Raw genomic sequence first — 72,089 nt, 5'->3', positions numbered from 1 at the left:
CATGTGGGCTACTACGGAAGGTTCATAGCCCATTTTGCAAGAAAGGCAATCCCTTTGCATAAACTCCTGAGGAAAGATGCTGAGTTTACATGCACTAATGACTGTGACGAAGCGTTCAACACCGTAAAGCAGTGTTTGATCGAAGCACCCATCTTGCAGCTGCCTGATTGGACGAAGGAATTCCTTGTGCACACTAATGCATTGGTTGAAGGCTTAGGTGCAGTTCTATGCCAGAAGGGACCCTCGAAGCTAGATCAACCCATTTATTATGTAATAAGAAAGGTCACTAACAGAGAGAGAAACTACACAGTGATGGAGCTTGAGTGTCTAGCAATGGTGTTTGCCCTAAAGAAGTTTTGCCACTACTTGCTGTCAACTCATTTTAAATTTTATGTGGACTATGAAGCCCTTCCTGATGAACAAAGTAGATGTGAAGGGAAGAATGATGAGATGGATCCTTTTATTCTAGGATTTTACCTTTGAGGTAATCACCAAACCTGGTTGCTCCCATGTTCTGGCTGATCATCTGTCGTGTATCCTGTAGAATGCAGACGATGAGCATGATGATCCAGAACTCCTTGATGCTTCCATGTTCTTGGTAGAAATTGGTACCCCCTGGTATGCAGACATCACCAACTTACTAGCAACCCAACAGTATCCTCATGGCATCTCTAGTCGAGATAGGAAGAAGCTTCTATTAGAATCAGCCCCTTACACCTTGTTAGGTGGCGCACTGTACAAGAAAGGAAAATATAAAGTGCTCAGAAGATGTGTTGCAGGAGACGAGATTGGGATTGTTCTGAAGGCTTTCCATGACAAGGCATGTGGAGGCCATTTTGTAGGAGAAGCAACAACCAAAAAGGCTCTGTTAGAGCAGGATACTGGTGGTTGACCCTCCATAAGGATGCCTATGACTACTGTAAGTGATGTGATGCCTCTCAATGGATGGAAAAACCCACCAAGACCAGTGCCATGCCACTGCAACTTATTCTTCCCTTGAAGCAGTTCGAGAAGTGGGGCATCAACTTCATAGGTGCAATCGATCCCCCCACTAGATTGAAGCAGAACAAATACATCTTGGTATGTACGGATTATGTCACTAAGTGGTGTGAAGCTAAAGCCTTGAAGTGGGATGATGGCCTTGTTCTTGTACGAGAATATCATCACCTATTTTGGTAGTTTCCTAGAGCTGGTAAGTGACAGAGGCACTCATTTCATTAATAAGGTCATGGAAGAACTCACAGAGTTGTATAAGATTTGCCATCGCAAGTCCACCCCTTATTATCCCAAAGCCAACAGCCAAGTTGAAGTCACCAATCATATTCTTTGCTCGATCCTGACAAGGACGATTGCTGAACATTGCTGTGATTGGGATGATCATCAACTTATAGAAGCCCTTTGGGTGTATAGAGCCTCCCATAAGGTAGCTACAGGACAGACCCCCTTCCAGCTAGTGTATGGTACATAAGCCATTTTTCTTGTTGAACTGGAGTTGCCCTCCCAGCAAGTGGCCATTAATGAATGCTTGGGAGATGCCGAGTCCTTGCAATGTCGTCTCTTGCATTTGGAGTGTCTCGACGAGACTTGCAGGATGGCTCTACAGTGTGCATGGAAGCCACACAAGCCCAACGAAAGGTCTATCATGACAACTTCATCAAGAAAAATGAGTTCAAGGAGGGTGACTTAGTCTTCGCTTATGATTCCTGATTTGGAAAATTTTCTTGCAAGCTTCAACAAAAATGGATGGGTCCTTATAAGGTACTTGTGGTCAATCTAAATCCAAGTCCAGACAATCGATGCTTCGGATGATCCCTTCCTTATTAATGGCTATCGCCTCAAGAAGTATTATCCTCCCTGGGAATCTTGACAATCACTATCAATAGCTTCCTCATTTCTTGTCTGATGGCCGATATGCCTTTACCTAATGCTCCTGATAACCCTCTTGCTGATTCTGATGATATGATTTTGTTCTGACAGCCCCTTGTAGTTCCCTTCCCCCTCCCCTTGGCTTCATTTTTGTCTGATACAATAGAGGTGGCGAGGATGGCTCTGATACATGGCATCCTTGCCATTCGACGCTTCAAAGATAGTATGAAAAATAAAAAAAAAAGAAAATATATCGGTCATGGGAGAAAAGGACGTCAGTCCATGTCATGCCGACCTACTCTTCAAGAAAAGGTGGAAACACCCTCGAGAGTAGGAAAGAAAAAAAGGAAAAAACAAACAAACTGTTATGGAAGAAAAGGAAGCAATTCCTGTCATAGCAGGCCTCCTTTCGAGAAAAGGTGGAAACACCCTTGGATGGGAAGCTGGCTATGGAAAAGGTAATAACACCGTGCAGTCCAGGATAACGAATCATCAACAGACACTTTTCCAGAAGAAATTCCAAAGCCACCTTCCTTGGTGTGCTATCTCTGTACTCCCCACAGAACATGTGATTTCCTAACACAGACGATACGATCTCCAGAAAATCTACAGTACCAGATATATGGGCTACCTCCCTGGGTATGCCTCATCAACTCCTTGATGCTAGCAATAGATGAAGCAATCTTTATCGACAAGTAATTGAGTGATGTGAGCTTTCATCCTAACACGATGGGCTGAGTATGGGCTGCTCTCTGTATTTATCAACAGTGTGAGAGACAGAGGGTGGGGTGAGTGACTAGTCCTTGCCCTTGATATTCCACAGAGAGGTGAGATGTGTGAATGAAGGGTTGAAAGCACGGGCTGGGCCTCTCACAATGCACAACGCATGATCTGTTCTTATGCATTGCACTATAAGGCTCCTTGGCCTTCCATCTCACGCTGTAGGCCAGCACAGGGTGGGATACATTGTTGCACCATCTGATGCGCACAAGGCATATAACCTTTGCACAAGCGATTATGAGGATAACAATAATGGGTGTAAGGATCGGGTTGCCCTCCTATAATCTCAAATAGAGGTGAGATTGAGGGATGTTACGACACTTAGCACAAGGTATGTTTTCCTTTCCCTATGTACCCATAGGATGGGTCTTTGCCGTCATCACAAGACACATCACCTTTTGTTCTGTACACTGCCCCATAAGGCTCCTTGGCCTTCCTGCTTGCACCTATGCCAGACGGGGTTGGACACGGCGGGCTGAGTGTAATATCATTCATCATCACCCGAATTCCTGCACCTTCATCAGTAAAGCTTCCTCCCTGGGTGCTGCTGCGTGGTCCTTGTTAAAAAAGATGTATGCTGTGAAGACAACTTGGTATCTCCTGCAGAGCTGACTGCGACACAGGACGCGACGTCAATAGTCAATTGAAATGCTCGGCAAACTGGGCCAAGTTTTTCTAATCCTACACCTTCTTTTTGCAAGTGACAATCATGTTTTAAGTGTGGGGACGTTAACGTACAATCCGGTGACACGTCTTGTGTTCATGCCGAGTCATTTCACCCTACCCAGTAAGGTTTTAAGTGTGGGGACGTGTCCTTGCCAAGCATACATCTTGTATATGTCATTCACAGAATCTGCATATATCCCATGTCTTTACTTTCCCTTAATGGGTTCCTTGCCCACCCACCCACCAGCCCTCGTTTCCTTTACCTATGAGGTTGTTCCTATTGTTATTTTTCTTTACACGGCGTTTTGGTCATTTTTCATGTGAACACACCCTCAATTTACAAAAACCTAAATCCAACCTTACAATCATGTGTATCCCTTTAAACTATACATTTTTCCTTTTTACCGCCCCCCTGTTCTGAGCAACAGATTAGAAGTTATCCATTTTTGAAGCAATTCTTACACATTGTCATTTTTTTCAATGTGAACACTCCTTTATTATTTCGAAACACTGATTTGATGTGACAGCCCTCTTTCCTACACCTTCCATATGACATTTTTCCTTTTTCCACCCTATCATTCCATTGTATGGTTTGTCCGTTATAAAATTTTCAAGTTTTCGTGTCTTTTTCGTGCATATTTTCGACCTATTTCCATGTTAACCTACCATAATTTCCTTAGAATTCAATTCTGAGTGGATTGCCTTGACTAGAACCCCTTTCAGCCCATTTCTCATTTTTTCACCACCCTGTTTCGACCTACGAATTTTTCGTTATTAAAATTTTTATGTGTTTTCGAGCTTCGTTTTATTGTCTTTCCCTGTGACCTCCTCCTAAACCCATCGGAACTGAGTTCTAATGTGCCAAGCCCTAAAGATCATCCACGTCCAGACATTTCTCCTTTTGATTACCCTTCGTTTCGATGGACAAATAATTAATTATTAATTTTCGGATCTCTTTTCGAGTATGATTTTTGGGTTTTTCCCATGTGACGCATCTTCTCTTGATTAGACTTGTGTTTTGCAGTACTCGGATTCTCGGGCACCTTCTTCGGCACATTTCTCCTTCTTTTGGCACTTCGTTTCAACGAACGAATTCTCTTATATTAATTCTCGTATGCATTTTCAGGTTCGACTTTCACATTTTTCCCATGTAAACACCTTGCATTCACTTTGGACCCCTTGTTGCAATTTTCCACTATCTTCCCCTTGCCTTCCGACACATTATCCGTTTTTATGGCATTTCATTCCGATGCATGGTTTGGGTTTTATTAAAATTTTTTCGTGTTTTTACGTGCGTATGCGCCTCTCGCATTGCGCGTGAACATCCATGTTTTTTTAATTTACCCATCATGTGATGTGTTCGACACACTGTTTGCCCCCCGACGGTGTTCCGGCTGCATCTACGGGTCTCGCCTATTGCAAAATTTTTTACCCTCGCCCCGTGCCTGTGCGCAGGGCGAGGGAGGGACTACCTTGTTTTATTTTGAATTAAAAAAATTATAATCCCCCCTCCTCGACGGTTCCCTCCTCCCCCCTTCCTTCCCTCCTCTCCTCCCTCTCTCCCTTCTTTCTTCTTTCTTTCCTTTTTTCTCTCACCTCCCTCCCTCTCTGTGTACCCTCCCCTCTCCCCCATTGCCCCTCTCTCTCTCTCTCTCTCTCTCTCTCTCTCTCTCTCTCTCTCTCTCTCTCTCTCTCTCTCTCTCTCTCTCTCTCTCTCTCTCTCTCTCTCTCTCTCTCTCTCTCTCTCTCTCTCCTCTCCTTCTTCTTCTTCTTCTTCTTCTTCTTCTTCTTCTCCTTGCTTCTTCTTTCTCTTCTTCTTCTTCTTCTCCTCGTTCTTCGCCTTCTCTTTCCACTTCCCCTCCCCTCCCCTTTGCTGTCGCCGTCTTTGCTCCCTCCCCTTGCACCGCGCCTCCTATGCTAGCCGCCATTGTCTTGCCAACCCCGCCCCCGCCGTTGCGTGTGCCATCACCGCCATGTCGCGCCACCCGCCGCTCATTGTGCTGCAACGCACCATCATCGCCGCCTCTGCCCTCGCCGTTGCCGCTCCTGTGCCTCCCCTGTCCCTCCCTTCCAACCTCCTTTTCCCACCCAAACCCACCCCCTACTAACCCGCCACCCCCCACCCCCTTGCCCGCCCACCCTTAGCCCACCCCCCTTTCCTACCCCCTCCTATCCCCCATTCCCACCTCATTCCTCCCTTTTCCCCCCATCCCTCCCTTAGGCCCCTTTTCCCCCTTGTGTTAGCCCCATTTTGCCCCCTCGTGTTGGCCCCCTTTCCCCCCATTCCTCCCACCCGTAGCCCCCCGGCCGCTGACGGTTCCCCCTTTGCCCCCTTCACTTACGCTTCCCTCTAAATGCGATTGCCAGTGATTCCCGATCTTTGTGCCGTGTTCATGGGTGTTTCTGTACGTGTGGGTGTTGATGTGCCGTGTTCGTGACTGGCTCGTGGACTGTTTCGCGAGTGTTCACGCGCGAGGACGATCTTGTTCGTGCGAAGGTGAGAACGTTAACAGCCGTTCACGCGTCGTAGCCGTTCTATGCTAGTAGCTGTTTCCATGTACTTTTCAAACTCGACCCCATTTTAAAAAAGCTTCATTTAAAAAAAAAACCAAAAACCATAAAACAATAAAAAAAGAAAAGAGAGCATAAAAATCTATAAAAATAAAAAGAAATCATAAAAAAGTATTTGAAAAATTCTTAATCAATTACTAATTTTTGGAATCATTTTTCTTTGTTGAATACACATGAATAAATGATAGAAAATATTATAAGAAATTCAAAATCCTTTCACAATTCCTTAAAATTCAAAAAAATCAATAAAAATTTGAAAAAATTTCAAAAAAATCCCAAAAAAAATTCACACATTATTTCACATGTTTTTCAATATTTCATGAGCTTACATAGCCTATATAAATGCCGAACTCATTTAAAGAAAAAAGCACAAACCAACAAAACACCAAATACACAAACAAACAAAAACAAAAACCCCGAATCCAATATCTAATTCATTCACACTCATTTTGAACTTTCACACATCACTTGAAAAACAAAACGATCCAAACACAAACCCCTTAATGCCTCCACATATAAATTTAATTTTTTTAAAAAAAAACAATAACTATAAGCACACAACCTTAAACCCAATCTTAACCATCTCCACAATTTTTTTTAAAAAAACATAAACACCAAACTAAAACAAAACCAAACACACAACTTTAATGTTAAATGAAACACCCCACCCAAAATCCTATTAAATGATCGATAAATCTTAAAATAGACACATAACAATTTGTGAATCCCCCTTCCCTAATAACGATATGATCATCCACATTGCACAAGTCCCCCCATCTTTTTCTTTGGTGCATCATGGTATTCATCTCTTGGTTTGTATTTGACACGAGGCAGATTGTTCCCTAGTTGCCTTGTAGTTACCACTTGTGGATTTGTTTTCTCTTTTGTGTGGATTCTATGGATGTGGAGTATGTTTGAGACCTTGGGGGGTGTCCACCCACTGCCAGGTTCCTTTTCTTTTTGCCTCTCCCACGTGCACCATAACACACCATTAACCGTTGTACCCACCAAATGAACACACTGTGTACATCATAAATTGTAATTAAAATAAATCTGACCATTAATTATAAAAGGAACCTCGCCGTTGCACGAGCACTTTAGCACCATAACCCACGTAATTTGTCAATTAAAATCCATTCACATTGCACGTGTACACGCACTACAGATACATTTAAATTGTAATTAAAATAAACCCCCCGAAGTCATGCATGTATGTGCTTTGTGCCAAATATCATATAATTGTAAAAATGAACTGCATTTTTAGAGACCCCAATCGAGTCAGTTAGTTAATTTGTCAGAGTGGGGTTGGGTTACGAAATCGATCCACCATACATTAAGGGTTTAATTAAAAATGAATTGCAAACTAATTTTTCATTGATTAAAATGAATGCGATAGTGATCACCCACTCACTTCATCGCACTTTAGGTGTTCGCTCAATGATTATGGGGATTGGGATTCCTTAGTCCAGAGGTCGGTCGTATTTGTCCATAATGGTTTGAGTCGGTCATTCTATTTTCAATTGGGCTAATGTATGCTAGACCTTCTATATTTCATTTTATGGGGATTGGGATTCCTTAGTCCAGAGATCGGTTGTATTTGTCCATAATGGTTTGAGTCGGTCATTCTATTTTCGATTGGGCTACTGTATGCTAGAACTTCTATATTTCTTTTTATGTGCTTGATTATGGGGATCAGGATGCTTGATTATCGTGCATATCATGAAGCTTTTGGTCGCATGTGTGCATAGGTCTTGTCGAAATTTTTCCGTAGGTTGTGGTTTGTTTAGGGAAGTCTAATCCAATCCTTTTTTTGTTGTGAATTTTTTGTGATATCCTTCTTATTTGTGGTTTTGTTTGGGGTTTTACAAGAATTTTTTCTACTTTTCCTTGGTGGTTGTGTGTGTGTGGACATCTTGTGTAGTCTGAATGGCATCGTCTTCCTCTACTCCCCCACTTGTGATCCATCATGTGCCACTGCTGGTACATGATTATTCCCTCCTTCTGGAGGCAGATTGAATTCACCGTGTAGGTCTTCGTCCTTTTGTGGCCCTGAAGTTTCTGCCAATGGACAATACGATCTGCTACTTCTTCCTGGCATCATACAAGAACCAGTCTGGCTTGGTTTATAACCGCTGCTTCTACTTATCCACACCCAACATTAGTGATGCGTTGTGTTTTCCCCTTTCAGCTTCTTTTGTTCCTAGTGGAAACCAATTATTGATAGTTGAAGAGATCCTTTCCCTTCTTCAGAAGGAGATATCTACCCCGTTGATGCCTAGCAAGGTTATTACCAGTTTAGGGGTTTTTGTTGCTCCTATCGCCTCCCCGATATGGAAGCAACTTTGCCAGTTTCTACAAGACAGATTTATGAGGGCAAGCATGCGTCTAAATGTCTCTCCAAAGAACTTTTCACTGCTTCTGTTCGAATCCTAGAAGGGGCTAAATTTAATTGGTCAGCTTTCATGTTGGCCAAGATGGATCAACATTTCCAAAGAGTCAGAAAAGGTCAGGGCAGTAATGTGTCTTATGGTACTTTCCTTCTGAATATTATCACTCTTGCCCCTCCTCCTGGTGGTGTGCCAATGGTTGATCTTGCTCCTCTTCTGAAGCAGCTACCACCTTGTGTTCCATCCCCTCCCCCATTATAGGAAAACTCAGATTCAGAGGATGAGCCCCCTCGAAAATTTTCCCGAATTAAGTGCCAATGTACTAAAGGGCCACCTAGTCCCTCTACAGTATCAACTACAGATCCTCTGGTCAAGGATACTACTCCTCCTGTTTCTAATAGTTCCCTTCTTGCGTTTCTCTCATGTCCTAGCCTATTTACAGCTCAGAGGGATGGACAGCTAGATCAGTAGATTCCTGCTTCCTTACAGACATTGATAGCTAGACCATTGCTCTCTCAGATAGTTTTTGGTGTCCAGTCTATGTTGGAAGCCTCCCTTACATCCTGTCTTTAGTCTGTTTACACTGGAGTGTATATCTCCTTGTAAGACAAGGTGGATTCATTGACCAGCCATTTGAGTAAAGCATTGGAGGATTTGGCATAAGAAAAAGCTTCCCTGAGTGACATTGATAAGCAGATGACTGAGGCGACTATTTTGATGGATAACCAAGAAGCCAACATTTAGGAGCTGGAAGCTAAAGTAGCTACATTAGAAGCTGAGAATCTGTCCTGAATGATCGAAAAGAATGCAGCTATTGAGAACATGTTAGAGTTAGCTCGTAAATTGGGAACTTGTGAAGGTGAATTGCAACATTTCCAAGAAACTGTTGAGGCCCAAAAGAAGCTTATTGAGGAACTTAATTGGAAAGTTGCCACTCTTTCTATTCCTCCTCCAGCCCCTGTAGTTTCTTCATTTGTATCTTCTAGGGAGGAGCTTGATCAATTGCAGCATAAAGCTAAGCTATGTGATTGATTTGCTGCTAAAGTAGAATGCCTCCAACAATGCATGAATTGTGTGCAGAAAGATTTTATTTGCTATACTGACTTGGTGTCACCACCTCCTTCCTTTTGGATTAAATATCATCAGTACAGATTTTCCTTATATATATCCTTAAGCAATGTGGATTTGGAACCTCCAAAGGATGGATGGTCAAATCTATGGTCTGCAAATTTGTTGAGAGCTATTTTTGATAGATTCGTGGATGAGCTGGTTTCCCATGATGTTCAATTATTATCATTTATGTATCTTACATGCCATTTGTAGATCCCTGGTGAGGAAGATCTAAATGTTTATGTGGGGGATGTAAACTTGCAAGCTGTTATGTATGTGCACTCAGTGGAGCTTTTGCTAGCAGAGAGTTTGAAGACTTATCATGAGCAGACATCTTGGTGTAAAGGACATGCCTAGCACTCACCTTTGGAGATTGTTGCTTTGGAACCTCATTGTCTCAAGAGTGTATTCCATAAGCCTTTACAATCTTAGTTATTGAGCTATCTTGTTGATAATTCATTATTTATTGATTGCTTTTTCCAAAATCTTCATTTTCGTTGTTCTTTTTATCCATTGGATCCTGTAGATCTTTTGTCTTATTCCCTCATATCTTATCGTTTTCCTTTATATGTTTCTCTTCTTTTGTCTAAACCTGATACCATTCCTCTTTTATCTTTTACCCCTTCTGGGTCGCCTCAAATTCTTGTGTTCACCATTTGTCCTTTTAATTGCTGATCCCACCATATCTCCTACCTCTTTTGAACCTCTTCCTACCATTCCTATTCCTTCTGTTTTTTCGACAGATTTCCTTCAAAACTTTTTGATGCATTCTCCATCATTTCCACATTCCTTATTACTTCATTTACCCTCATTCTATGACTTACCTTATCCTCTGTTACAATCTTCTCCTCTTATTCAATTGCCCTCTCCATCTGATTACATTAACTTTCCTCCCCAGACTATGTTGGATACACTTGGCTATGATCCTAACATTCTTCGTCGATGACAATGGACACCGCATAATTATGTGATAGGACCTTTTATTCCACGGTCCTGGGATACGACTGTGGCATGTTGGAATTCTTATCTTCATTTTGCAAGAGTACATGTTACTTCTGAGGATACCATTGTTCGTCTTGCAGCTCATTTTTTATGGTATCTTTCCTTCATGCGTCATCAATCTCATTTGAATACTCGAAAGAATATCCTCCAACTGATCATAGATCCAAATGTGGATGTAGCTGTTGCTCAAATGGATGTACTATATTTCTTTGTACAGGCCTTCCCCACCAGGTTTATCATCTTACTAGAAAGGATGTGTTGTCTCCAGTTCCTTTAAAACGTACCTTAGTACTTTGTAGATGAGAACAAAGCCTTGGAACGTCTTAAACTAAGTATGCAATTTAAGAAGAAACATCTTCATCCTGCTTAGCAGAAGAGGGTTTTCGTGATTGTATCATATTTTTTCTTAATGAAAATCTTTTAATTTGCTCTCCGTTTTTGGGAGTGTATGCCATTCAGACTACCTAGTTTTGTGTCAAGAGTCAGTGTATGTGTATGTATTATTTTTCTCTCAAGTGGAGTTGAAGATGAAGATGGACCTGATTGAGATGCTGATGTATGGTGGTTCGTGATTCTATCTGATTGAAGGATAGAAGCAACCTTTTATATTCTCTACAAATTTGTTATAATTTTCTGTTGATTATAAGATCTATTCGTGGATAAAAGTGTTTTCCTTTCGTTATATGCTTTCTAAGATACAGGTGATAAGTTGGGGTCATGGTTGGATGGAGTTTTTGTGAAGATTGATATTGAAGATCAACGATATGAGCTCTTGGATGAACTTGTATTCCCTTTTTCTTAGGTCACGAGGACACTCCCTTATTAAGTGTGGGAATATCTTGAATGCTGAATTGACTTAGTTTTTTGGGCTGATTTTATTCATTTTTTAAGGTTGAATGGTTGATTCTGTATGGTGATTGATTGTTTTCGAAGTGTTTTGAATGATATTGATTATGTTTTGGAAGCTCATGATGATTCTCAGAGGTTTTGATTGGTCATGTTTAGCTTCTGTTTTGTTCTGTTTTTCTTCTGTATGAAGCATGGATTAATGATTGATGGAAGTTGAGAATGTTTGAAAGATCATTGAATAGTTTTTGATAGTTTGGAATGGTTTCAGTATGAATTATGATGTTTTTTGTTAACCTTCTGTAAACCCTCTGTTGAGCTTCTGTTCCTGTTTAATTCCTGTTATGTTCTTGTTCTGTAGATCTTCTGGTGTTCTATGGAATGAATGTGTGATTTTGGAAAAGTTTTTCACATTTGGAAAAGAGGTAAATTTAAGTTCAAAAGAGCTCAAGAAAGTGAAAGAAGCAACTGTTGAATACTCAAGAGAAGACTGGAGTGAAGTGACAGTAGTGAGCTATGAGAAGTTACTGTAGTGGCTCTGGTGACCTTTCATATCAGACACACCTCTTGGGAGGGACATCCACGACTGAGAGAGGAGTATTATGAGTGATTATTGAGTATTGTAGTGAGGATATGATGTACTATTGATTGAGAGAGAAAGAGAGAGTCAGAGATAGCCAATTCTATGTAAAACAATGTATCTTTCTATGAGAGATTGTGAGAGAAAACTAAGAAGATAATGAAGATGAACCATATGTGATATTTTTCCATTCAAAATGGTGTTTCTTTTGTGTTCTCTTTGTTGGTTGATGAATTTTATGAAGGACATGAAGAGAATGATGAATTTTATTGAAGATAAAATTGTGGGAGAATTGTTTATATAAAGCTACATGAAGATTTCTTGTTAGTAGTGTTCTTTTCCTTGTTGTGGTTCTCTAAAGAATGAAACAAAAGCTTGTTGATGTTACAAGATAGATTTTCTTGTAGTAGAAACCCCTTTTCTTCGGTGTCTCTTTTGGAGCTCTAGGGTAATTGGCATAGAAGGTAAACTAGTAGACAATAGAATACATAGTTTCTACTACCATATCTTTTTACCAAAAACCCATTTTGGGTCTATTACATTTGGTCCTAGCTCCGCAGGTATGTGAAACAAGATTGCCATGAATGTCAAAATTGGATGAACCCTTCAAAATGTCCATATATAGTTGCACCATAAACTAAAGGAGATTGTATTGAGCAGTAGACTAGGTGAACTTATTAACAAGAATTATTACCAAAATTTCTTTACTTTTAATAAATTCAATAATTAATGAAGTTAACTCTCTATTGGGCTAGGCAAACAAGATCAAATGAGTTAAAACATCAACATAGTTTATTCTAGCACCCCCAAATAAATTGGATAACCATTCTAGAGGTTATCTCTTGTCTCATTGAGAATTCTCATTGATGTGGACCGAATACAAGTAGAATTATAGTACATGGAGAAAAAGAAGACATACTTGTAACTAAAAACAAAATTAGCAATGGACTCTTAGTATCCAACAATCCAAGAGACTACACATCTTATGGATGCAAGGCTATCAAATCTCTAATATAGTTTACGATTCAAACCCAACTCAATGAACCTCACAAGATTGCAAGTGTTTGTAGCTACATGATGCAACATAAGAAGCACCTTCACATCAAGAAGTGTGTGATTTAAATACTACTAATTCTAGACTAATAAGAAGCTTGAGACACTTTAGTATGTGGCCTAGATACTTAAGATCATGACCTGGACCATCACATTGATAGGAAATGTGTTGACCCTAAAGCCAATTCTATAAAACTTTCAAGCTCCAAGAAACCTTCATACATAACTATCAATCATTATGTCATGCAAGCACTTTGCCAAGAGTAAAATATACAAAGTGATTTTTCAAATTCACTTCAAGCTCACAAGTAGAGGATGTTAGTCATGTTGATACTATCTCTCTCTAAATTTCACAACTAGTTCAAATAAAACGATTAGACTAGGAACCATATTACGAAGTAAACATTTATAAAGTAAATGATATAATCTTCTTACAAATGCTAACCCCAAACCCAACCATCCCAACTAATAAAACAAGAGTGCATAAACCTCACAAGTAAAGTAAGAAACATTTCTTATAACAAAATCACCTTATACTATAACAAATCTTGTCAATGTTGAATACCTAAGGTAGTTACGAGGGTTTAATTGGAAACCCTTGCATATTGTTGCCTAAAGCTTCTCAAACACCAAGAAATAGAACATGAAATCCTCACAAGTGGAGCTTTCTTATGCATCTTAATGCCCACAACACGTTAAGCAACAACAACCCACTAAGAAAATCCAAGTGCACCTTATTTTCTATATGTTCAAGAACAACAAGATAAATCTAGATGTTCAAGAACAACAAGATAAATCCAAGTGCACCTTATACTTCTCTTCCAATCACAATGGATAACATGGTAAAAATAAAGTGCCAAGGCAATAGTAACATCCAAAGTAGAAGTCCAAAACATGGAGAACATGGTAAGAATAAAGTGCCAAGAAAGTAGTAACATCCAAAGTAGAAGTCCAAAACATGGATGCTTTTACCAAGAGCTAGTATGCTTCATAAGGTCCTTAAGGGAGAACATGCAATTGATGAACTGCAAGAACCTTCTTGAAAGGAAAGGGCACTTACACAAGGATAAATCAATAAGTCCTCCAAGAATAGGTCAAATATAACAAACATCAAGCTTAGCCCATATTGTATTGACATTAGGCACAAACAAAAAAATGTATAAGATATGTTCGATTGGATTACCTTCAAAGTTTAAAGTAATTAACTTGACAACATGACAAAAGCAAGTTAACGATGAAGTTCAAGTTGGAGAATTTCAAGAAGTTGTGGAAGACTATCCTCCCTATATCATACAAAATCAAAATAAAAAGGGCAATTCAATAGTGGCTATCATATCACAATACATATCAAATATTTGGCTTGCTTCTCTAGTATCGTATACTATAGAGGCAACCCATTGACATCAACCATTGTATCATAATACATACAACTAGTTCACTTACTAAAAAATTGCAAGAAATATGAATTCTTTTTCTTATTATAATTTAGATGGCCCTTCTTGTATTGTCAACTATAGTGACTCACTCCTCAACTTACAACTCACATGTATCCACTAAGTAACTTCAACTAGATCACTTTGACAATTGTCCAAATTTTTGCGTTGGAAAAGTTCACAAATTTAATGTTTGTAAACTGTGTACATTGCAACTAAAGGTAAATCTTTATGTTCTAGACATTGTTAAGGTTAGCTTTATCACTTCAACCTCATGTTTATCACAATAAAGGCCAATATCACTTTGACAATTCTCCAATTATGAAATGTTGGAGAAGCGCACAACTTTAGTGGTAATAAAATGGGTGCAACACCATTATCACTCAACTTAAAGACAACTCTTCTAGCTCTAGACACTCAAGATTAGCTTTGTCACTTCATTCATAAATTCCCATTATATGGCTTTCCAAATTATTATGTTGTAGAAGTGCACACACAATTATTACCCCAATTAGCGATGACTATTCCACTTCCTTGACACACTCAAGTTAGTATTTCAATTTTAGCTAGATTCATCCACAAACATGATTCCAGCAATATCATAAAACCATCTCCATAAAACCTTTACTTGACTAGATCCTCTAATGCCTTGAAGCTATCAAGTACCCTCCCCGCATGTATTGAGTTTGGAAAGTTCTGATAGCAAAACCTTGAAAACTTTGGCACTGCCATTTCAAACATGTTAAATAGGTTAGTTTCTTTATTCAATCATAAACTCATGAATCCCCTCTTCATTTAATACACTTAGCTTCATACACTCGAGCACAAATTATAGACTCAATCATGCCACTTGATAATTGATTGACATACAAATGTAGATAATACATGTGGCATATCAAGTGAAAGGTCTTAATGTCAATTGTCCACTCCTATGATAATAGTTCAAGAATTTGATGCATTAAATCAAACAAAAGCAATAATAATGTGATAGATAACTCTCCTCTAATAGTGGGGAGCATGTAAAGACTATAATATACAACCCTTGTGATGAAGTTTATGCATGTGCCATCCCACAAAACTTGAGTTGATTTATTAAAATTGTACCAGTCCCTTTTCAAGGTGAAAAATGGTGGAAAACATACCACAATCTAAAACAACTTGTTGAAGGGAAACCTTAATTCCCCCAATTTCTCATATAAATATGCATCATTCAATAGCAGAATGCGGTTCCTATATTCATTTGCCTACTACGGAGAAATTCTTTGCAAGTGCATCTAAAATATGTGTATGCTGAGGTTTGAAGCCTTGCCAGTACTCCCTTTCTTGTACAATATTTGAGCAAACTATGCAACTTCAAAGTACCTTGGTTGATTTGATGCACAACCACTAGTCTTCATTTTGACTTTACCAAAAGTAGGAAAGGACATGCAACTTATGATTGGTGCAGCATACCCTCCCATACACAAAGTTTGAAATATAAAAACTTTTCAAAATCAAGAATAGATGCTGCTTTCCTATTGCATGCATTGAAGCTGTGAGATGTATTGAGGATGCTTATATTGTACAATCAAGCACAAGGTGCACGTGCGTGCAAGCACATGTGCGCAAACACACACATGTATTACGTGTGTGTGTGTGTGTGTAATACCATTTTTAGGAAACTGCATTTCTATTCCTACAGAGAAAATGGCAAACTCTGGCATTAAAGTGTTTATGACATGTCTTATCACTCTGATACTGCATGCATATAGATTCCAGCTCTTGAGGCTCCAGACGTCCAAAGATATGATGCTCTGAACTTGCTTGAGGTCATAATCATTTGAATCGAACTCTTTTCTATCCCCCTACTCATTTCAAAAAATTGATACAAATAATATACAAACGTTTACATACAGATTACTCTTGAGATTTGATAGAGCTTAAGCTCCTCTCCATACATTAAGGAGCTCCTGAAACATCTCCATTATTAGATCACGGTCAGCATGTTGTAGGAAAAGGTTCAAGTCTTCAGGAACATCGAACACTTTGCCAAAATCCAAAAGGTACTTTAAGCATCCTTTTTTCAGACCAGGCAGGTGGTAGATCCAGGCATCTTGCAGCCTTTCAAGGACATTCTTGGTATCTATGTCTTCCAACAAGCTTTCTTCACAGGCTTCCTTTAGATCTTTGATGTCATACTTGTCAGCCGCTCGAAGAAGGGCAGCTCTGTGTTTTTGAAACTCATCATAACGAATCTGTCCGTAGACATAGCTTAAAAGGGCCTTACAAGAATCGAGGGACATGTCATCAATGTTAACAACAGATGACTCCTTTTCTTTCAGATCATGACTGAACATGCTCTCAAAAACAGGGGACCTGGCAGATAGAATGGCCTTATGAGCCCCTACACTGCCATCTTGTGTATTTATTGTGACATCACAGTGTAGCTTCTTGTCAAGCATGTGGTTAAGACATTTCAAAGCCCCCTGACAAGCTTGATTTGTTATGCTCCCTTCACTTGACCAAATGGAGTAAGGTTCACCTCCCTGCAGAAATGATGTACTGATTTTTAAGTCTACAAGTCCTTGTTCACACCCGCAATTGGAGTCTATACGAGCTCAAATCACAAGATGGCATCTTTGAAACTGTTAAACATTTCATCATTTTTATAATCAAATACTGATTGACAAAGGCTGTCTAGTTTCAATACAAGACTAGTAATGATGAACTAAGGAAAAGTTCCAACTTACATTTACAGATATTGTTTTCAAGTCAAGAAATTCCACATCTATAATAAACTTTGAATAAAACTGCAACTCTACAGCCCACACAAAATCATCGCTCGTGCGTAGTAACTTGTCAGTAACTTCTGCAAGAAAAATGAATGCACATAAATTTGGCAGCCTTGAAACGGGTTTTAAGGAGTAAGTACTTTGCAGTTACAAGGAAGCCATACCTACCTAATACCTGCATCCATAGCTTACCATGACAATCAGGTCATGCACAAGCCAGACAACACTTCAAATGGTGTTAGCAGCAGGCAATACAACTTTAAATTGTGCAGGCACACTCCAAACAGCAGGCAGCAGCAGTAGTTAGTCATAATAATTGGCTAGTTTGGAAGATCGGTTTGCTCAGCCAAGGAGAGAATCATTGAAAATCCAGCCAGCCAACAGTTGAGATCAGCAAGGTAATGCATCCCAATAGGCCACCACAGTTATTGTGTTCCATGCGGCATTCAGTTGTCCATGACTCACAGCTTTCGTGGATAAGCATGGAGATCTAAAATTGCAGGTATTGACCTTAGAGCTTTTTAGACCATAGATGAAAACAGCAACCTTTTTCGACTCCTCTTTCTTAGGGTGAGATCGAGTTTGCTAGACAGCACAGCGAAGAGCCAATCATTTATCTTTTCTCAATCATTGAACAAGAGAAAAGGTAAGCCAAATGAGTTAGATGATAAAGAGGGATACTCAAAATTTAGCAGAGGTCATTCTCATTCTCACAAACTATACAAAGGTTGTACTGATTATTAGTATAGACTCAAAATTGTTTTAGAATCTCAAAGCGAGGCTTCTATCAGCATTACAGGCAATGTTGCACAATAAGGCTTGTATTAATTGGGAGAAACACTGTATAAGATAGGGAAAAAAGCATTAGGCCACTTGGCTGGTTGCTTCTTAAACCACAAATAAAAAGTGATCCTAAACAGAATGGAGGGAACACCCAGCGGGGTGAAGGGACACTTTGGGGGGCAGAGAGACCCACTCTTTAGGAAAGTATGGGTGAGGGGGGTGGAGTTCAGCAGTTTCATCATCTCTTGCTTGTGAGTTTTGTCCAATCATAGTTTGCAGACACTTTTTAGGCCATCACTTTGGGCCTACTCTATTTTCTCTCATCTCATACATGTTTATGTGTACATAGGCAGCCCTCCCACACTTCACCACCTTTCCTAACATGCTCATGCAAAGACACTCTAGATCTGTATCTCTGCTTTTGTCAGCTGTAAGTTGTGTTTTTTCCTATCATCTTCATGCCTTGATCCATTCCACAATATTTCTGCCATGGAATCATTGCATTGCTGTCCATTTCTGATATGGGATTAGAGCAATGACTTCTTAAAGCATGGCTGGACAAGCCTATTGGGAAGTAGTGGAGGATTGCTGCTGTATTTTCATCAGCAACACTGCATTTCCATCTCTGACAGCCACAACCAGCTTTGTCCCCTCTTGGTGAGGTGTATTCTCCCCCAAAGAGGTTTGATTAGCATTGAATGCAGCTTTTGACTGCATTTTTGCTGCTGCAACATGCGTTTGAACTGGGGGGACATCAGCAGTGGCCGTTTGTTATCCAAAAGGCCATAAATCATAGCCATCCAGACAAACCTTCAATCCTGGGTTGTAGAGTCAATTGAGCTAGACAGCCACCTATTGTAGCAAACCTCATCTATGTGTTAGCAAATGTGTGTCTTGTACAATCATCTCTTGCCTGTGAGCCTTAATCTGAGCTAGACAAGGACATTAGGAGCTCTGACATTGTGATTGTCGATCATTGTGTGTTTTAGACACTCTAGATGAAGGGTACATTAGTCCATTCCATGTTGGGCATCGTGACCATTTTGGTCAGTCGGGCAGACTGACCCGAGAGCCCACATTTTGGGCCCGGCCACTTCTGTACCAGTTGTGGCCTCAAATTGCCTATTTATAGGCAGCCTGCCCCCCTCACTCATCCATCCATCCATTGTGATCATCAGATCAGCCAGCCCTCATTCTTCTCTCATCCCCCTGCTACTGTTTGGCACCCACGTCAACACTCAGTGCTGCATGTTGGGGCTAACCATTGCAGCTTTGTATCTTTCAGCCATCAGTCAGTTTTGTTCCTTCTCTCCCCTGCATTTCTTTCAATCTCCTTCTCTATTTGCTTCATGTTCTCTTTCCTTCCCATTGCACACTCCACATGGTATCATTTTCCTTGATGGGAGCTGGATTCTTCGAAGAGGGGCAACTGTCCAAAGATGCTACCAGCTGGGCATCATCTCTAGGTGTTGCAGGCTGCAGCCCCTGCGTTTTCATCAAATCTATAAAGGGTGGCCTGACTTCTACCTCTGAAATCTGCATTTTGTGAGCGATAGCCTGTCTCCTTGCTGGGTGGCACATTCAATGTGCTGGGTGCTTTCTTTACTGCCAGCAGACGACCCTTCTGCACTGCTGGATAGCGATATCCAGTCTGCATTTTGTGGAGACTACTCTCTTTCCTGCTGCATTTATCACATCTGGTGGCTGCTGTAGCAGCCAGGCAGCCACCTATTCCTGGTGGGCGACACCCCTCAGGTGCTGATATTATCAAATATTGAGCTGGCAGCTATATTTTCCTCAGAGCAGACCTGATCAGTTTTCAGCCCCACAAAGGCTGCATATTTCAGGCTACAGCCCTGTGTTTGCAGTCCAGCTGACAGTCTGGCATTGTGTGACTCCTGATGCCTTGGATACTTCCCATCTACACTGCTGCATGTCATCTTTTCCTGACCAGCAGATCTACAGACCCTGAATAGGCGGAGAACATCTGAAGCAGTAAACTCTTCTTGTGTTTTCTGCAGGTTTTCTTAGGACATCTATGGCAGATGAGTATGATTTAGGGGATTGTGTGGATTGGGACCGTGAGGACCATCAAAGTAACGACCAAAAATCAGGGGATTGTGCGAATCGGGACCATGAGGACCATCAAAGTAATGACCAAGATTGTGAAGACTCATGCGGATCAGGACCAGGAGGACTGTCAAAGTAACAGTTGGGAAGGAACCCAGTCACAATCCATCCTATTATCCTCATGGTCACAGCTCTGGAAACAATGGTCTTCACAGTCTTATCATTCTCTCCCTTCTTAGTCTTCAAGGGCAACCAATCCCTAATTCGAGGTTATCACGCCCCCTTGTGTAGGCGCTTGTTCTACCCTCTGTTGAGAATCTGGCAATCACATCCATTTGTATGCCTCTGTATGGAGCAGTAGGCAAGGAAATCACAAGCAGTCTAGGAAGAGGTCCTGAATCCCATGAGCACAGTGGTGCAGAATAGTACCTACCCAGCTACTATAAAGCATTGTACTTGACTATCACTTTCATATGGAATGAATGCAATATCATGATGCTTTGTACTTTCACTTAGTGTCTTTGTCATTGTCAGTCCATTACACAATATCTTTATGAGTCCAAGCTTCCATCTTGGAAGCTAATTCACTTGTGTAACAGTTGGTCTCTCTTTGTCTATGTCAACATGAGTCTTGTCTTTATCTTCCATCCTCCATAGCTCCTGCCATGCTCTAGATCCACACTTTTCACACCCTCTCTACCCACATTCGAGAAGTTGGATGGGACGAACTACCCTCTATGGTCGTGCAAAGTCAAGTGCATCCTTAACAATTTTGACCTTTGGGATTTTGTGACTGTCCCTATTTCCCGACCTATCATGGATCCTTGTGTTGGAGCGACCTCGAAAATGGTAGTTTTATGGGATCATTTGAATGCCAAATTCCACTCTTTTATTTTCTAGAGTTGTGCAGATTTTGTGCTAATGCATATAAGATGCATTTATACCATCATAGATGTCTCAAAGAGATTGGCATTTATCTACTAGGTCCAAACATTCGAGCATTGCATATCCCTTGAGTTGAAGCAATAATAGCTATGTTGAGCTAAAAATGCTTTAGCTTTACTTAAACAGCCCCAAAACTTTCTTAATTAATGAAGAAACCTTGTTTATTTAAAAGAAACGCGATCCTAGAGAGTTTCTGTGTCCCATAAGCACAAACCCACTTGGGAGGGCCCAAACTTTCTATAAATATGTATGCTGCCCTCCATTCAGTTCACAATCTCGTTTTTGCAGATTTCAAGTGTTTCAGCTTGCTACCCACACCCCGCTCGCGGAGGACATCTTAGCCGAAGCTGTCCATTGCTGTCTACATTAGTTGGCGGCTGATTTCCAGCCCTCTTCTTGCAGTTTGGAGCTGATCCCAGCCAGGCGACTACAATTCCTGTGCAGACCTATTGCCGTACAGCCTACCACGTCATCATAGCCCTGCGTTTGCTTCCTACACGCTCTCACCCAGCTATTGCAGCTGTCGTTTGGCTGTTTTCTCTCTCCTCCAGCTGTCGCCAAGCAATTTTCTCTCTCGTGTAGGTTTTCTTGTCTGCGTTTTTAGTCTTTCTCTCTCCTATAGACTGTCCTGCCTGCGTTTTTGGTCTTTCTCTCTCCTCACTACTGTCTGCATCAGATTCGGCTTCTCACTGCTGCCTTTGTTGGTGTTCAACATCCAGAGGCTACCTTGGATCCGTTCAGAGTACGACACACTCTCCCGCTCATTACCCTTGCCTTGATCCTTGAGATATAGAAGTTCGAGGTTTAGTATGCATTCACTGCATAGTGTGTTTGCTGCATGAGCATTGTATATTCAGCAGTTATATCACTTAGTTATTTTCTATGTTCATTGTCTCTGAGTTACCCTAACCCTAACTGAGTTCTTTTTTCAGTCTATGCTTTGTCGAACGATTGGTATTTGTGTTTCTGTGTCAGAGTATTTCTTTACACGGTATCAGAGCCTGGTACTCTCTAAGAAACCTAGGCCTTTGATCTGAAAGCTCTCCATAAGATGCAAGAATAACACTAATGACTTCGAACACATCAACACCAATTCAGTCTCCAAAATAACCTATGCCGAGAACCGAGCGAGAGGGGGCAGAACAACTTGCTCCACAAAGTTCCGAAATGGTGGAAGACACTTCTAACAACACGGAAGAATGGCTATACAAGCTTTCCATTGAAGAATATCATGTGATCATGGACTTTAGACGAAAGAAGAATGAGGAGCTCGATCGAAGGATTGCCCTTTAAAAGAAGCTACTCAATGAAGGTATGCATGAATTTCTCTCTTCAGATGTTGCGCATAATTTGATGATATTGCAGGGCTGTCGAGACCTCCCTTAGGGATGGGCCGCCCTGTTGAAGAAAGATTCGGAGTATGTTCCATTCTTTCATCCTCTTCTGTCCACTCCAGTGCAAGGTACTTTAGATTCGTCTTCTGTTCCTTTGTCTTTTATCTCTTCTGCTTTGCAATATATTGGTAGAAATCATGAGGAAAATAGAGTACAATCAGTTGACTATGGAAAAGGTTCTCTTGAGGACTAATTTTTGTATGTTAACACACGTCATGGGGATTATAAGAAAAAGCCAGGTACCTCTTTTTCTACCATTCTTTTCAGTTTACTTCTCAAAATCAGAATGAATTTGGTGTTCCTATTTCTACATTGCATGGTGCATCATCATTTCATTTTCAATCATTAAATGGCAAAAATGAACAAAATGCATTTACATATTTCATACCACAACATCAAAACCCACGCATCCCACCACATTCTTCTGTTGCTTCCCCACTTCCCTTCACACCATTCACATTTCCCTATCAAACACCTCAAGTTGCACATTACACCGCACTGAGGAGTTATGGAAACATAGGCACCGCCTTTAGGACCTCATCCTTTCCTCCATCGGGTGGTGTTCCAGCTACTTTTCACACACTTTTGGGATCATTGTAGCTTGGGTATCCCTCCCAGTCTCTCTTGAGTGTGGATCAATTGGTACCATAGCTTGCCTCTATAGCATTACCTAGTGGACCTCCTGGTCATGTTGATGTGTCCCAGCCGAGCTTTGGACAGGGCTTTCGTGTTCCAGTGCCTCCATCTCCATCGGCACCTTATGGAAACATTCATGTTTCAGTGTCTCCGTATCAATCAGCGCTCATTGGCCACTCCTAGCCTATTTCTGCCTACCCACCTTTTCCCCCTCATTCTTCCTATCATATACACCGACCACCCCATCATACCCTTCAATTCTATCCTATCCCACTTTCCCGACACCTCATGCTTCCACCTCATCTTCTGCCAAGCATGCTTTTAATGATAAGACTCGTTTTAATGGGTCAAACTTTACCACTTGGTCGAACTTGATGAGACATGTCCTTGACTCCCAGAATCTATGGGATCTTGTGCATGGATTGAAACCCCAACTCGATCCTGCACTTGTTCCATACGAGGTTGTCCACTCATGGAAGGCTAGAAATGCCTTTGATATTATCGAGTTGATGTAGGGCTTATTGCCTTAGTTTCATTCTCAGCTTCAACATTTTGACTTAGTGTCAGAATGATGGACACACTTGACTGACCGCTATGTGGCTCGCGATAGGACCCATCGTATAAATCTTGCCCATTAGCTCCAACTCTTTAAAATCACTGACCGGGATGACTTAAAAGTCAAGTTGGCTGAGTATAGGCGACTTCTTGACGAATTCTCCACTACAGGGACTCCCAAGTCCTCTGATGATCAAGTCACATTGTTTCTAAACAAACTCCCCGGGAAATACTTCAATTTTCTACTTTCTATGAATATGAGTATTAGTTGTTGTGTTACACACGGTTGTTCGATCAATTTTATATGAACTCTTCCTCAGAGGGGGCTCTTGTTGTTCATTCTTAGAAGGGGCAACAAAGGAAGGGCAAACAAAATCAAATCTCCACTCAAAATAAAAAACATCAATTTGGGGAATCACAAGGAAACTCCTAGTCACAACTCAAACAAGGGTGGTAGAACGTATCTAAAAAGAATAGGTATTGTCAACATTGTCAAAAGGCTGGTCATTTTGACAATGAGTGTCGATCAAAGGCCAGAGGCACAACACCCAAATCTAAGTCTCAGACCCCTGCCCCTCAGATGGGCAACCCCCAGTAAGGGAGACACGATGATGGCAAGGGGCAGTTTAAAGGTTAGACTCATATTGCCACTGCTCAACCATCTCAGTCGACAATGTGCTCAACTCTAGAGGGCTTGTTTGACTAGTCTGCAGAGGCCCACATCGTCTCCATAGAGACATTAGATACGAGTCTTGTCCACATCTGTGAGTTGTCTCCCAACAAGGTTATTGCAGAGGCCCACTCGTCATAGCCAAGCACTTCAGCTCCTGTTTGGATTGTGGACAATGGAGCTACACATCATATGACTCCTATAGAGGATAATTTTCGTACCCGAGCCCCTGCAGCCGGGCAAGTCCGCGTAGGAAACAACTCCTTGGTTAAGCTTCATGCTCAAGGTAGCATTAGTTTTGCCATTGACAAGGGTCCGAATCTAGTTTTACTAGATTGTATACCATGCCCCCCAACTTGGGGTGAACTTGTTATCTATTCAGCAACTTTGCCGGTTGGAGCAAGCAATTTTCTTTATTGCGCCCATAGTCAAGATCCTTGACTCTTAGACTGGTTTAGTGATTGCTCGCGGTGAGACACAGCCTAATGGCCTTTACCACATGACTCACTTTCTGACTGAGCCGATAACCGAGGGCTCCGTGTTCCATAGCTTCCAGCTATTAGCCACATTTTGGAAGCCTACGAACAATGAGCATCTTTGGCACTTTTGCTTAGGACATATTGGTTATGACTCTCTTTATGAGTTATCCTGCTGTCAGCTAGTTGAGGGACTTCCCTGCCTAAAACTAGCTCGCGATGTCTGTAAAGCTTGTCAGCTTGGAAAGCAACACCGTACCCCATTCCCTCAGCAATCCACACATCATGCTGAGGAGCCTCTTAGATTGATTCATGTTGATCTTTGCGGCTGACATGATCCATTGCCCCCTTGAATGGCGTGCTGTACTTCTTTTTGATAGTGGATGATCATTCTAGATACATGTGGGTGTAGTTCCTCAAGCATAAGTCCGATGCTTTCACATATTTTTTTGCTTGGTACTGCTGGTTCATAACCAGTCTGGACGTCGTGTTGGTTGCATGAGGAGTGATAGCAGTGGTGAATTTATCTCCCACGAGTTTTCCGAGTTTCTACTGAAGCATGGCATCTCATGCCAGCTCACCTCTACTAACTCCCCCTCTCAGAATGGAGTCATAGAGCGTAGGAACCAGACAGTCATGGAAATGGCACATTCTATGCTGTTCACAATAGAGCTTCCTGAGCGCCTTTGGGTCAAGGTTGTAAATACTTCGGTGTACATCCTCAACCAATGCCCGACTGCAGCTCTTCTTCAAAAGACCCCATATGTGGCATTTTTTGGCTCTCGGCTTGTCATTTCCCACTTCAGAGTCTTCGGGTATCATGCCTACATACACACACACGCGCGCTTGATGATAAGATAGGAAAGCTCACTCCCTGAGCTGATCTCCTTATTTTTGTCGGATATTCCTCTGAAGCGAAAGCCTATCGTTTATTCGATCCTCGGACAAACAAGGTGATTGTTAGGAGGGACGTCATTCTTGACGAGAGGAAAATCATGCAATCCTCTGCACTGGATTCCGATCCTATTCTTCCTTCCACATCATTGGAGATCGTGCCTACTAAGCTTGGTCTACATCTCGCTCCTGACATTCCTACAAATTCTTCATCTCCCAAGCCCCCTCCCCGAGACCCATTACCTCGCTAGTACCAACAGTGCGAGATTCGGGGATCCTACCATCGGATTCACTCCGGAGGGCCCTAGAAGATTTGCCCGGTTTGCTCCTCAGGCTTCAGTTGCGTCGCTGTTTACAGCTGATTATATAGTGCATTTTGATTCAGATACATGGTAGAAGGCTCTTCAGCATCCTCAATGGCGAGAGGCCATGGAGAAGGAGCTAGAGAGTATTGACCGAAATGAGACTTGGACATTGGTGGATCATCCAAGCCACAAGAAAGTCATCGCGACAAAGTGGATTTTTAAGACCAAGCTAAAAGCTGATGGAACTTTAGATAAGTACCAAGCTTGCATTGTCTTGCAAGGGTTTCAACAGAAGCATGGCATTGATTATGAAGAGACTTTTGCTCCTACTACGCAGTTGATATCTTTCCAGTTGCTTCTCGCGCTAGCCGCTTACCATGGTTGGCCGATATATCAAATGGATATCAAGAGTGCCTTCCTGAATGGTTATTTGGAAAAGAAAGTCTATGTGGAGCAGCCATCAGGCTTTTCTTCTTCACGGGACTGGAGGGATAAGGTATTCCGTTTGCAGAAAGCTCTTTATGGGTTGAAACAAGCACCGCGATCTTGGTTCCATAGGATGGATGAGTTCTTACGAACTCATGGATACTATTCTACCCCTTATGACCCGAACTTATATGTTTGATCTATTGTAGAGGGGGTTAGCTATATCTTGTTATACATTGACGACTTACTCATCACAAGCTCAGATTCTGCTACCCTAGCAGACATCAAGGCAAAGCTTAGTGCTACTTTTGAGATAACACACCTTGGTTTGTTGTCTTATTTTTTGGAGATGGAGGTAGTTCCTTCTAGGGGATGTATTTTTATGTCACAGCAGAAGTATGCACTTCAGCTAGTGGAACAACACACTTTATATCAGACACGACCAATAACCATGCCTCTTGATGCTAGTGTCCACTTGTTGAAGGATACCCTAGGACAACCCTTTGATACATATACCTATCGCTCTGTTGTAGGAAACCTTCTTTGGTTAATTCACACTAGGCCAGATTTAGCTTACTCAGGTAGCATACTTAGTCAGTATTTCACAGCACCTAGGATGTCACATTGGATTGCATGTCTTCGTGTGTTACGTTATTTATGGTGTACTTATTCTTATGGCCTGACATATGGTTCTGGTTTATGTTTGCAAGGGTACACTGATTTTGATTGGGCAGGAGATCCCGACACCTGGCGTTCCCATGGCGGCTACCTCTTTACCTTGGACACGGCTCCCATTTCTTGGTCAATCCGTAAGCAGGAGACGGTGATGGCTTCCACGACCGAGGCTAAGTACTGGGATCTCTTTGATGGCACTACTGAGGCCATCTACCTGAGGAGTTTACTAGCAACACTTCATTTCCCATGCGACTCTTCCACCATTGTCTACTGCGACAACCAGAGTGCCATTGCTCTTGCGGGCAATCCGATTATTACACCATGGACGCGGCATGTGGCAGTCCAGTTCCATTTTTCCAGAGAGTAGGTTGAGCTAGGCACTATCCGATTAGAGTTTGTGTCTATATCTGATAATTTTGCAGATATTTTGACCAAAGCGACCGACTAGCTCTTCAGTACTTGTTACCCAAGATCGGTTTGGGTACATCCTCCTCTACTTTTTCAACTTGACGGGGCGAGGGTGCTTCCCTCTTGCTTTCCCTTGTAGTTTGAGAGGCGGTGGCTTCTACTTTTGCCAGTGACAGTGATGATGCTTATAGTTTTTTTAGACATTTATTTATTTATTTTTTTGTATTGATTATGGACATTTGTAACTTCATCCGCACTGTCAAGATGATATGATTGTAAAAGGGCGCTTGGGCAAGTGAACAATTCCCCTACGAGGGCACTGTTCAAGTGGCACCCTTGCATTGCATCTTGCGTGGGCATGACATCTTGCATCGCCCTTTGCATTACCCCATGCATTGGCATTCTGTTCATGTAAACATGCATATGTGTACATTTATCCCTTTTCAGTCCTTTGGAGTGGTCGACTCTGGATCCACCATATTTGTAGCATTACCCATGGCAGTCTCCAAGGTAGTTTTTCCTTAGCTTGCTTGCTTGTCTTGCTTGCTTCACATATTTGCTCTACCCATAGCCATTTTCCTTCTTCATCAACACCCAGTAATGGTAGAGATAGTATGCTTGTTTTGTGAAGGTCTTGGGTCTGACCATCCTTATCATTCTCCCGTTTGGGGCACAGATACTCAATAGGACGAAAATTGATTTGGACCCACACTTAATGTTAAATCTATCAAATTAAAAAAAAGGAAAAAAAGTCCATAGATGATTCCATCCGCCTTTGTAGGGCTTGGTAGGCCACTGGGCAGCCAACGTGCACCCTAGTTTCGATGCCCTCTCCTCTCTAGGGTGATCACTTGGCTCCCTTGGTAAGATTACTATCGCCTCAGTAGTCTTAGTAGGCCATCAGGCAGCCGACGTGCACCCTTTGTCCGATGCTCTGGCTACTTTGGGGTGCGACGCCTTGGGGTAAAAGATCTTTCTCATGGCACCATTGTTGGCCCTGAAAGGGGGTCTTGAGCTAAAAATGCATTAGCTTTACTTAAATAGCCCCAACGCTTGGTTAATTAATGAAGAAACCTTGTTTATTTTAAAAAAAAGTGATCCTAGAGAGTTTCTGTGTCCCATAAGCACAAACCCACTTGGGAGGGCCCAAACTTTCTATAAATGAGTATGCTTCCCTCCATTCAGTCCACAATCTCATTTTTGCAGATTTCAGGTGTTTCAGCTTGCTGCCCACACCTTGTTCACGGAGGACATCTCAGTTGAAGCTGTCCATTGCTGTCTACATCAGTTGGCGCCTGATTTCCAGCCCTCTTCTCGCAATTGGGAGCTGATACCAGCCAGGCAACTGTTGTTCCTGCACAGATCTGCTGCCGTACAGCCTGCCACATCATCACAACCCTACGTTTGCTTCTTGTAGGCTGTCGCTCAGCTGCTGCAGCTGTAGTTTGGCAGTTTTCTCTCTCCTACAGGCTGTCCTGCCTGCGTTTTTTATCTTTCTCTCTCCTACAACCTGCGTTTTTAGTCTTTCTCTCTCCTACAACCTGCGTTTTTAGTCTTTCTCTCTCCTCACTGCTGTCTGCATCGAATTCAGCTTCTCACTGCTACGTTTGCTGGTGTTCGACATTCCGAGGTTGCCTTGCTACGATTCGGGATTCGTTCAGAGTACAACACACTCTCCAGCTCATTACCCCTGCCCTGATCCTTGAGATATAGGAGTTCGAAGTTCAGTATTCATTCACTGCATAGTGTGTTTGCTGCATGAGCATTGTATATTCAGCAGTTATATCACTTCAGTTATTTTCTGTGTTCATTGTCTTCTGAGTTACCCTAACCCTAACTGAGTTCTTTTATCAGTCTATGCTTTGTCGTACGATTGTTATTTGTGTTTTTGTGTCAGAGTATTTCTTTACAAGCTATTTGTTACAGATTCCCCTACAATGAAGGATCACATCAATAAGATAGAGGAGACTAGGATGACCTTGTATCCCTTGGTAAGATCGTGTCTTTGAGGACCTATTTGTGATACTTCTCTCACATCTCCCATCACGGAAGTATGATGTATACTACCCCAATCCCCTCACCTCTCCAACGAGGGACACTATCACTTGGAAGGAGCTAGTCTTGATGGTGCTTAAGTAAGACGTGCATCATAGGGAGCTAGGTTCTCCTGGAGGTAGTGCACATAGCCGTGCCTTTGCGGCATCATCTCCAAGTAAAGGACAAGCCAAGTAGAAGGAAGGGAAGAATACAAAGTCTAAGAGTCATCTCAGTCTTTGATACAAATTCTAAGGGGAAGCACAAAGAATATTAGAAGTGTCCACACTATGGGAAGACCTCACACCCCGAGGAGAAGTGTTGGAAGAAATACCCTCACCTTCATTATTTGAGAAGCACAAGATGGAACTACATCATCCAAAGCTCTCTTTGCCTCTACTTCTCACTCTACACTGGCTATTACATATGAGTCATGAAAGGGGGAGCCTTCTTTAGTTGTCTTGCCTTTTTGAGAGGCCTTGGCTCACAACAATGCTTTGAGTTATATGACTCTTTGAGCAGATTGGCTCCTATGAAGAAATACCCTAATGCAGAAACATAAATGAAAGCGTACAACAAAGTATAAACTCAACAAAACACAGTTAGGTTTAGGGTAACTCAAAGGCAATGAACACAATGGAAATTTGAATGAATGATTGAATACTAAATATACAATGCTCATGCGGCAAACATACCATGCAAGGAATGAAAACTCACCCCGAACTCTCGTGTCTCAAGAATCGAGGAAGAGGCGGTAAGCAAAAGAGTGTGTCATACTCTTGATGGATCCCAAAACGCAACAAGGCATCCTCCAAGATGTTGGACAACAATAAATGTAACAAACAATGGTGCCTCAGTGTCAGACAGATAGGACAGAGTGAAGAGCAACAAAAGCAACTCTAGGAGTAGGACGACATGCAATAGAGCACCAAGGAGTGATAAATGCAAGAAAAAGTGTCAAACACAGCCTTCTAGAGAGATCATTTGCAACTAAGGATATGTTGTTGGAGCAACAAATACAAGTGATGATGCTATTAGCTTAAACACAAGGTGCTGGAAGGTGGGCAATAACTGGCAACAGCTCCTAGGGGTGAGAACCACGAAGAAGAGGCTGGAAACAGGCACCAAATAGTGATGGTCAGCTTCATTGAGATGTCCTCCATGAACGGGGTATGGGCAGCAAAGCTAGAGGGCTTGAAACCTATAAAAATGAGATTGAGCTGAATGGAGGGCAGCCTACCAATTTATAGTAAGTTTCAAGACCTCGTACCGTGCACCATTTAAAACTCTCTCGAACTGTGCACCATTTTAGGGTTTTCATTAATTAAGCATTTTTGGGGCCGTTTAAGAGGCTAATTCAGCATGTAATGCTTACTTTAGCTCAACAACTCTAGGATCTTGATTCATCTAGGAGTATAGTCACCGTAGGTGACATTTCTTCGGTGCCTATTTGTGGCATTGGCACCTTGCCTTTTGTTACCTAACCGTCTATTGAACTCCATTTTGGAAGTTCTATGTTTCAAACTTGGCCTCTCCTCTCAATTCATGGCATTACTAGACTTGGTACTTGAGTTGTCTGCACCAAGCAGGCCATCTTTGTTGGGGATTGATCTACAAGAGCCATGCTTGCCATAAGTTGGCAAGAGAGGGGGCTAACTTGTTCCATTCCCCTTCAAAAGTGTAGGGCCCTTCGAGGCAATTGTTTATTGCCGCACCCATTCCTAATTGTGCACCACCCATCCCACAAGGTCTATCCCATCCCCTACCAACTCCTCTAGTGGTTCCCTTTAACCCCCCATGGAGCCTTGGAAGAAACTTTGCCATGGAGGCTACAATGTACTACACCAATACTTGGTGGACCATGGTAGCCTAGCATTCACTAGATTTTTCAAGAGACAATAGATAGGGAGGAGCCATCATTAGAGCTTGGAGATTTCTTTCATCTAGCCTTTCACAGTTGAAGAGAAGAGGAGGCTGGTTCTTCAACAGGAGGCAACCTCTTCTCTTCAATCACTATCTGAGATCAGAGTCTAGCCACACTCTTGGACAGAGGACTTATTTTCCTCGGGGAGGTTCTCCATGCACGTTACTTTCTCATTAGGAGATTTGTTTGCTTTTCAACAGCTATTGTAGGAGACACAAAGACAGAGACTACAAGATCTCAGAACTGTCGGAGTTATGGTAGAGACCATGATAGAGAGATCCCCTTTCAAGTGCGGGACAGATAAAGCCACTGCTCACACCTGTGGATTCCTACTTCTCCATTGCAAGCGAAGGCGTCCTCTTCTTTCAAGTTTGTAAACTTTGAAGACCTTTTCTCAAACTGTGAGGTATAATGAACTTACCTCCAAGTGCAAAGTGGATGATCACTAGACATTACATAACATATGTAAAAGGTAATAGAAGAATTTGAAAGCAGCAGGTCTAGTAGAGCTCACCCCTACATATCCATCACTTTCCTCATTCTCCAACATATGGACTTGTATAAGCAGTACTAATTCAACAGTGTATTCCCTACTTCTTAGTGCTAGTGGAGGTGTCCTCTTCTTTCTAGATTGTAAAGACTTTGTTATGACAGAGAGCGCGAGGATCGAGACACGCAATGCTTTCTCACAGCAAAGAGAGAGAGAGAGAGAGAGAGTGCAGAGTAGAGAGGAGAGTGAGCACGACACTTGATGTTCGGTACAATGACAAGTGTACCTCTTTAGGTTTTAGATAGATATATATGAAAGTACAAATGTGACAAGGGTGTATTCACACCCGTGCACATATAAAAGACACGATGACCCTTTATTCCCAACAACCTCCCACCTAAAGGCAATGTGCCTTAAGAGGAGAAAAGAATTAGCTAAGTCTAGGTATGTACAAAGCTGAAATACATATACCTATCCAACTCCCATCATCTGTTGGCAATGAGCAAACCTCTCTGTAGGAAGACTCTTCGTGAGAAGATCTGCAGGATTATCATCTGTATACACTTTGACAAGTTCAATGCTCTTGCTGTCAAGTACATCTCTAATGAAGTGATACTTCACATGTATGTGCTTCGTCTTTACATGAAAGACGGGATTCCGTGCTAGCATGATAGCACTCTATCACAATGGAGAACAGGTAACTCTGTAATGCCAAGCTCTCCCACCAGACATGAAAGCCATAAAGCCTCCTTGCATGCCTTAATGGCAGCCACATACTTTGCCTCTGTAGTAGACAATGCAACACACTTTTGTAGCCTGGAGATCCAAGAGACTGCTCCTCCTGTGAAGGTAAACACATACCCAGAAGTGGACTTTTTGCAGCCCACATGACCAACATAGTCTGCATCCGTAAAGCCAACGACAAATGCCTTCTGCTTTCCAAAGCAAATGCACAAATCCTTTGTGCCTTTGAGGTATCTCATAATACCTTTCATTGCTTGCCAATGCTTTTTACCAAGGTTTGCCATGTATCTGCTAACCACTCCCACTGCAAAGGCAATGTCAGGACATGTAGCAACCATAGCATACATCAAACTGCCAACAGCTGAAGCATATGGTATCTTGGCCATTTCAGCCTTCTCATCATCAGATATAGGGCTGTCCTCTACACTGAGTTTCACATATGGAGGCAATGGAACCCCAATTGTTTTCCCCCCTTCCATATTGAAATGTTGCAAACCCTTGGAGATAATTCTCCTACTGAGATAGATAGAGTAATCCTTTTGACCTATCTCTGAGTATTCGCATGCCAAGAATGTGCTTTGCATCACCAAGATCCTTCATGTCAAAGCTGCCATGAAGACTTTGCTTCAGTGAGTCCAAGGCATGAGTATCCCTATCAGCAATCAACATGTCATCAACATACAGAACCAACATAATCAGGTTGCCATCTACTGCCTTCTTGGTGTACAAGCAGTGATCCACTTGACTTCTATGAAAACCTTGAGACTGCATAAATGTATCAAACTTATGATACCATTCTCTTGGTGCTTGTTTCAGCCCATACAAAATCCTTTTGAGTTTACATACCATCTTCTCTTTCCCTTTTGCCAAAAATCCTTCAGGCTGCTGCATATATATGTCTCCATGCACATTACCATGTAAGAATGCAGTCTTTACATCCATCTGTATGAGCTCCATATCTTCAGCTGTAAGCAAGCCCAAAATGGTTCTCAATGTAGTCATCTTGACTACACGAGAGAAGATCTCATCAAAGTCAACTCCATGTTCCTACTTGTACCCCTTCACAACCAATCTTGCTTTGTACTTTGGCGAGGAACCAGAAGTGACCTTCATCTTGTAAACCCATTTGCATGGAAGGGTTTTCTGCCCTTTAGGCAATTGCACCAAGTCCCAAGTGCCATTTTTCTCGAGAGATTCCATCTCTGACAACATGGCTTTATACCATTTCTTGCTATCCTGTCTGTCCATTGCTTCCTTAAAGCAAGCCAGTTCACCAGAGTCTGCGAACATGACATAATCAGCCACATTGTTTGCATTAGGAAACGAATCTATCAGGTTGTCTAGTAGCCCTAGACGATCTCCTAACCCGATGATCATTGTTTGCTGGCTGTTGAGCCTGTAAATTTTCATTTTCAGCTTGCTGTCCTGGCATTTCAGCCTGCAAATTAGCATTAACAGCTTGCTATCCTGGCTGTTCTTGCACATCCAGTGGCTCATCATTATGGGCGGGCAATGGCTGGCTGATCATTTCTAGTATTATTTTCTGCATTTGCAGGTTCATTAAAAGCAGGTATTTGCTGCTGTACAGCGGGTATATTTTGCTGTCCAAAAGGTATTTCTTCCTAGAATACAACACTATGGACTTTCTCTGTTCTTTCGGGCTATTTGTGCATGCAATCTTCCCAGAAGATAACATCATTGATGCGTACTACTTTTCTTTTCTCGGGATCCCATAATCTATAACCCATTGCACCTCATCACCATATCCTAGGAAAATACATTTATAGGACTTTGACTCAAGTTTGTTGTGTTCTTCCTTACGTATGTGCACAAATGCTAGGGAACTCCCCCTCATCCCCCCCTCCTTCCCAAAGACCTATTTGGTGACCGATTAATCAAGTGTACGGCTGTCATAACAACCTCTGTCCAAAAACCATGAGATAAAGCAGCATGTGACAACATTGTACGGACCTTGTCTTGAATGGTCCAATTCATACGCTCTGCAACATCATTTTGGGGTAGATTATAAGGGGCAGTGAACTCTCTCTGTATCCCTTTGCTGTCATCAAATGCCTGAAAGGCCTTGGACACATATTTCCCACCATTGTTAGAGTGAAGATACTTAAGTCAGTTTGATTTTCAACCAATGCCAAGAAATTTTTAAACTTGTCAAGCACTTCGTCCTTGCTACGAATAGGGTAAACCCATACCTTCCGTGTAGCATCATCGAAAAAGGTGACAAAGTATTTCTTTCCCCCTAAAGATAACCTTGGCATCTGACAAACATCGGAATGTACTAACTCTAGAGGAGAAGATTTCAGCGAAAAAGACTTCTTATGAGATGTCTGTGCATGTTTACCATAAACACAATGATCACAATGCTCAAAATCAGCATAACGAAGACAAGGCAAGTAACCCAAACGAGAAAACACTTTCATTCCAGTTTGACTCATGTGTCCCAACCGGCCATGCCACAAAGAAACACTTGGTTGCTCGGTCACTGCAACAACAAGGTCGCACACACTAGATACATGGAAAGGATACAAGGTATCACTTTTACAACCTCTGGCAATCACTCTAGATCCCTTACAGATCTTCCATTTCCCATAACCAAAGGTGGTATGAAATCCATCGTCATCTAGCTGCCTTGTGCTAATCAAGCTTTTCTTGAGCTGAGGTACATGCCGTACATGCTGAAGTGTGAAGACAGAACAATGTTGAAACTGCAACTACACACTGCCAACACCCGCAATGCCACATGCATAGTTGTCCCCAAGATGAACAACACCATGTCGACCCCTTGTATAGTCACAAAACCACTCATGATAAGGGGTGATATGAAAGGAAGCACCTGAACCTAGAATCCAAGTGTGCATGTCATCATCCGTATCTGCAAGTAAAGCATGTGTACTAAAGTGTGAAGAGACATAGTACATCATTCCCACTGTCACTGTCATAAGTGACTACATTCACTTCTTTAATTTTGACATTGCTCTTCTTAGGCTGACTCTCTTTCTTCTCTTCCTTGATATTATCTGTCTTCTTGCCCTTTCCTTTATCTTTCTTCCATTTGTAGCAGTCACATATAAAGTGACCCTTCTTCCCACAATGATGGCATTCAACATCCTTACCGCGTGATTTACTGCGTCCCTTGCTATCAGATTTGCCTTTCTGTAGTAGGGTGTCTTCCCTAGATTCATTGATCATTGAGGACAATAGCTTGGCAAAATATGTACAAACTTGGAGTAGAGCATCCACTTTCCCTTAGTTGCTTCTACTATACTTTTGTTATCATCCATAAAAAGTTGTGCTATGATGGTACCACCATTATGAAGCTTGAGTTTGGTAATCACACTTTGGAATCTTTTGTGCAACTTCCTCAAGAAGATCAACGATTATAGTAAAGAGGAGTAGGACTAGGGGATAGCCCTACCAAATTGGCCTTTGTAGTGCAAACATCACACATTGTTCCATTCACAAAAGCATACATAGAGGCGTTATTGAACAATGGTCCCAAAATCTTTGAAAAGATAGGACGTAAGTTCAAGGCTTGTAAATTCAGCAAATGCAGGTTCAATATGTCACATTAGTGACCAAGGTACAAACGAGTACCAACCCGCAATAAATGACCACGTAAAAGCAGAAATTTCAGATCTGCAAATAAATTTTCAGAAGCACTAAACCTTGTGCTACAGCACTCCACAACAGATTACAGCTGTTCCAAGGACAAATATATCACATTACATGAGAAGTCCCAAATTTAAGCTGCAATTTCTGTTGTACATGTACCCACGGGCACAAAATTTGACACGCACGGTCAAAAGCCCCAAAATTTTTATGCGCAAAGTATCAACCATACATCTGCATTGTCTCTAACATGTATAGAATAGGCCAATTTTTCCAAAATAGAGCAATTTCAGCAAAACCCCCAAATTTTTCCAAGTGCTAGATGTCCAAATTGCATGGAATTAAACCCGCATATACATAAAATGACCAAATGGCACATAAATTTCACCCAAACAGCAAAAGCCCCAAATTGCAGGGGGTTCAATGTGCATCAATGTTGAGAAATTGGGTAAATTCCAGCCCAATTTTTAGATTTCAGAAAAATAAAAAAAAACGTTGACGACGACCCGCCTGGTCACGCCCTCACGTGTGACTTGTCGGACAAGTCACGGCCTTCCCGTCGAAACGCCCGTTGAAGCCCGTCATGTTGCCGCACATCAATTGCCTGACCCGTCTGCCTAGCAGTGTGTCAATTACCTGACCCACCCGTCGACCTGTAGCGTGCCTTGTGACACTTGGTACTTCCTGCTCGCTTGTGACACTTGCACCTCCCCCTCGCCTGCGACACTTCCTGCTCACCTACGACACTTCTTGCTCTGATACCAATTTGTTATGACAGAGAGTGCGAGGATCGAGACACGCAATGCTTTCTCACAGCAAAGAGAGAGAGAGAGTGCAGAGTAGAGAGGAGAGTGAGAACGACACTTGATGTTTGGTACATTGACGAGCGTACCTCTTTAGGTTTTAGATAGATATATATGAAAGTACAAATGTGCTAAGGGTTATTCACACCCATGCACATATAAAAGGCACGATGGCCCTTTATTCCCAACAGACTTAACCATGATATATCATGACTAATTGTTTGAGGTTCACATGTCCCAGTCATAGTTTTTAACATATACCTAGCAAACATATCCATATATACAGGCACAAAAGTATGTTTCAAGAATGCTTGGCTGCTGAAGGCTGAAACATATGTAGCCCTAAACTTGAAAGGAATTAGACAATACATTAAGCAATAAATATCTAGCTAGCAATAGCAATGCACTTGCAATGAGAGCTTCCATTTCATATAACAACGTGTATAGAACCTATGCAAATGCGAAAAGTGGGGTTAAATCTCTCTAAGATTCCTTAAGGGGCACAACATTTTTAAGGCCCAAAAAGCCAATTATGTTTAGCCCAAAAATTCTTTATCTTTTCCATGTTCACAAATGTTTGCATGGCCAAGCACACGAATATGCAAAAGAATATGGTCTCTGTTTAGATCAACTCAAATCAACCACAGTTATGATTCATTTTCCTGTGGATTATGAATAGGCATCAAAAGAGCTTGGAAACAGCAGGCCTATCACACCTTAATAGTTGTCAGTTTTATTGTTCTCCAGTAATACGTCCACTTAGTAACAGTATTTACACTTTACAAGGTTTTGGAAATGTTAGCAGGCTATAGTAAAGGTTGAAGAACAAACAGTGCATGACTTAGTATGACAAATGAGGATTTCAGAGTTGTTTGCGAGATAGCAAGTTTCCCACAAGTAGATATTTTTGAAAACTTGGTTAAATACAGTTGAAGATTTTTCATCAAATTGTGGGGCAAATAAAAAGAGAATGCATCGGTTGTCTTGTATGGTGACAAGGTAGATGTCAGTTGAGATGGATGGTGTGCCTTTTTCAAATGTTTGAAAAATGAGAAGAATCAAGATTAACAGCACAAAGGCTCTGTGTTTTGACCAAGTTTGTTTCTTGATCATAATTCCAATTCAAAGGAAATAATTGTCTAGAGGAACACTTTGCAAGCAAAGAAATCAGAATAATTGTCCATTTCGTTCCATCAAAGAAGCCTATTGAAGCTCTGCCTGTAATCCACTGACAATATGGCACAGGTCATGATCTTGCAAAGTGTAGAGCTAAGGAGGGTGCCAACCTTGGATAGCCATGATAAGAGAACACATAAAAGCAATTTTGTTCCTAGAGAGAGTGGCCTCATATGCTCACATAGGATGTGCCAAAGTGACACCTTAGTGGTTGCCAGTTGGACACAATCAATGTGTATGTGTCAATGTCTTTTACACAAGTCACATACAAGTGACAACACATATAGACAATATATATAATATGCCCTCATGTACCAAGAGGAGCACACTACCAACACTAAGAAGTTTGAGTTGGTGCATGGCTAACATACACAAGCACAAGAGAAACACATGTTCAAATCTGATAATATGAATCTAGGACCTCAGGCACAAGGCCATGATGGCGACTAAAGATTGAAGAGAGATGCAAGAATGAAGCCATGAAGCCTCCCACAAACAACACACAACTTTCAAGCATCTGCCACCCAGCCACAAAGAGACTAAAAAATGGCAATCCACCCTGCTTCCACACAAGCATGATATCTATCTCTACCTCTGAGCCGGTATTCATCCCAATTTATCTGCAGCTGAAAGAAAGTCCCTCAATCCTCATTAAAGTTGTCTTGAGTTTAATCCATCCAGACTAGACAGCACTGAGAATTGCTACAAGAGTCTCAAACAAGCATCAAGCTTGAAATTCCTGCAGAATTAAGCACAATTGCATGCTCAAACTCCGTCTTTTGCATGCATTGCTTCCCTTACATTGGTCTTATTATAATGCATGGTACTTACTGTTTTATAATACAAACAATCACCTTGCTACTTACCAGTAAGTTAACGTTCTTGTCATTATTAAAATCATGTTAAAGTGAAATTCTTTTAAAATGGTGCATTTTTCCTGGTGCACCTGGATGTGCTAGGACCCGATGGTTCCCACCAAGGTTTAGTACACGTATGACAAATGAAGCAATCGGTGGCTGCTCTCTAGATGTGCGAGATGATTCTGGAAAAAGGCGTATATGAAGCAGCCTATTTTTCTCAATTGACAGGTGCCTGAAACACAAACCTACTGTCAAGAGGGGGAAGACCAATGCTGCATCAATATTTAAAATAGAGAAGCGTTCAAGAAAGCAACAACATAAACAGGATTTCATGAACCCATAATGCTTAGGCAATTATAACTGCTAGATGACATATAAAAACCCATAATGCTTAGCTTTTAAAAAAGCCATTATAACAGACGACTGCTGCTAAATGATGAATTTTCTTCCCCTAAAAATTAATTAGACAATCAGTTAGATTTAGATGCTGCTTGATACAGACATCACAATCCAGACGCATGTTCTGCATCTTCATTTCTAGACATGAATGGCTCTTAAATTCGAAAGGCACAACTAACATGCTGTAGAAATAGTATGACATAAAGCCATTGCATGAAGCCCAAGAAATGGAAAAAAAGGGAGGCATGTAAGATGCACTTCTTTTAAGAAGATACCAAAATTGCATCCATAAAAGGTTTTGTGTGTCACTTTCAAAGGCTTTACTTAAAATGAAAACTGGTCAGCAGCACTGAAATGTCAACATTGAATGCCAAACATGAACCACAAAATCAAACATATTGCTAACATGGTTGTTGACTTCATCAGTCACTATACTTGATCTGATAAATACCAGTTTTTCCAATAACTTTATTGTGCTGGCAACTTTTGACAATGCCCAGGGTGTTTAAGGCAACTCTCTACTGTTGGGCCACCTCTTGTAAAGAATACAGAAAAACATGATATGGAAACCATCTCACTATCTACCAGCAAGAGAGAGCATATCGCAACAATTGTGAAACCTAGTATCCACACATTATATACTGTGAATACTAGAAAACCTTGCATCAGCAAGTTATATGAAGGTCTTGACAAAATGAAGGTGAGACACTCAATGAGTGTGAGACTCCAGAAGAAGGAAGATTTACTTTTTGATAATGAAGAAGAAAAATGCAAATGTAAGGTATAAGGCCCCTACCTACACAAACCAAGCACATACCAACCATGTCAACCCTTACTAAATGCACCTAACATATTCACATGGTCATACACATGTGCGCAGAGTCTATTTAGACATAAGGGAAATCTGTCTAGCATTCCCCCTTTCAAGCCATGGGCTGACCAAACTTATGACAAATGCCAGACCTATCATGAAGGACTTTTTATGCAAGGCCATGACTAATCCGACTCAAGATGCTACGCCGAACATACACAGAATGCACAAGGAGAAGCTCACTCAAGAGACAAGAAGAGAGATGGAGACCAAAACGTTTTCTTATTGGTTTCTTCTTCTTCCACACACTTTACAATGTGCACAAAGTATAGATAAGATACAACATAAATGAAAGTGGCCTACTAAGTCAAACAATACATAACTGACTACATTAATCGACTGGCGCTATAACTATGCCAGCTATAAATAGGTGTAACAACCTGAATATAAGTAATGAGTCAGTGGCCATGTGAGAGTCATAATGACCACCGACATGCTAAGTGTAGGCGGTCCATCATTAATGTCCGCATGTGTTGAGCTTGTCATCTCAACACTCGCCCTCAAGCTCAACTACATCTCTGCAACTCCAAGTAAGCTTCGAAACTTTTGAAGCTTCTTTGTACCCAATGCCTTCCTGAAGATGTCAGCTATCTGATCTTGTGTGCTCACATACACCAAGTCAATCTTACCTGCTAGTACCTTCTCTCTCACAAAGTGGTAGTGTACCTCAATATGTTTTGTCCTGGCATGAAACACAGGGTTCCTAGCCAACTGTATACTGCTCATGTTGTCACAATAAATGACAACTGGACCTTCCACCTGCACATCTAAATCAGCCAATAACTTTTGCAACCATACTACCTCACATGCTGCAACAGCAGCACCTCTATACTCAACCTCTGTACTCGACAAAGCAACTGTAGATTGCTTTTTGCTGCTCCAAGTAACTGGTGTACTACCAAGAGAGAACATGTATCCGTTGGTAGATCTTCTATCAGATATACTACCAGCCCAATCTACATCTGTGTATCCAAACACCTGTACATCTGTACCTGCCTCATAGAAAAGTCCATAATGTAATGTGGACTTCACATATCTCAATATGCATCTGACTGCATCCAAATATGGCTTTCTAGGTACTTGCACAAACTGACTCACAAGACCAACAGCGTAGCTCAAGTCTGGCCTTATAATGGTCATGTAGATCAAACTCCCCACTATCCTCCTGAACCTAGTAGGGTCTTCTATCTCATCCCCAACATCAGCATTCAACTTTACATTCTGCTCCAACGGAACTGAAAGTGGTTTGTATGCTGTCATACCATACTTGGACAACATATCCAAGCCATACTGTCTTTGGGACAGCCATATACCATCATCACATCTGATCACCTCAATGCCAAGGAAGTACCTTAGCTCGCCTAAATCCTTTATCTCAAACTTCTTCTTCAAAAAGTCCTTGACTTCAGCAATCCCACTATCATTATCACCTGTAATAATCAAGTCATCCACATAGATGACTATGATGACCAAACCTGCATCTCCCTTTCTCACATAAAGTGAGTGATTAGCATCAGAAACATAAAAGCTAATATTGATAAGATACTCTCTGATCTTGTCAGACCATGCTCTAGGTGCTTGCTTGAGCCCATAGAGCACCTTTTTCAACTTGCACACATATGTGGAATGCTCTAAATCTTCATAACCTGCTGACTGATCCATATACACTTCTTCCTGCAAATCAACATGCAAGAAGGCATTCTTCACATCCATTTGCTGCAACCTCCAACCTTTGGCTGCTGCCAAAGCAATCACACATCTGACAGTTGCCATCCTAGCAACTAGACTGAAGGTTTTTTCATAATCCATGCCATCTGTCTAGACATAGCCTTTTGCAACCAGCCTAGCTTTGTACCTACTAATAGAACCATCTGCATTGTGCTTAATCTTATAAACCCACTTACATCCAATAGCTTTCTTGCCCTTCGGCAATAATACTAGATCCCAAGTCTTATTGGCCTCTAATGCAGCCATCTCCTCATCCATTGTTACATCCCAATGAGCATGACCAACAGCCTCCTCAAAACATGTGGGCTCAACATCCTTAATCACTTTCACCATATAAGCATAATGGTGAGCTGCATAACCTTCAAAACCAAATTTGTTAACACGGTATCTCACCCTGCTAGACCTACGTACCATTGGATCACTCAATGGAGTTTTTGCACTGACGCGTGCTCTCTGCACATCTGGAGTCCTCACTGAAGGAATGCCAAGCTCATCATCCAAGCTCTCTGAGCCACTGGAGTCTCCATCAAGAACTGCATCAATGCCATTTGACACTTTATTCTTTCCTTTGTCTTTACCTGTATTGCTACTAGATGCACCTGAAGATATAGAGCTACTCCTTAGTCTCCCAGACCAAGGACTACCAGATGATGTCTCTGGTCTACTAAGAGTCCATGATTCTTGCTTTTCAGCCTGTATATGAGTATTATGATGATCATCACCATCCAATGCATCACCACTAGATGCATACCAACTGCTCATTTCATCAAAGATGACATCCCTGCTCACTCTGAACTTACATGTGACAAGGTTATAACAACGATACCCTTTTTGCTCTAAAGAGTATCCAACAAAGACATACTTTTTAGCCTTTGGATCCAGTTTCTTCCGCAACTCATCTGGTACATGAACATATGCAATACAGCCAAACACTTTCAAGTGTGAGACATCAAGCTTCTTACTTGTAAAACATTCTTCAGGGGTCATACCATGAACTGCAGCTGTAGAAGTTCTGCTCATAATATAAACAGCAGTATGAACAGCCTCAGACCAAAAATACTTAGGCATATTCTTTTCAGCCATCAAGGCGCGTGCAACTTCTGCAATATGCCTGTTTTTCCTTTCTGCAACTCCATTTTGCTGTGGGGTATACCTGCATGTGAACTGTCTCTTTATCCCATGAGACCTCAGGAAATCACTGAACTCATTCGAGAGGTACTCTCCCTCTCCATCTGACCTCAAGTACTTTACTTTCAAGTCTGTTTCTCTTTCAACTGCAGACTTGAAAGTTCTAAAGTGCTCAAACGCTTCACTCTTTTTCTTCATAAAATATACCCACAGAACAATCATCAATGAATGTGACAAAGTATGAACTGCCTCCAAGAGATACATTTTGTGTAGGCCCCCAAATATCTGTATGCACAACATCAAGGATATTTCTGCTTACATCTCTGTCATGTGAAAAGGGTTGTCTTGCCTACTTACCAAACTGACATGCTTCGCATACCTTATGAAATTCTGCAATTCTAAATGTAGGCAAACCTGTAACCAACCCTTTGGACTGCATTAATTTCAGCCTTTGTACATTTACATATCCAATGCGTTTGTGCCAAATTTCAATATCTGCAATAATACCTTTTCCTTTAGCATATATAGCAGCATTCATAGTAGGAATTCTAGCATCCAGAGTAAACATACATCCAACTCTACTTCCCTTTGCAACCAACCTGCACTTGTCATTGAAGTCTTCTACAAAGCAACCCTTTGCATTAAATCTGACTTGCAACCCTTGCTCTACCATCTGACCGACTGACACCAAGCTCCTTGTAATAGATTGCACATATAATACATTTGAAAGACTCTTTGTCTTACCATCATGCAAGGACAAGGGAACTTTTTCAATGTGTGAAATTGGGTGGCATGAATCATCACCAGTCTACACATAACCTGTATTTTGCAAATCCTGCATCTCTCCAAACCATTCTACATGGCTGGTCATATGATTGGATGCACCTGAATCAACATACCAAACATCATCATGTGTTCCCTTTCCTATAATAACATTCAGCATATGCTGCATAACAAACAAACGTTTATTTTTGTCTTCATTCTGTCGTGAAAACGATGCATAGTTTCCTTGCTGCAGCTTACCACCGCGAATATCATATTTCTTAGCATAACATTGGGCTGCAATATAATATGTTTTGCCACAGTAGTGACATACAATACCAGAGTTGTTAGAACCTCTGTTCTGCCATCCACCTCTTCCTCTAAAGCTCCCCCTGCCTCTAAAGTTACCACGACCTCCTGAAACCTGCATATCGCCAAATTACTGATTCAATCTGTTTTGCTGGTTGTTACTACCACGTCTTGTACCACGGCCTCTTGAAGAGGACCTGCCACGTCCCCTTCCTGAACTGAAGTAGAAAGCTTGGACCTGTTCACCACCTTTTTCAGATGTCTCACTCTGCATGTTGATCTCTTCAGTGATCATAAGAGAGATCAACTCATCGAAATCTGGAAATGGCTTTCTGACATATACGGAAGTTACAAAAAACTTCCAAGCCTTTTCATTGTTAAGTCCACCCAAGGTAGATGACACCAAATCATCATCATCGAGCATTGCATCAATCACTGGTAAGGCATCTGCAATGCTCCTTACCTTCAGTACATACTCATTGATAGATATCTTCCCTTTCTTCAATGTATCCAACTCTTGCTTGAGTTGAATCTTTCGTGCCTTTGTATTTACGGAAAACATACTTTCAAGTATGGTCCAAGCTGCATATGAATTCTCTACATTTCTAATATATCCCAGCATATTATTGTCAATTACTGCAGACAGCCAATACATGACCTTTTTGTCTTTTGCATTCCATTCCTTCCGTATCTTTGTCTCTTCTGCAATTGGAGGATCACTCACCTCCAGCTCCTTTTCTTTACATGAAACAAACTCGTAGAGGCCTTTTCTAATAAGAAAGTTCGTGACACGGAACTTCCATGAAGGGTAGTTGTTTTTTTCGAGCTTCTCAATGATGGGGTTTCCATTATTCTCTACCATTATCACAAAACTAATACCAAACAGCAAGCAAATCTTCTGCAACCCTCGACCTGTAAAGGGCTTAATCTGCAGAATACACAGCACTCTTCGCGCATACCAAATCTCACTGCAATCTGAGATTTTTGCTCTATCTTGCTTCCGGTGCCTCCACAGGCAATGTCCAAGAGAAGAAGTAGAGAATGGAAGAGCGTCTTACCCGTTGCTTACTTACTCGAATCCTTGGCTCCTCTCCTTCGCTTTAGCCTTCAAAACCAGCCTCAATCAGTGGTGCAGCTCTGATACCATGTCACGAATCGCATGGTGGGGAAACTTGCTCAATATGCTACCTGAACACACACAGAATGCACAAGGAGAAGCTCACTCAAGAGACAAGAAGAGAGATGGAGGCCAAAACGTTTTCTTACTGGTTTCTTCTTCTTTTTCCACACACTTTACAATGTACACAAAGTATAGATAAGATACAACATAAAGGAAAGTGGCCTACTAAGTCAAACAATGCATAACCGACTACATTAGTCGACTGGCGCTATAATATGCCAGTTGTAAATAGGTGTAACAACCTGAATATAATAAGTAATGAGCCAGCGGCCATGTGAGAGTCATAATGACCACCGACGTGCTAAGTGTAGACGTGTGGACCCATCTAACCAGGCGGTCCATCATTAATGTCCGCATGTGTTGAGCTTGTCATCTCAACAATGATTAGCCTTTAGGTAATGCGGGAAAGAAGAAGAAGAAGTGGAAGAGAAAGAGAAAGAGAAAGAGGAAGAAAATGAAGAAAAAGAAGAGGAGGAGGAAAAAGAGGAAGAGGAAGAGGAAAAAAAAGAGAAAGAGCAAAAGCAAGAAGAGAAAGAAGTAAAGGCTAATGGGGGGAAGAAGAGGAAGAGGAAAGAAGAGGAGGATGAGGATGAGGATGAGGATAAGGAAGAGGAAGAAGAAGAGGAAGCAGAAGACGAAGAAGAGGAGGAAGAGGAAGAAGAGTAAGAAGTAAAGGCTAATGGGGGAAATAAGAAGAAGAAGAAGAAGAAGAAGAAGAAGAAGAAGAGGAGGAGGAGGAGGAGGAGGAGGAGGAGAAGTGCCCCGAAACGGACCGCAAGATGCCAAAATGCGGTCTACTGTTTCCGTTTCGGTCCGAAATGGCCGGTCCGTTTCGGCAACCTCGAAACGCCATTTCGAGGTACTAAGAAGAGAAGAATCCCATTGTACATCAAGTTCTTCTTCAATTAAGTTGAATAAATACCGAAAGGGGCGTCATTTTTGGGACCAACAAGGTGTCCACTATCCAAGATTGTAAGTTAATTTACATTTCTCAGTTTTGTAATAAATGTTACTACTATAACTAAGTTGTAATTAGGAAATTACCACTCATCCACGAAAGGAAGGTCGGATTCAACAGCAACAAATCTCTTTGCTGAATTGGCAAAGGATCCTCAATTTACCCAATTTTTGAATGCTCCAAAAAAGGACAGCAAGGGCAAGAAGAATACATCTTCTACACCTTTGGGACAACAAGGTGTACTAAAGATAATGTCAAACCCTTCATTTGAAACTCCCAAAGATGCTAATGAAATAAAACAGTTGGTACCTACGAGGCAAGGAATGCAAATGCAAGGTCATCATGAAAGTGCGAATTCAATGGATTTTGGATAGCCGAGCATGCATGCTATGATGGGGCAGCCAGGATATTTTGGTGGAAGCACGATTTTTCATGCTATGATTGGACAAAGACCGCAAAAGGGAATATATGGCACAAATCCCTATGGTATGCAACAACCAATGCATGGTGTGCAAGGCCCAACGTATTTTGATATGGTTGAAAATACGCACCCTATGTATGGCGATATTGGCTTGATGCCTGGGGCTGCACAAAGTAGCACGTTTGGTACTGCATCTGTACCCCTGAATGCTTATGGGGCTCAAGGAATGAATGCTGGTCATTGAAATCCGTTTGGCGTTGGTTTTGATGTAAATTCAACAAATACACCCTTTTTATAACAGCCAATGTATAACAACTTGACACCCAAAGAAGCATCAAAAGACAATGATGAAGGTGGAAAAGCAATGAAGTTTGATTCCTTCAATGGTGTACAAGATAGGTTGAGAGCTTTGACTTTCACTCAGCAGTTTGATGCAACCTATGCACGGGGAAACTTTACCGAGTTCATGAAGATTTGAAAGGTAGCCACTTCCTTGAAAGGGAATGCATTGCAGTGGTGGTCCAATGCCAGCTGGGTTTTGGTGGTCAGTTGGTGCCAACCTGGACCCTAGGACAATTGTTTGGCCATTAAATGTCAGTGGTGACACTAAGAACTAGTATTAATTAATTAATTAATGCTAGTCTAAGGGTCAACAAAGATTGGGAACCACTCCAAGTTGCAAATGGCCTAGCCAATTTCATTACAGATGGGCATGTTTAATTTTGGGCAGGGTCAAAGGGCTGAAATTAATTTTCAGAATTAATTATTTCTGAAAAATAATTTAATGGCTGAAAATGCATTAGGAAGGCTGCTACTTGGCAAAAGTTTCCCATGCAACTAGGGAGAAGGTTGTTGGAGGGTAGTGGAAGCTGATTTGCAGCCATTCTGAGCTGGGTGGAGGGAGAGGAGGTGATCAAATTTGGCTCTAAGAGGCGACGACGACTGATCGCGTGCCGCAACAGGACAGGGAGCAACAGGTTTTCTCTTCCGCCTCAAGAGAGGCGGCGGTAGGAGAGGAGGGCTCGCTAGCCGAGCTAGTGTTTTACTCCCCTTTTGAAGCTGTTGGTGCCATCAAATTTGTCATCAGAGCTACGAATCAAAAGATACATTTCAACTGATTTTCTCTCTCTCGAAGCATTCTCTTATCTCCTCTAGTCTATGCTCAAGCATTCTCAGTAATTCTCAGCCATTGGTAGCAGAGTACAGCCAAATTTGGTAGACAGAAAAGATTTTGCTGCTGTAAACCCTAAATTACAACGGTAATTAGGGTTTAGCAACCACCTTGGGACCCGTGCCATCAGTCAAAGGCATTGTACACTGAAATCAGCAATGGAAATTCGTGGAATTGTGAGGATTTCAGATGCCAACCTATCTATTGTGAATTTGGGGCAGCATTTGACCAGTTGGGATTCCATTAGAGCAAGTCTTGAGTAAAAATCAAGAGGCAATTTGCCCGAATGCTTTGTTGATTATTGAAACAGCAAGGGGCTTTTGAATCAGCCAAGGAGATCGTGAAGTCTCGGCTTGTAATTTATCCATCAGCAATTGAAATTAAAGAAATACCAAAAGGGGCGTCAGTTTTGGGGCCAACAGGGTATCCATTGTCCAAGTTTATAAATGTAAAGTGAGCATTTCAGTTTATGTTCATTTGCTAATTGTTGTAATTAAGTGCTTAATCAGGTTAAATCACCCTATCCGAGAAGGAAGGCTGGTTACACACACTATGCAATGAATGAATACTGAACCTCGAACTCTATATCTAAAGGATGGGAGCAGGGATAATGAGCTGGAGAGTGTGTCGTACTCTGAACATATCCCGAATCGCAGCAAGGAAGCCTCCGGATGTCGAATACCAGCAAACGCAGTAATGAGAAGCTGGATCTGATGCAGATGGCAATGAGGAGAGAGAAAAACTAAAAGCGCAGGCTGCATAGGAATAGCAGTCGCCTGGCTGGGATTAGCTCCAAACTATGTAAAAAGGGCTGGAAATCAGACGCCAAGTGATGGAGACAATAATGGACAGATTTGGTTGAGATGTCCTCCGTGAACGAGGTGTGGACAGCAAGCTGAAACACCTGAAATCTGCAAAAACGAGATTGTAGGCTGAATGGAGGGCAGCCAGCATACATATTTATAGAAAGTTTGGGCACTCCCAAGTGGGTTTGTGCTTATGGGGCACAGAAACTCCCTAGGATCGCGTTTCTTTTAAATAAACTAGGTTTCTTCATTAATTAAGCAAGCTTTGGGGCTGTTTAAGTACAACTAATGGATTTTTAGCTCGACACCTTGGCCCGTCATTGTGAGTTAACCGACTTTCACATCACGTGTACTTCACATGTGCACATTTTCTTCATGCTTGAGCCAAAATGCCAATGCATTGCATTAAAATTTCAAGTTCTTGTGACACATTGATACTACAACCAAGGTAATGGAGCACTTTTTCTTTTGGCTAGCTTTTGAGGCATGATGTTGAGTTTTTTTGCACAAGCATTATTCACTAAAAGGTTAAGTTGTTGCATCCTTTGCTTATTCCTGATAGACCTTGGCAGAGCATTGCTATGGATTTTATTTTTGATCTATTGAGGATACCTACTAGCAATGATGCTATTTAGACTATCATTTGCAAACTCAACAAACAAGTACATTTTATCCCTATTTGCAAAAAAAATAAGGCTGATTGTATGGCACAAGTTTTTATGCAACAAATATTTAAGTGTCATGGCATACCAAATCCACTATTAATGAAAGAGATCCACGCATGACTAGTTTGCTTTGGAAGAGATTGTTTGAGAACATGGGCACTACATTGAAATTCTCATTATCCTTCCATCCATTGACAAATGGGGAGTCAGAAGAAGTAAATGCTCCAACATTGGATCTCTTGAGATGTTATGTATCATAGTATGAAACACAGTGGAAACATTACTTGCCCCTTGGTTGAGTTTGCATATAACAATACTATGCACAGTTCCACTAGAAAGGCCCATTTGAGATTGTGGAGGGTGAAAAGAAAGTTGCACCTATTTTACAAACAAAGAATAATATCTTTGAAGCTGACAAGTATGTGGAAAGTATAGGTTTGGCTTATTAGAAGGTTAAACAAGCACTTCAAAGACCACAAAGAAAGCAAAAGAAAGACTAATCACCATAGACATATAGAATTTATAGGCGATTGGGTATTGTTGCATGTTGAGAAAGCAAGGCTAAAAAAGATGAAAGGCAAGAAACACTTGTATCTAAATCTAAATATGCCCTAGTATGAGCCATTCCAAGCATTAGAAAAGATAAGTGATATGACTTATAGGTTGAAATTGCCTTAGCATGGAAAGATACATAATGCCTTTCATGTTAGCTTGTTGAAACCTTTCCATAGGATATGCTAGAGGATGTATCTACTCAAATTCAGCCTAAGTTTGAGGAATTAGATAAGGTTTTCGTAAGTACCAGAGCAAATTTTGATACACAAGGAAAGTTAAAGTTTCCAAACACTACTTGGTGAAGTTTTATAATTACTCACCTATGGATGCAACATGGATGGAAGAAGGTACCTCTTAGATCATGCACAATTGTTGCAACTTTACCTCAATGCATTTCAATTGGAGCCAACACTAGATCAAACCCATTCAAGTTTAGTAGAACAGGGGATCCAAAGTATTGGCTAAGAGGGAGGTAGCACTTCTACTCCTCTAGTGATGGGCAGCTCATATATCTTGTGGATCTCGAATATACTTTGTTTGCATCCAAGGTATCGTATGCTAAGAGTAGATTTGCCATTGGAATCACTCATCAATGTACTAGGCACTATAGTTTGATATGCAAATATGTATGGTTTGCATCCACTATCCAAGCTATGAAATTATACATTGATATCAGTTATGTGTGATTTGCAGCTAATGTATACTTTACATGGGTATCATGTTATACATCTTTACTCATTGTTTATGCTCGATTCTCACATTATTTTGTCTTCATGGTTAAAACATTGTTGATTTTTTGAATGTGGATGCATTCCTTATAGTTTTGATAGAGGTTATGATTCATCTATTTGGATTATGACTTGGTTTTGCTCGCTGGGAATTTCAGCATGCCGTGGGCATGAGTTTGGTTGAGCAATAGGTGCATATGTTGTTTAACTATGATGCCGCATGCATTGCCAATGGTCACACATGCTTTTGCCACACTACCATGCAAATGAGGATGATTGCAAGGATTTAAGGGGGGAGGTCTATCACGGGGACATGAATTTTTAACTTATTTCTTTAGAACAATTAAGTTATGCATATGTGAATGTATGTTAAATTGTGGAATATAGTGGCAAACTCTAGCTTAAGCAATGGGGGACACTGGCAAAAGTAGTGGTGGAGTGCTAGTGGGTACTTGGTATTAGATCTTGGCTCTAGAAACTGAATGTGCCCTTGGAATTGAAGTCATGGGGCTTAGAGAATTAAAACACTTAATGCTTTCAAGTCCAAAGGGCTTAGCCTTTAGGCTTTCAAATGTGAATGGGTAGTGGACAATTCTTGGACAGGACCAAGGAACTTTTAATTTGTACAATTATTATTTGCTAAAAATTCAGTTTCTAGAGGCTGAGAATGCATGGGCAGGTTTGCCACTTGCCATAAGGAGAGGAAACACACCATAGAAGGCTGGGGCAGTTGTGGGAAAGCATTTTGGGCTGGCTGGAGGAGAGAGAGTGTGCATGTTGGCTGGTTGACTACTGTTAGTGGTTTTTGACTGCAAAGAAAGGTCATTTGCAGCTGGTGACCACATCTTTGGCATTTCTGGCTGAAGACGACAACATTCTAGCATTGGGCAACCTGATTCTCCAGCTGTAGACAGTGCAGGCAACTTCTGTTTGGGGCTCCATTTCTGATTAAAGAATTTCCCCATCTCTCCTCCTTTCTCAACAAATCTGACAAATTTCAGCACTGATTTGCTGTTTCAGACATAATTACAGCAGTAATTAGGGTTTCTCAGCTTCCTTGGAATGCATGCCAGAAAATCTTGACCATGCATGAAGGGTAGTTGCTGTTATATTGGAGATCTACAGCAAATCTGTGAAGAATTGGTAATCTATAGCAAAGAAGACTTGCATGCAATTGAAGGAAACCCAATTTGGTACCCCAAGCACTCCAAATTTAGAGCCAGGCTAGGAAATTGATGCTGGTCATTTGGAGCAGCCAGAAGTTCCAAATTTGTAAGAGAATTTGCTCTCGGTCAACAAAGGAAGTGGAGACTCACAAGCAAATCTTTTGAGTTTGTGGCAAGGCCTTCTATTACGTCCTTGGACATCGGTTAGGGCAGAAGTCCTATTTATAGGACTCAAGGCCCTATTGTGCACATCATTTTGATCACCACTCTCAGACTCCTAGCTCATTGGGTGATGCATCTGTACACCGGGATGGTGTGGGCTAGTGGTATGGGACACCAACCCTTGGGATGTGGTCGTGACTTGGAGTAATGCTAGCCCCCGGGCTTGGGGGTGAGCCCGTTTGGCACTATGGTTGGGAGGTGAGTCTAATGTCCAGCCCCTTCTATTTGTGAATATGGCTTGTGTCATGTCTCATGTGTAGGTTGGATCCTAGGGGGATGTTTCATTGGTATTAGAGCCTCAACCTACAAATTGGATACAAGATTTGATAACGTGCACAAAACCACTATTGCTCAAAGAACCGTGATGATTAATGCCTGATAGGTGCACCTTTATCTCGTTAAGGGTGGTATGGGACATTGCTAGCGGAAGGGGTGTGCATCGAGGGCACGTATTGCAGGTGGTGGGTGTGAAGAAAACTGTGGAGTAGCTGCTAGGGTTCACACTGAGGAAATGCAAAGTGTACGCCCACAACAGAAACACAATAATATAGACACAAATGTACAAAACTCAAACCCTAAAAGCAAAACTCAAAAATCAAACACAGAAACAAACCTACGCAGAAAGAGAGAGAGAAATAACATAAACTCTGAAGTGAATGAATAATGTAAATGAATGTAAGAGTGTACAAGGTAGCCAACGGCAAAGTAGTAGTGTCAGAGAGTGACATCCACTAGAGACAAATCCCAAGTACTGTGGCCAACAATCTGAGTGTCGGAGTGAGAAAAACTATCAAACGTAGTCCTAATGGAGGCTAGAGAAGAGAAAGTGGCAACAGCAAAGATGATGCTAGAGGAGGCAAGCGGCACCAAAAAGCTGCAAATGCAACCTGGCGAGGAGTCACCTACTAGAGAAAGTGATCAACACACTGTCACCCAAGGCTAATGATACCAAACACAAGCTGAAGAGGCCGCCATATGTGAAGGAGGTGCACTGCCAACTGTCACCAATGGTCAAACACAAGCTGAGGAGGCAGTCTAGGGGTTGGTGATGGCTAGTACAGCCAAATGCCAGTCAGAGGCCAGCAACAGTAGAAGAAGTCACAAGCAAAAAGATAAAGACTAAATGGGGGCAGCCTATCTATTTATAGATGTGGATGGATCCTCCCAAATTAGGGTTTCATAGAAACTCTCTTGGACAGCGTCATGTTTTGGGGTTTTTAGTTAAATAAGCATGTTTTGGGGCTATTTAAGAGGCTAGTCAGCAATGCATTTTATAGCTCAATAATGGATATGATGGCAAGGTATGTTTCTATGATAGGCAAAAGATTCAAGTTTATTGCAACCCTTGCCAATTCCAGATAGCCCTTAGTAGAGCATTGCTATGGACTTTATCTTTGAGCTTCCTAAGACACCTATAGGGGATGATAGGATATGGACCATTATTTGCAAGTTTAGTAAGCAGGCCCAAATAATGGTGAGGTTCAGTAAGCAGGCCCATTTCATTCTGGTAAGGAAGAAGATAAAGGCTGATCATGTGACATGCTTATTTTTCAACATGTGTTTAAGTATCATGGCATGCTACAACCGATCATTAGTGATCAAGAACCACTCGGATGACCAGTTTGTTTTAGAAGGGGCTATTTGAAAATATAGGTACCACACTGAAATATTCTTCACCCTTCCATTCATAAACATATGGTTAGTAAGAAGAGGCAAACTCTCTATGCAAATCCTACCATACCTTCACAAGGCCTCCTACTTTCATTTTTGCCACCCACTGTGTCAAATAGCCTTTTTTGCACTTAACAAATGATGCTCGCTTTGCCCTCCAAAAGAGCTTTCCTAGATGGTGCTATTCCAAAAGGGCTTGTCCAACCAACTTTTTCAACTTCTTAGATCTCCTTCTTGATCTCTTCAAAGGCAAAGTAGAACCAAAGTTTCAAATCTTTCAACGATTACAAGTTCACATAGAGGTGACTTAGCTTCACCTATCCTGCCAAAAGATTTTCTACTTTTGGAGAAGTCTATCATCACACCAATCTAAGAGTTTTATTTCACATCTCATTAAGATAGTAATTGTAAATAGTAATTAATAAATGAGGTCTAGAAAGCTGCACAACATATTGAAGCATAATTAGACAAATATACCAATCTTCCAAATTCATTGTGTACCCAAGCACCCCCTGCCACCATATTTGGGAGTCGAGTAGACCCATCAAGTCTACAAGCATAGAAAGAAACATGGAGAGATGGATATTAAGCTCATCTCTCAACTATTGAGCCAAAATGGACGCCTAGGATGAGCAACAAGTCAGATGAGACTCCAATTGCCAGACTAATGCCCCATACAATCAAACCCCACCATCCCACTAGATGGATGAAACTACCAAGGGCCTAAAGTCCTACTATGGTAATCAACTAAACGTGACACAAATAAAGCCCCTATGTCTTTTTTGCAAGACTCCTTAACCACCCTAGCCTAAGGGTACATTCACACATAGTCAATACTTGACTTGAAGCTATGACCAATGCACGAATAGGTCAAACCAAAGGCAATAATTACTCTTGCTTCTCTTCGTGATTAAGAACATGATACTTTCAGATGTCTACAGGTGGATGAAAACACCAAAAAAATGCATATCAAGCCTCCACTTTGTATTGTCGAACTCCATCAATGAGGACGGTCAAGTCAAGGTGTGAAGTATTTGTCTTTGTGTAAGTTGTCATGTTTCACCTGGTGATAGCAACCCCAACTGTCCCTTATTTCTCATGAAGATCTTTATAATAGTGGGTATTTAATTTTTCGTTCCCTTTAAATCTCTGTTCAAACAAGACACAAGCACAAGCTTCTTTACATTCATGGGTGAAAATCAACCATGAATTACTTAGAATAATAACAAAAACCTGCCCAAGTGGCCCATATTAAACGAGAAAGGAAAAGGAACACGTTCAAAAAGCCTGCTTACTCAATAGAAGAGGCGGTCTAGGACACCGCGTACTCGGTACGAATTTTGTGCAGACGCACACAAGTTCCAGCTGAAAGGACGAACAACAGTGCACGGAAGATACAGATACACATTGGGTTGTGGCAGAGCAAAGGTGCTCAAAGAGCAGAATACAATTGCAGGAAGCCACTGGTAGTCTGATTGTTCGCATCGAGAGGGGGCCCTTTTAGTGCAGAGAGAGTGAGCGACATGAGATGGCAAACAACATACCAATTCCAGAGCCCGAAGCGGAAAGGGTCGGATCGGCGATACGACCAGCTCATGTTCTCGATCTTCCATTGCGCGAGGCGAGCTGTGGTATCTACTTTCGTATTGCCGTCCGCCATCCTTCCTCGTCCGTCGCAATGCCTCCCCCGCCCTGCCGTGCTTTATTTAGCCGTGTCAGTCCATAGAATGTCAAAGACGCACGTGCTTTTGGAGAACCTTATGTAGTGTCTATTTTTATGACCCTTTTTTCACAAGAAATTTTGTGGAACTTTTGAGGTTTCACGGGAAATTTTGGACTTTTAGTGTGAAAATGAGTCGCTAAATTAAGAAATTATAGATCCATTCTAAAAAGCAAGATTTAGTTTATGTCTGTAGGTTTACACGCCTTCGACTTCCTTGCTCTTCCTCGTGTCCGCTTTGGCTTTATATTGCTGCCATCACCATTTCACACAAGTAGCATCACCTTATCTCCCCCTCTCTCTAGCCCTCTCACCATAGCTTCTAGCTTTGTGCTTTCCCTTCACACAATGCATCTAGGATGAGTGGCAATCCATCTAGGATGTCTTGACTGTGCTCATAAACATTGTTTGGTGACATGGCTATGTCTCTCAAGTCTAGGTCCACACCACCAATGTTGTAGATGAAAAGGCTTACTTTGAGGAAGAATTAGACTCCTTCTTCATCACGAGGGTCTTATGGCCATCTTCATCGAATGCCTATCAAGTCGCCCACAAACAAGGAGGGGCTTCTAGCCCTCTTGGTCAAAGGCCTATTAAGTTGCATTGTACCAAACATCCTATATAACTCACTCCATTTCATTCAAATGCTAGGGCTTAACTAGAGCTTGATGCTTCCACGCAATAGTGGCTTTCTCAGCATGTTGAATTTGATGCAAAGGAAGCTTTGGAGCTATCCATGGAGTTGGTTAAGACTCCTTATTGGCAAGAAAGTTTCTAAGGTCTTTAAATTTTTAAAATTGAAATGTGTATCATATAATAAAACCTTGCAGTAATTAGGTCCTCAATTGTGGGACAACACTCCAAGCTTGACCCATCTCCTAGTTACACTTACATGAGTACCTTGCACTGCATGGTAAGATAGACACATCCCTAGGGGGAGTATGCTGATTGCAAGTTTATTGAAGACCTAATGAGCATTCACCAACATCGGTTGCTATTCATTCTCTATAAGATCCTTGCATCAATGAAATCCTCATCCACATCCTCAAGCTATCATTGTAGAGCCACGATGATAATTCTATGGACACATGTAACAAGATCTTCATCAAAATAAATCTAGAAACTTGTATTTCTCAAAAAATTTAAAAGTTTGTATTATTGAAGAGCCAAGCTCACTCTTGTGCAAATTGTATCACTTCTTAGCTAGGAGAGAGTCTAAGATTAAACCTCTAAACATGTGCATGCAAAGGGATAGATTGCCCAACTTTGAGAGGAATGTTTTGAAATTTGAGTCCATGTATGAAAGGTTGAACATAGAATAAGAGATCATTCTTATATATGAAAACTTTGAGAGCTCTTCCTCTTGCTCCTATCCTATCCATTTTGAGCATTGTGTGTGTGTGGAGCGTGAGGGACCATCGAAGAAGCTCTTCTCCACTTCTTGTGCCATGTTCTTCTTTTTCTCTTTGTTCACCATCATCACTTCAGAGAAATCGAGTTGAAGCCACAAAGTAGCAGATTGAGAGGTAATACTTGAATCATAGAGACACTTGCAAGCCCATCGAGCAACAAACACTACAGTAAGATAGGTAACTAGGTGAGCTGTGCATTAGTTTTCTTAATAGATGAATAAAGGAAGAATTTTTGTAGCTAACTGAGAGATAATCTAGCTAACATGGCCAAAGATCTTGAAATATTAAGAGTTCGATCAAAGTCTCGTTGTTGCACAAAAATCCCAACACAAACTCAACTTCCAATTATTATTGTTCTATCGATTCTTTTATGTGATGCTCCATGTTGTCCCATCAACATTTGTTGTGCCCCAGAATGTTACTAACCACAAACCCATTTTGTTGCATACTTATTTACTTCATCATATATAGCTTGGTGCCTTGGATTGGATTTGGCACATAAAGCAATGTGTAGACCTAAGGAAGCTATGCATTTGTGTGGCATTATCTGTTGGGGATAAAGGCGTCTCCGCCTAGCCGCCCGTGTATTACTACACTGACAATACCCACCACTGCACACTGCAGGTGGCAGGCGCCCGTCACAGTCACTTATTCTTCATTCTTTTAGTGACAGTTTGAATAAAAGGAAGGCCCGGCCACACATTGTGGTTGTTGGAGTTCCCACTTTGAGTTTCACTCTCTCTCTTGCTCTTGCTCTCCATCCGCCATAGCTCTCACCGCCAAGCTTCTTTCTCATGGGTTCCACTTCCCTTTTAACTAGTATCAAAGCAAAGGCATTAAAGCTTGCCCGGCATTATCTTCAATCCGAATTTGAAGAGCTTCAACCTAAGCTTCAATGGTAGTCATGGCACCTTCATTTGAAGGTATGTTTTGATCTCCCACCTCCTCCCCGAGCTTCCGGCCTTCCATTGGCACCTTGCAGGGCTGCATCGGAGCCCCTCAACATTGCCAAGTGCTCCAAAGCACTACTGAAGACCCCCCAGCCCCCAGGAGCAACCAACACAAAATGCAGCACATTTTTAGGGGGTTGTGCTGATCTCCTCTTGGCACTTCCAGCTTCTTCCTCGGCTTCCCGGCATTGTTGGCAACCTTCTCAATCATTGTTGGACTCCCCGGCATTAGTTCTTGGCTCCCGGCGTTCAATTCAAGTGCTTTCACCTTTAGCCATTGCTGTATACACAATCCCAAGACTATCAAAATAGGGTAGCACTTGACATTTACTATTTGATGCTACTTGGCATTGCATGTTTGATGCCTATTGATGCCCATTGATGCCCGGATGTTATGCGATGCTATTCTATGCTTTGGGATTGATTTGGAGTAGATTTGGGCACTGATTGAGCTTCATTTTTTAGCAGTAAATATGATGTTGTAATACAGTGGGTTGAAGCTCATTTACTTGGTGTATGCATTGGTTCTTGGATCCGGGGTGCTTACCGAAGTTTTGAATGATCATACCGATGTATCTAGAGATTGACAAATGCTTCTTTTTGGTTCCAGAATGCTTTTGAGCTTGGATTAGGCTTCGCCTTGGTCATCATTCACTGGCATTTGGCTTTAGTTGGCATGCTTTGGACCAGTTTATGCCTATTGTCACTGCTTGATATTTAGGCTTTTTGCATTTATGCTTTGGTCAGATATGGATGCCACTTGGTTTGCCCATGCTTGACCGTCACTTGGAGCTTCGTCTTCAGATGTATTTGAGCATTTTGGACCTATTGGCATTACATTTGGTTGTCAGTTACATGCTCTTTGAATGCTGTCAGGCTTATGCTTTACGGGTCTCAGATAGCTTGGGATTTATGCTCCGGATGTACCCTATTGGGATTTGGCATGTCTGATGCTATGTATTCAATGTATTAGAGCATTGCTTGCTCTATTTGCATCTGACTTTATTTCCAGTGGGAGACTCTTGGTATATTTGGTGTATAAAAAATCTTACTTACACTTGAGCTTGAGCTTGTGGGATAGTTACATGCATTTGCTCTCTTGAGAGCTTTATGTCTATAGTTAGTCTATAGTGGGCTAATTTGATACACCTATTGGGGTAGGCACCTATCTCTGTCACAGGTTTGTCATTTTTGTATGCATCTTGGATGCTTATGCATTGAGCTTCTTACTCTATCAGTTGTGCTTGTGCTTGGTCTCTTCTCTTACCTCGAGACCCATTACATGCATGACTTCTAGACCTATGAGATGTCTCTTGCCTATGACAGTTCTTAGTATCTTCTTGCCCCTTGACACTCACTGTTGGATGTACCTTGCTACCCGGCAGTTGCAGTGATATATGTATCAGTGATTGCTTCACTTTGGGACAGTTTTACATACTACTGTCATTTATTCCAGCAAGCTAAAATCTGCAGATTTCGAGCACTTCTATGAGGGTAATGCTTATTGTTTGATGCTTGGTCATATTTGGGGGACAGGTGGTTCTCTTAGTGATATCCGCTCTTTCAGCTAGTTTTAGGAGTGGTTTTAGTGCATTTTCTGCTAATTACAACAACCTGGAATTTTACTTTTTTGCCTTGATTTGGGACAGTATGGATGGTCATCTGAAAGACACAACTCTCTTTAACATTGCCAAGTTGGATGGTACCAACTATGGGTATTGGAAGTCCCAAATATGACAGGTTTTGATGCAGAAGTTGCAGTTAAGACCTTGCCTTTCAAGGGTGTTAAACCTGAGGATATGGATGATGATGTTTGGATGGAAGTTGATGAACTATGACTATGCAAGTATATCATTATCTTGTCACTCTCAGAAGAGGTCCATCATAATATTTTTGAAGATGAGAATTAGAGTGAATGGGATTTATGGGAGAAGATTCAGGAGCTTTATGCGCAGCAGAGTCATGCATCGCATATGTATTGGCTGAAGCAGTTAATGGACCTTCGCATAAAGGAGGGGACATCCCTATCATCTCATTTCAGCCAGTTTCATGCTATCATGAAGAATCTGTTGTCACAGGATATTGAGTTCAAAGACAACTTGCACCTGTTGTTTCTACTTGGCACCTTGCCTGAATCATGGGATGTCTTCTGTACTGCCATATGCATGAACAAGCTTGATGGGTTGAAAATCAAAGATATTGAGAGTGCTTTATTGACTGAGGAAATCAACAGGAGAAACAATGATGCTTCCTACTCTTCACATGCATTGACTGTTAGAGGTGGCAGACATGGCAGGCATGATAATGATCATAAGGGCAGGGACTCTCAGAAGTCCATGTCCAAGTCACGTGGTTGCAGTAAGTCCTATGGATGGAAGTTTGATCTTACCTGTCATTATTGTGGGAAAGCAGGACATATTAGGCCACAGTGCCATAAGATGCGTGATGATAAGTGCAAGGAAAAGGGAAAAGAGAAAGTGCAGGAAAAGTCTTCCGAGACAGTCATTACATACTTGCATGCCACTGATTCAAATGAAGATTACATACTTGCAGCTTCTTCATGCGATGCCTTATAGGCTTCTGAGATACATTCTATGTATGCGCAGTGTTGGCTTTTGGATTCAGGTGCATCATTTCATGTGACACCCTGTAGAGATTGGTTTCATGCCTATCGTACCATCTCTGGTTCTGTGTGTCTTGGTGATGACAGGTCTCTTGACATTGTGGGCATTGGAGATGTTAGGCTGCAGTTTCCTTTTGGCAATTCTTTTATTTTGCATGATGTACGCCATGTACCTGCGTTGACTTGCAGCCTTATGTCAGCTGGACAGCTTGATGATGCAAGGTATTTTGTGTCTTTTGGAGACTCTGCATGGAAGATTACTTGTGGCAGGCTTGTGCTTGCAAGAGGTGCCAAGTCTGGCAACCTCTATCCCTTACTTGTATCTGGAGCTACCTTGGATCATGTTTTGTCTATGGGTTCTATACCCCATGTATCCCTCTGGCATGCTCATTTGGGGCATATGTTCCTTATAGGAATGAAAATGCTTCGTGCTTTGTAGTATCTTCTGCCTTTGACTCTTCGCATTTTGATTCTTGTGATCATTGTTTGTATGGCAGGCATACTACAAATACGCATAAAAAGTCAGGTAAGAAATGCATAGGTGAGCCCTTGGCTTTTGTGCACTCAGATGTATGTGGACCCATGCCCTGTTAGTCACTCGGTGGGGCAAAGTACTTTGTTACTTTCATAGATGATTACTCACATAAGGTTTGGGCTTATCCCATCAAGAGAAAATCCGATGTCTTAGACACATTTCTGTGTTGGCTTGCATTAGTAGAGAATCAGTCTGGGAAAAGGCTAAAATGCCTAAGGTCATATAATGGGGGTGAGTATGTATCACGTGCTTTTGAGTAGTTTTGTGATGAGCGGGGTATTAAGTGTCAGTTGACCGCCCCTTACACCCCACCCCAGAATGGTATGGTTGAATGCATGAATAGGACTATTCAGGAAAGGGTCCGTAGCATGCTTAGCCAGGCTGTCTTACTGCAACACTTTTGGGCTGAGGTAGTAACTACTGTAGTGCATCTCATTAACAGGTCGCTTAGCAGTGGCATTGACTTTCAGGTTGTAGAGGAGGTATGGGCAGGCAAGCCTCTTATGATCATTTTTGTGTCTTTGGATGTGAGGCATTCTGCCATGTGCCCAAGGACAAACGCAATAAGATGGATCCTAAAAGTGTCAAATGCATTTTCATTAACTATGGAGATGTAGGAGAGATAGGTTACCGTCTATGGGATCTGCAGGTGTGGAAAGTGATCCGCAGCCATGATGTCATCTTTCATGAGGAAAAAATGCACATGTAGCCTGAGAAAGTGGCTGAGGTACGCAAAGTTATCTTTCAGGAGGAGCCACCTGCCCCCGTTCAGCCCGCTCCACAGCTAACTAGACAATGTGTAGTATCACCTGATGCTCATGGCCCAGATGTTAGATATGTTGATGTTAGACAGGATGTCGGTTAGGAAGTAGAGCCTGGGTTGAGTCATTCTACTAGAGATAGACGACCTCCTAACCGTTTTGCACCCTTTATGGATTATGTACTGGTTACAAATGTAGGAGAGCCTCTCACTTATGATGAGGCTATGCACAGGGGTGATTGTCACTATTAGGAGAGGGCTATGCAGTCTAAGATTGACTCATTACATAAGAATCAGACTTGGGATTTGGTTTCCTTGCCTCAGGGTAAGAAGCCTTTGCCATGCAAGTGGGTGTACAAGTTGAAAAGTACCCTTGGACACCCCAAGCCGGCATACAAGGCTCGATTGGTTGCCAAAGGTTTTAAGTAAGAGCATGGTGTTGAATTTGATGAAGTCTTTTCTCCTGTGGTCAAGATGACCACCCTATGCTTAGTCTTGGCCTTGGTTGCACAGCTTGACCTAGACTTGTACCAGATGGATGTCAATATGGTTTTTTATATGGGGACTTGCATGATGAGATTTACATGGAGCTGCCTAAGGGCTTTGCCGACCTTGGCAGGGAACATTTAGTGTGCAAGCTAAAGAAGAGTCTATATGGCTTGAAGTAGGCACCTAGGGAATGGTACCATAAGTTTGATGCATTCACGCAGTCACAGGGCTACAGCCGTAGTGCCATGGATCTGTGCTTGTACACAAAGAAAGCTCATGACGGTTCTTTACTGATTTTGGTACTCTATGTGGATGACATGCTTTTAGCAGGGACAGCTCAATAGGAGTTAGATGCTCTTAAGGCTCAGCTCAGGAAGAGCTTTGAGATGAAAGATCTGGGACATGCCTCTCATATACTTGGTTTGAGCATTATATGCAATAGATCTTAGGGACTACTCTATCTGTCACAGAGGGAGTATATTCATAAAGTCCTTGAGCGCTTCCGTATGCAAGATGTTAAGCCTATTGGCTATCCATTACCTTCTCATGTAAAAGTTTCACAAGCGGATTGTCCGCAGATAGATGAGCAGAGGGCCGAGATGGCCAAGATTCCCTATGCATCAATTGTGGGCAATATTATGTATGCCATGATAGCCACCCATCCAGATATTAATTTTGCAGTTGGGGTTGTGGCACGTTATATGGCTAAGCTTGGCAAGAAACATTGGGATGCCGTGAAGGGTATTATGAGTACCTGAAAGGGCATAGCAGATATGTATATTTGCTATGGCAGCTAAGATACATGTCTTGGGATACACTGACTCTGATTATGCAGGACATACAAATAGTAGGAAGTCCACTTCTGGCTATGTGTTCACTTATGTTGGAGGGGCTATCTCTTGGATGTCCAGGGCGTAGAAGTGTACGGCTTTTTCTACTACAGAGACCAAGTATATTGCAACCACAGAGGCTTGCAAGGAGGCTATCTAGTTAGGCTCTTTGATTTCAGACCTTGGTATGACAAATGCTATACCTACATTGCATTCAGATTCTATGAGTGCTATTCAGTTGGCCAAGAATCCGGGCTTCCATGCGAAGACGAAACATATTGAGATGAGGTATCACTTCATTCACGAGGTCGTTGAGGACATGTTTGTTGACCATGTCAAGATTTCGACTGAGCAGAATCCTGCAGACTTGCTCATGAAGAGCCTCACTACAGAGCACTTTGCCTTCCTCAGGAGATTGATGGGAGTTGGATGAGATGACATCTTTTCCCTCATCTTGTTGTACATATGTACATGTTGTACTATCTTTTCTTATCTTGTCTCTCTCACTGGGGTAGATTCACCTTTAAGTGGGAGGTTGTTGGGGGTAAAGGCGCCTTCGCCTAGCCGCCAGTGTATTACTACACTGACAGTACCTGCCACTACACACTGCAGGTGGCGGGCGCCCGTCACAGTCACTTATTCTTTATTCTTTTAGTGACAGTTTGAATAAAAAGAAGGCTCGGCCACACATTGTGGTTGTTGGAGTTCCCACTTTGAGTTTCACTCTCTCTCTTGCTCTTGCTCTCCATCCGCCATAGCTCTCACCGTTAAGCTTCTTCCTCCTGGGTTCCACTTTCCTTTCATTATCTGTACTTTGTATGGCATAGTCATTCATCATAAGCAAACCTACACACTTGATTGCTTAACTCATAGTCATTCATCATAAGCAAACCTACACACTTGATTGCTTAACTCATACCAATCCATGCCTCAAAATCCAACACCTTGATCTGGGTATCTTTCTTTATCTTGACATTCAGAACATGGTTAACCCTTGTTTAGAATTTTGTGACAAGGAAAGATACTTTGGTTTAAGATACAAGATCTCAAGTCATGGGTTACACAAGCTAGGCTTTTATCATGTCATATAGAGTATCACCATCATGAGAGATGCATAACTTCCTAGGGTCTACACATTTTGTAACTTGATAACCAATAGTAGTGTATGGGGATTTCTTTATCAAATCTTTGGCAATAGTAATTGCCTTACCCCAAAAATGTTACGCTAAGCATTCATGACTAAGCATATTGTGGACCCTTTCTTCAATGGTTCTATTCATGCACTCTGCAACACCATTCTGAGGTGGGATGTATAGGGTGGTCAACTAATACTTAATACCCCTCTTATCATAGTATTGCTAAAATACTTTAGAAACATAGTCATCTCCATTGTCAAACGTTAGGCATTTTAGTCTATAACTAGACTGATTGTCAAGAAGGGCAAGCCAATGCTAAAAGGTAGATAAGACTTCTAATTTCTACTTAATAGGACATGCCCAAACCTTATGTGAATAATCATCAAATGAACATAAAAAGGTACTTTGTGCCACCCAATGACTAATAGGGTAGGGATCACATACATCAGAAGGCAAAAAAGCCAAGGGCTCACCCATACGCATAATGCTAAACTTCTTATGAGAATTGCATGTCTACCAGCCATAAACACAACAGTCACAAGAATCAAAATGGTTGTAATTAAGAGGCAGAAGATACTACAAACAAGTAAGCATGTTCATTTCATTTAAGAATATGTGCCCAAGGCAATGATGCCATAAAGATACATATGGTATATCAACCACATCCAAAGCATGGTCAAGGGATCCAAATATAAATAAAGGATAGAAGCTCTCAGGCTTGACACCTTGAGCAAAAACAAGATTCCCATGGGTAATCTTCCATGCACAATTACCAAAAGATACATAATAGCTTGCATCATCCAACTGCCCAACAGATAGAAGGGTTTTAGTCAAAGCCGATACATGACATACATTATGTTGAGTAAAAGAGTTGCTAGAAAGAAATTGTAGTCATATATCCCTAATGCCAATAATATTCAATACCAAGTCACAATCTAATAGAACCTGTAATGCTACGATAGGACTGAAACCAATCTTTATGCAGGATAACATAAAAAGAAGCCTTGATTTATCTCTTCAATCTTTACACATGACTTACTAGGAACAATGTTGCCATCATTAGACTTTTCTTACACTTTTCCCTTACCTTTCTCTTTGCAGTTATTATCGTGCATCTTATGGCATTGCAGTTGAATATAACTATGCTTTCCACAGTAATGACCATGAGACTTATTGCGAGTTTTCCCATGAGACTGAGACCTCTGGAATTTTGTGCCATGGCAGTCATCACCGCTCTTACCATCATGTCTATCCCTAATAGTCAATGCATGAGTACGGGCTACATCTACATCATTTTTGCTTATCTTCTTTGTAAGTAAAGCACCCTTAATATTCTGGAGTTTCAAGCCATCCTTAGGCATATTAGCACACATGGTAGTACAAAAAGTGTCCCATGACTTGAGAAGTGTCACAAGTAAGAACAAGGGAGGTAGATTATCCTTGAACTCAATACCTTGTAAAGTTAACTAGCTGAAAATCAAATGATTTTCATTCAAATACATGCACACACTAGTCCCTTCCTTCATGCAAAGGTCCATAAGCTATTTCAATCAATACATTTGTGAAGTAGGACTTTTCTTATCATAAAGATTGCATATCTTTTCCCATTAACTACCAAGTATTATCCTCAAGTGATGCAACATTGAAGTTAACCTGTTTAGACAATGATAGTATTAGAGTGGATTTACATAGCTCATCCAACTCACCCCAATCATCCATGCCCTCGGGCTTTACACTCTTGGTTTTCAACAACCTAACTTACTTCTTTTGGACTAATACTTGCCATACCTATGCTTTTCAATAGCCTAACTTGCTTTTGTTGGCCTTCACCCTACTCCTTGAAAGACAAATTCAACCAAATACGATATTGGTTGGCTGGCCTCTTGAATCTCTTTGAAATTCCTCAATTTCAGCTGTTGGATTTCAAGTCCTAAATCCTCAATTTTGAGCATGCATCTCAAGGCAACTATCAAAATCCTAATTTCTACAGCTATAAATTGGGGTTTACAGCAGAGATGAACTAAAATCTCTTCATCTAATGGCTCAAACTACTAGAAAATGCTAAGTTAACTTGAGAAATGAGTGGGGGATGAGAGAGAATGTTGTAGAGGGAGAAATTTCAAAGTTTCATTGTGAAAAATGCTAAAAATTTGTTGCCGCCCTGCTCAAATAGCCATGGAAGCCCTATACCTGTGTCTTTCAATAAGTGAAAATTTTGCCATCAAGCTTTTCAATATTGAAAATAGTACGATCATTGAAATAACAAGTCATAATGAAAATATGTCAATGCAAAATCCAAGAGAATGGGCCGATGTAAATGATTGCAAATTAGCCCCAAAACACACCCAAGCCAAAGGCAAAACAAGAGGGAATGCCAAAATATAGAGTTGTCCACCAATTGCAAGCAATAGACTATCAAAGGATAATGTCTACTCTCCAAGACAATACTAAAAACTATAATTACAACACTATTGTAATAAATGCAGTAGTATATCCAAGATCATTGTGGGCAATTGTAAAAAAAAAATGCTTCCACTATTGAGAATAACTGAGTAATAACAAGAATATATAATAGCAACTAGCAATGAATAGGCAAACAATTGGTACTAAAATCTACCATAAACTCAAGGGAGTCACCTTGCTGATAGAGGTAGTGCCAGTGTCCAAAGCATGTAAAATTATATAAGCACACTAGTAGGTATAACTACATCCAAGGATATTCAAGAGAGCATGTACATATAAGGCAAGAGTCCTGTTGTCTCAATAACCAAGCTCAATGCAAAATATCCAAGTAAATGCAAATATCTCAAAAGCGCATCCATTGAAGTGTATCCCGAGTATCTTGAGTGTAAAAGATCAATGCGAGGCTCATTACATCAAGTATATAGCATTTGGGTGCCCATACATATCAGCCAATATGTTTGGGAGCATATAATCCCGTAAAAATGAGAATCATTGAAGCAAGTAGCCAAAGCTCTAAGACATCAAATGTAACTCAAATCTAAGTCCCAAAGCATCCCTTAACAACATTCGGGCTCATACATCACTAGTAGACATCATCGTAGACATATAGCATCAAATGTAACTCAGATCTAAGTCCCAAAGCATCCCTTAACCATATTCGGGCTCATATATCACTAGTAGACATCATCATAGACATATACCATGCTCGAAATATCATGTAGACACAAGAGGCATTTAAAGCATAGAGTTCATTGTTGTATACTTGCTATCCAAACTATTATGACAATAATAAACCTATGCAAAAATGAGCTACTCAAGATCTAGACAATCCACGTAGCATCCAAAAGCATGACCATACCATTTGAGCACCAAAATAGTATCACTAAGGCATCAAATAAGCATAATGGAGCTCATTGTTTGCTATCCATAAGATATTTTGCAAGTTACCAAACAATGAAGCAATGGTTGACCAAGAGCACTTCTATTGATGCTCGGGAGTAAGCCAAAGAATGTCTGAATGATTGCCGAGGTATTTGCCAAGTGTTAGGGCTCCAAGAGCTATAGGAAGGATGCAATGAGTAAGGGAAATAGGGCAACATAGCAGCGCAAATCATGCTACCTTTGCTACTCACCATTGTTGGTGTTCATTGAGCTTAAAGGTCACTCAATAATGCTTGAGAGGTCTTGGGAAAGCTCCATGACAAGAGAGAGCAAGCATGGAGATAATAGAACTCAATGTATACTTCAGGGTGAAGAAGCCATGGCTGCCACCACGAAACCTTCAAGTGCTATAGGTACTTAAATCCAAGTTGAGCAAATGAAATAAACAGGCAACCTTGTTAACAGATCTTGTGTGGACATGCCTTACCACTACCATCAATGAGTACATCTTTTACCTCTATGTGTCCAACCTCAAAGAGTTTTTCAAAAAATAGCACACAACTTAACCCATATGGTGGAATTGTAACCATTGAAGTCAAGCCAACATGATGAAATCAAAACCATTGACATCAAGCTAGCACAGATCTAAAGGCATTCATCCAATTCCAACATAGAAAGCACTCATGCAAAATCTATTATGTTCAACACAAAAAAATTCATGTGTAGAAGCCATGATGAACACTTGTGAGAGCTCTTGGCTACCCTTGTAAGACCTTCTATTGGTTTGGGCTTCTCAAACAATCCTATGGAAACACACTTCCATCATCACTAATAAAAGAGAGTGCAACCTAGTGAAGCAAAGGCTTTATACATTCTCATGCTATGCACATTGATTGGATCTCTTCATAACTCTAAAAACATGCTTTTTGTATCTATCAAATAGTTTAATCCGTGGATGGTTAGACACTAAGCAAGTGCCCTTCATTTCCTTTTCCTTTTTCCTATGATGGTGGGGATTCCCTTTTACACACATATTTTGCATATCATACTCTTTTGAACTAAGTGGTTTAGCCCCATGTGCATGTGCATGCATGTGTGTGTGGTGTGTGTGCGTTAAGTGGCTATTTTCCCATTTAGTGTAGAAAATTTTGTTGTGCTTTTTGGATTCAACATCAAAGCTTTGATGTTGAATTTTGAGATTTTTAGTGCAAGTATTTTGAGATTGTTAGTGTGAATCAATTCATAGCTACCCTAAATTACTTGGACTTATGACATTAGGATCATGAGCATAAACATTATAGTCTTAGGTGTTGCTTATACTACATAAGTGTGAGATAAAATTATACTATGCTATCTTTTTAGGTTTCTAATCAAGCACCCTCTAATTTGTAGTGTTGTTCGAATCCCAACATAGTATACAATGGTGAGATTGCCCCTTTGCAATGCAAAGTGCATTGAAGTATCATGTATAGCATGACAATATAGCCCATAATGTTAGTGAAGTGCTCAGCTCCACCTTTGCCATGTGATCAAAACATGGAGTAGGCCCATTGTATCCTCCTTACATTCACATCAATGATGCACTTTTAAGAAGAATCAACTAATAAACTCAAAAGATTGTTTCTTGTACTTTCTTTCTTGTAAACCATGTCTAGCACATTGTAGTCTAGTGTTAGTGTAAGCACAAGTGATCCTAGCATAAGTTAAGCTAAGCTACCCCTAAGCATATAGTTGCATAGTCTTCTTGGTCCTCAAATTACCCCATATTCTAAACCCAAACTCCCCAAATGATTATACACAACTTGTGAACGGTATAGTCTACCCTTCATAATGTATATCATGATTCTTCTATGGTGGTGGGCTTGACCCACTCCCACATTGTGAAAGTGTACAAAAAATTCCTCTCAATTCATTAAAGCTCTACTAAAGAAACCCCTTGGATAATCTATGTCTTGGCAAACCTAACATCTCTAGGCCATTATAATTATGCACAATCAAATGAAAAAGAATGAACATGCATTAAATAAGAAGAAAAAATCAATGAAACTTATTGGATGTGAAAAGAATATAATTTTTGTTAATTGCAAAGAAAAATCCTAAACTTACAAATAACATGTGTATAGGCTTGTAGTCTTTTTTTGCCACACCGCATTAAACACCACATCTATATTCGTAAATGTTCAATAAGAAAATGTATTTAAGACAACATTTAACATGGCATTTGTACATCATCTCCTCTACTGAATAAACACAAATTCTTTGGCCAAGAGTTGTAAATACTATTTGACTTTTTATATAAAACGATAGAAAAACACAACAAGAGAGGTAATAGGAGACAAAGCACATGCGGAGAGGTCTATTATTGCTCATAGTAAGTGAAGGAGAAGCGGAATGTATAATTGGAAAAGGAAATAAGAGGAGCACAAAGCATGCTTTACTGATTGCTCAAAGAAGAAGAAGAGATCCATATGCTTGGAGACAATAAGAGGTAAGGGTTTCTCTCCTCTTTGTTTGCAATCTTTCTTGAATGATGCTGCAAAAACCAAAGATGATCACATTCATAGTTGAGAATGATTTTTAATTGAGGCACAGTTATTAAATTTAATATCATGCTTAAATAATAATGCATGCATAAACACATTTTATCACAACAACAAACACCCATTCGGATGAGAGTTATGTAGAGTAGAGTTGTATCCTATTTGTTATTGCTAGCCTTCTCATTGACTAACAATGAGAATGAAAGCTTGCATCTTTAGCATCAAGAGGCATGGCTGAAGCAAAGAATCAAATGTATGTATGATCATTGTCCACTAGAAGAGATGAAGAGTATTCTAACATGAGATGTTGATGCCAAATTTTTTGTGTTGATGCTATATCCCTTAGTATGATTGTCATAGTTCCATTAGAACAGTGGTTGATATACCCATTAGTCTTTATCAAAGTATATATACTAGTAGTCATTCTAGTGAACATTCAGATAGTCATATTGATGCTTGTTAAAACATATAAATGTGCATATTGATGCATATTACATTAGTAAAGAATACTTAGATTTGAAAGCTTTTCTTCTTTGTTCATTTTTCTATAATTCATAGCTTGACATAAGAAAAGATCTTCTTCATTTTTTTGAATATTTGGTTCTATTTCTTACTCTTGTTACTCCCATAAGTATACTCATTTGTTTTTTTACAAGGCTATGTAGCTTGTAAAGTGTAGGTTTTGGTTGTTTTTCTTGAAAGGTGGAGCAACATGTGAGAGTACAAGCACATTAAGAGGATGCAATAACTTTGGAGGTTCAAGTAAGAGAGAGCAAGATGATATGTGGGAATACAGTATGAGAATCCCGACAGTCACAATGTATGACATTTGTTTCCTTATTCTATCGTCATAGAAAGAATAAAGAATAAAGTGACAACAAGATAGGTGGTTGTCACTTGTTGTGTACATGTGTGTGGACAATAAGTACACGCAAATGTAGGTGGTTAGGCACAACTATCCTTTAAGCCCCAAAACCTCCCACTTAAAGGCTAATGTGCTGGAGTGTGGAGGAAAAAACAAAAAAGTAACAAAGTACAATGTGTACATATATGTACAACAAGATGAGAAATAGATGTTAGTCCATCATCCTACACCCATAATCTTCCTAAGGAAGGCATAAGGTTCCATTGGGAGACTTTTAGTGAGTAGATCCATAGGATTCTTGTTAATCAAGATCTTGACAAGGTGTATCTGCTTGTCCACCTCAATCACCTCTTTGATGAAGTGATAATGGACCTCAATGTGCTTGGTCTTTGCATGAAAAACTAGATTACTTACCAACTAAGTGGCACTCATAAAGTCAGAATGCAATGTAGGAGTTATAGTCGTACCAAGGTTTGCAACCAACCATAGGGTCTTCTTGCAAGCTTCAATAGCTATAATGTACTTAGCCTCAATAGTAAGCAAGGCTATGCATTTCTACACCTTGGACATCCAAGAAATAGCACCTCCAACAAAGATGAAGATACATTATAGAGGTAGACTTTCTACCAGTCTAAATATCTTGCATAATTAGAGTTTATGTAGCCCATGACTCCAATATCCTAGCCACCATAACAAATGCATAAATATGGAGTGTTCTTAAGGTATCTCATGATAACCTTCAAGCTGTCTCAATGTCGCGGGCTAGATATTTCCATATAATGAGCCACAACTCTAACTACAAATACTATGTTAAGTCTAGTGACTATTATGGCATATATCAAGCTGCCCACCATGAATGAATATGAGATCTTGGCCATCTCAACCTTTTTGTCATCAGATTGGGGTTAATTTACTTGACTAACCCTCACATGAGAAGATAACAGATAGTCGATAGGCTTATTACCTTGCATATGGAACCACTCAAGGATTTTATGAATGTATGCCTTCTATGACAAGCAAATGAGTCCTTTAGAGAAATTGCACATAATGCACATAAATTATGTGAGAGGCATACCCCCCATATCCTTCATCTCAAAGCTCTTCTTGGGTTGAGTCTTCAAGGCATCTAGCTCATCATAAGTACTCCTAGTAATCAACATGTCATCAACATATAGCACCAAAAT

The 72,089-nt window shown here is 41.1% G+C and overlaps 1 protein-coding gene across 2 annotated transcripts; it reads right to left on the bottom strand.

Moving 5' to 3' along the window:
- Positions 1-15,841: 15,841 nt before the first annotated feature.
- LOC148015571 (BTB/POZ domain-containing protein At1g21780-like) lies at positions 15,842-55,427 on the bottom strand. Of its 2 annotated transcripts, none has more exons than XM_087664957.1 (4): positions 55,245-55,427; positions 39,047-39,192; positions 17,024-17,139; positions 15,842-16,819 (listed from the first exon to the last, which is right to left on the bottom strand). In XM_087664957.1, exons 1-4 carry the CDS (start codon positions 55,358-55,360, stop codon positions 16,214-16,216), a joined length of 984 nt encoding a protein of 327 aa, XP_087521083.1. In that variant the 5' UTR covers positions 55,361-55,427; the 3' UTR covers positions 15,842-16,213. The 2 variants fall into 2 exon arrangements, with proteins under 2 accessions (XP_087521083.1, XP_087521082.1); XM_087664956.1 differs by having other exon boundaries at positions 15,845-16,819; positions 17,024-17,142.
- Between the last annotated feature and the right edge of the window lie 16,662 nt (positions 55,428-72,089).

The sequence above is a fragment of the Lygodium microphyllum genome, chromosome 24, assembly GCF_053477565.2.
Source record: "Lygodium microphyllum isolate KBCC chromosome 24, Lygodium_microphyllum_v1.1.10, whole genome shotgun sequence".
Classification (NCBI taxonomy): domain Eukaryota; kingdom Viridiplantae; phylum Streptophyta; class Polypodiopsida; order Schizaeales; family Lygodiaceae; genus Lygodium; species Lygodium microphyllum.
This window is presented reverse-complemented; position numbering and strand designations above follow the sequence as displayed.

What these genes read in the sequence shown, in the direction of transcription:
- LOC148015571 (XM_087664956.1), bottom strand. Translation starts at nt 55,360, where the DNA reads ATGGCGGACGGCAATACGAAAGTAGATACCACAGCTCGCCTCGCGCAA. An exon ending in TCGGGTCCTAGCACATCCAG is followed by an intron (nt 17,143 to 39,046) that starts GTGCACCAGGAA and finishes TTTTTCTTGCAG; the next exon opens with AAGTTACTGACAAGTTACTA. An exon ending in TGAAAACAATATCTGTAAAT is followed by an intron (nt 16,820 to 17,023) that starts GTAAGTTGGAAC and finishes TCATTTCTGCAG; the next exon opens with GGAGGTGAACCTTACTCCAT.